Raw genomic sequence first — 69,475 nt, 5'->3', positions numbered from 1 at the left:
CCTGTAATCCTATCTACTCAGAAGGCTGAGATCTGAGGATCACTGTTCAAAGCCAGCCTGGGCAGAAAAGTCCGTGAGACTCTTATCTCCAATAAACCACCACAAAACCAGAAGTGGCGTTGTAGCTCAAGTGGTAGAGCACTTGCCTTGAGCTGAAGAGCTGAGGGACAGCGCTCAGGCCCAGAGGTCAAGCCCCACGACTGACCCCCTCCCCCAATAAAAGGTGAGGGTCCCTCTGGTGTGGTACCACATTGAGAGAAAGAAAGAAGGAGAAATAGAGAGAGGGAGAGAGAGAGAGAGGGAGAGGGAGGGAGGGAAAGAGAGAGAGAGAGAGAGAGAGAGAGAGTCCATAGGAAGTCACTCACCAGACATAGAAGGATGGGGGGGATGGGGCAGTGTGGCATGGATATAGGGCCAGCAATGGTAAAGGCCAGAAATCCAGTGTGGGGCTTCTTTGGCAATTTGAGTCCATGGAGGGGAGTCAGGAGGTGAACTGATCCTCAGAAAGAGAGAGGAGGGTGTCCAGAGACTCCTGACATCACCTCCTCCCAGGTTTCAGCACCATTATGTAAGGTTAGCTTAAACTGCCACTAGGTTGTTCAGGCAGAGGAGAGTTTACTGTAAGAAAAGAACCCACCTGCCTCACACAAGATGTAGTGTGCGGGCTGTACCAGATGGAGGTGTGTAGAGAGAAGGAAGGGGGAAAGGAGGGAGAGAGAGAGAAAAGAAAGGGGAGAGAGAGAAGAGAGAGAGAGAAAGATTGAACTGTGCAGAGAGAAGGGAAGGGAAGGAGAAGGGGGAACTAATCCTGGAGATTGCGCGCATGTAGGGTAGGGAGAGGGCATGACCTCAGAGGAAGAAGAAGGGACTTCAAAGCCTGGGGGACCAATGCCCCCAGGTGGGCCAGTTACCTGGACTACCGCTGCCGGGTGGGGACTTCTAGGGAAGGGGTCACATGTGCCTGGGGGGAAAACAAAGGGCCATATTTCCTGGGAAGATCTGATACAATTAACTATCAGCAAGTAAAAAAAATGGAACTGTGGTTCAAGTGATAGAGCACTGGCCCTAAGTAAAAAGCTCAGGGACAGAACCCAAGCTCAGGGACAGAGCCCAAGGCCTCAGTTCAAGCCCCAGGACTGGCACAAACACTCACAGTACAAACGATCAAAGTGCAGGGTGACACTTGTGTTCTGGGTGCAAATGCAGTATCATATGAACAGTGGCAAAGTCTGCTGCCAGCTCACGCGGGGTTCCCTAAAACCAGATCTGAAGCTATTTCTGAGACCTCAGATGGCCAAACTGCGGAAACACTCCCTGAGTGAGCCTCTGTGCAACAGGGCAGCCCAGAGCTCTCTTCTGGAAACCAAACCTTTCAGTTTTGTTAAAGTCTTTGCACATGTGAACCTTTAGACGAGTGAGTTTGGGCCAGTTATTGAGATGCCCATACTCCAGCATTCTTCCTGTCTTGGTACAAAAATCCCTGGCTTCTTTTGAATGACCCTGATCTCTCAGTACTGCCCTACTGTTCTTCATAGAATTTTCTCAGTCTTCTTTCACCTGGAGAATGCAAGTGTCAAACCTTTCTTCTTGGCTTTGGCTCATAAGTCTCACTGCAAACTTGGTTTAGTACAGTGAACAACCATGTCCCAGGAAATTTGAATGAGTTGAAGGATAATCTGCAGAATTAAGTAGTCTGTGACTTAGGACAGTTTCACCTTGTCTCAAGAAAAGGACCAAACGTGGGCAAGTAAGTGCTTGCCACAGGATACCACTTGCAATGTCTTCCACATCTTCCCTTCCTTCCTCTCTTGTTCCTTTTCAACAGAGCATCCAAAGTCATCTTTTTAGAACATTATTTAGGTTATGTTTATTCACTTCCTTTTTCTAAACAGTTGAGGACTCCTTATATGATTCAGGGCAAAAGCCAAGTTCGATGCATTGACCTTTGGTGACCAAGTAATTGATGACTACTCTACCAAGTATTGATGACTACAATAAGTATATTTTACTCTTCCAGTCTTAAAAATCTCACCTACTTATTAGAAAAGCACACTCAATCTTTCTTCCACGCCTTATGGAGATATGTTGTCTGCAATATAAACTTGTCACAGTTTGGGATGGAGGTATCATTTAGGGAAAAAGCACTTGTCTTGCATGTGCATGGCACTAGGTTCAATCCCCAGCACTGAAGAAAAAGTTGCAGTTTATTTCTCCAGATAAAAACAATCATTGAAGATATATGTATTTTTAACTATGGTCAGTTTGGGGGTAGGGGCAATTGCTTGAGTATGGACTGATTTCAAGGTCTCACAGTTGAGCTAATTTCCCATTCTTCTTTGTAGATGGTGTCTAACACTAATTTTGCTCAGACTAATCTTGGACCCTCATTCAACAACCTTTGCTTCTGGGAGGCTAGAGCTACCATAGCCAGCTAATCTTCACTTGGGTCCATAAATTCCCACTCATGATTCTTTGCTTGTATTCTGTGAACACCAAAATTTCTGTCCAAAATCTTAACAGCCAACTGTGTTGATATTTGTTGGAGATTTGAGGCAGAGTTTTTTTTTTTTTTTTTGGGGGGGGGGGTCTGGTCGTGGGGCCTGAACTCTGGGCCTGGGCGCTGTCCCTCAGCTCATCAACTCAAGGCTAGCGCTCTACCACTTGAGCCGCCACTTCTGGCTTTTTTCTTTTTGCTTATATGGAGCTGAGGAATCGAACCCAGGACCTCATGCATGCAAGGCAAGCGCTTTACCACTGAGCCACTTTCCGAGCCTCCTTGAGGCAGAGTTTTGCCACGTATCCTGCCCTTACTATGAATCTCACTATGTGGCCTTAGGCTGGCCTTGAACTTTCAATCCTCCTTCCTTAGCACATAGGTGGACACTAAGTAAGTGTAAGACATTTATTTAAACTGAAATATTACTGTATTGATGGTGCCAATGCATATTATAAAGTTTCTCTGTTGTCACAGGCTTCCTCTTAGCCCAGTTTTTTTTTTTACCAGAAATGACATTCTTTTAACTGTTTTTCTTTCTTTCCCCTTAAACTTTTTAGCTGATACTAAATTAATACAGGTCACATGATTCACTAGAATATGAATTTGCCATTCAGCTTGATACATGCCAAATCAACGTGTCAGCTGAATTCACTTTCAAAATCCCTCAAGCTCTGCAGAAACTCAGCATTGAAAGTCACAGGAAAAATACAAAGCCATTGTAGTTTGGATTTTAACTTTCTATGTAACACAAGCAACGGGATGGATTCTTCAGTGTTAAGTTCATTCACCATAATGCTCATCACCATACACTAGCACAAAGACTATTGCTTTTTCATCCTGGATCTCTTCTAGGTTCTGTTTCTACAGTAATGAAAAAAAAATCTTAATTATCAAGTGAACTGGTATACCTAGCTATTCCACACCTAGCCCTCAAGGCTGACCCAGAATGCAACATAGATGGAAACTTGTTCTCTTCTACTTCAGGAAACAGTATTTTGTTTGCCTGCTCAAAATGAGGAGCATATAATGGACTGGCATAGTTCTATTATGACAGAAATACATAAGAAATTCTGGTATTATAGCTGAAATGGTCACCTATTAGGTCTAGGTTTAGATACAAATGGCCAGTGTCTCCTTGAATTAACAAAAATATCTTTCAAAGACTGCTTTAATGATAGCTAGTTTTATGTAACAACTTGGCCATGCTGTGTGAGGCATTAGTCTCCATGTTACATTGCTAGTACTTTTAAAATGAGATGTAAATATTTGGGAGAAAGCAAGTTATACTCCATAAATAATGGAGTGCAAAAATTGGCCTAACCAATCAGTGAAGGGCCTTTACTGAAACAAAAGGTAGACATTCATTTTCAAGGAAGACAGTATTATAACTCACATTCTGCCTGGTGTCAGTCTGCAACATCAACACTTCACAGATCTCCAGTTCATCCTGAAGAATGGATCTGCAAGTCCTGTCAGTCTACACATCTGTAGGAACCCAATGCTAAGCTAACCAGCCCTTCCTTTGATGTAAACTCTATCATCAGTTCTGTTTCTCTGAAGAACAATGATTAATATACATTGTTTCAGTGAGAAAGAAGTTTCAAATTAATGTAACAGCTGAGAAGGTAGCTTAGTGTTAGAGCGCTTGCCTTGCATGCGTGAGGCCCTGGGTTCAATTCCTGAGCACCCCTTAAGCAGAAAAACCTGGAAGTGGTGCTGTGGCTCAAGTGGTAGAGGGCTAGCCTTGAGCTGAAGAGCTGAGGGACAGCACATAGACCCAGAGTTCGGGACCCATGACCAAAAAAAAAAAAATTCAGGTAACAGAAACTTAAAATTTGCTTTTTTTGTTTAGACAAGTAAATTTTGTGTCCGTGAGCCTAGTTTTTAGATTACATCTCCTTTTTTTCAAAATTATTTTATTATCTGAATGTCCTTGTATAAAAGAATGGACATTAATTGCTTTGCTTTCATATTACTTTGGATTCTTTCTGATTTTTAACTTCATTGTGTTCTTTACTTGTTTTTTTTTTGTCTCATGAGAAGGGAAAATTGAAAATCTACCTTCAGATACTGCAGTGATAATACATTAAGCAATTCCCTCATACATAAAATTTCCCAGTCTTTTAGTCCATATTTTTATATTGTCTTTCCACTGTAAAATTAAGCTATATTCATATCCACCCCCAACTATAAGAGAAAGTAGATCTTTACCATTTCATTTCTGTGTAAGACATTTGCTGAGTAGGCATGTTAAAACTCACATCTAAAATTAGATGCATGAAGATGTTGTACAAACTCTGGTTTTAGAGAAATACACTTTTTGGAAAATCTGGAACATGAGACAGGTTCCATATTTATTTAATGAAATACTCTAAACCTTGCAAAAATTATAACTTCTTTCATGCTTGACTACATTGTTGATCAAACCCAAACTTTTCTGGCATTAACATCTTTTAATCAGTCAAATCGCTGTGGTCTCACTGACTTTTGACAACTCTTTCCTTTCTGGTTATGGACTACTGGGAAGTTGAGTTGTAGTATTGTTGTGTAGCTGTTGCTTTTCTGCAAGGGACTCTTCCCTGTACTGATGAAGGAATAATATAAACTCTAAAAAGGAAAAGAATCTGATGGATCTCTTGTATTTGTTCTGTAGCATGACAGAGTTTATTAATTAGAAAGTCTAATTAGAAAGCATTCTTTAGTTTTCACTGATCTATGTTCTGGTGTAGTCCAGTATTATGTTCCTCTTAGCATTGTTTTTTTTTTTTCTATACTGTAAGAAAAACTTTGCTCCACACATTTTGAATTTAGGGAAAAAAGGAGTAGTGGCCAGTTGGAAGTGGTCCATGGGGCAATGAGAACATAAATTTGGCTGTTTCTACCTTTTTCTTACACACACACACACACACACACACACACACACACTATAAGTAGCTTCAATTGCTATATCTACTAAAAATCCATCTTCTCCAATGCATCAACCTGCTTTAGGACATGAGGGAGGAAGGTTTTATATTTTGGTATGTCAATAGGTGACATAACATACTCATAATGGCCTCTGAAATCCCTATGGCAGAAAGTATGTACTCTTAACAATGGAAGGTTCAAAGCTTATTACCTTTCCACATTCGCCAGACAGTTGCCAAAAGAAAAATGCCACTGAATGGGCTTCCAAAGGACAGAAACGTTTGTGAATATGTTACTAATAAGACTGTTGAAATTCACAGCATTTTCCTTCCTTTACACTGCAAATCCTCTCAAGGTCCCTTGTGTAGATGAGTTAATTCCCAGAACCAACATTAAACTAACACACTGCCACAACATCTGTACAATCTGTACAATTACAATTCCTATAATACAGCTGTCTGATAAATGTTTTCTTTATTGTTAGCTTCTGCCCAGACCTTTAAGATTTTAACATTGCAGGGCCAGATGTTCCATTTTGTTCCAACTACTCCTGGGAATGCCTGCTCCTTACCTTCCCCTCAAAACAAAGCAGATTTGAATTTTAAGGAAAAATATTCCAGGAGTATTGCATTTTGAGCTTGCGAAGAAACTGGTTAGCATAGATCTGAAGTGGCGCTGGGATATCAGGAAAACAGCTGAAAATCACATTATTAGCTGAAAATGCAACAAAACCCTTCGCTACACTCTTCCCCTGGAGAGAATTCCCAGTCAGCTCAGTCTATGTAAAGTCACTCTTGGCCCCGGTCAGGACCAGGACTCACCAGTGTCTGCACCAATCAAAATACAGTCTGTCCCTCATACAAATGAAGCATTGTGTGTTTACACTAATCCCAGATATCCCTTTATGCAGTTAGGGTAGAAAAGGCTAGGGTCATGGTTTTGGGTGGTGACATGGAGACCATAGGGCTGCCTTGTTGGCAACCCTATGGCTGCCAACTCGTTGAAGGCTGTTCCCCTGAGAAAGGTCTACTAGGTATCATTTAACTAGTTAATTAAGTGGCCCTGACCCCATCATCTCAGCACCTGGAAAGAAAAAATAAACTTCCACAGCATGCTTTCATGAAAGGCTTAATCAGTAGCAGTGCTTTAACAGTTTGGAAAGGTGTCTAACAATGCTTATCCTCTGTCTTGGTGTTCAAGGAAGAGGTGGATCCCTACCATCTGTTTCCTCAAGAAAAGTCCCAGGAGGGACTGGAGAGGTGAGCTGATGTGTAAATTATTTTGGGATGTACCTATAAAAGTGGTCCTGCAAAAATAGCCAACTGGTTTGTTGTTGTTTTTATTTTGCCAATCCTGGGACTTGAACTCATGGCCTGGATGCTGTCCCTGAGCTATGTGGCTCAAAGCTGATGCCCTACCACTTGAGCCACACCCTAACTTGATGCTTCCTGTTGGTTAATGAGAGATAAGCGTGTCATGGTCTTTTCTGCCTGGGCTGGCTTTGAACTATAATCCTACGCATCCTGAGTAGCTAGGATTGCAGGTAGGAGCTACTGGTGATGGGGAAAAATGTAATCTTGGAAAATATCAGACTATGTGATTTTTGTTTTAAGTAGTAAATATGGGAGATAACATGGATACATATTTGCTTATATTTGCATGAAATAAAATCAGGAAAAGAACATGACAGATTGATGTACATAAACCACAAATTAGGGGAAATGAGGCTGGTCCCACTTTATCCTCTTAATCTTCCAAGTATATTAGCTGTACAACTTTAGCTTTATTTTCGAAGCTAAAAAATTTAAACACTTTAAAATAAAAGAAATCACAAGAGAAACGTGCAAATGTCCTCAGAACCGGCATTTTTTTCATGTTACCATCCTGCTTCTCGTCTAGCTATGCTTTGACTCCTGAAAGAGCAACAAATATTATATTAATAAAGCAGCAACAAACAACACCAGCTTTCACCACATCCCTGCCACCCTCTGCTTCTCGCACAAATCTCTGCACTTGATCTGCTAAAGTCACCTGTAATGTCCTGTGGGCAAAGCTATGAAGATGAATATCATTAATTCACCTACTGTAACTTAACAGCTGTGTACAGTGCTGCAGGTAAATCAAATGTTGGTCCATCAAATTCATTTTTCTTTTTCTAAGACAGCATTTCACTATGAACCCAGGCTGGCCTCAAACTCTCAACCTTCTCCTCAGGGAGAGTTCAGGGAGTTCAGGGGTGCATTATAACGCTGGCTCTAATCAACTTTATTTTTGACAAGCTTGATAAGAAAGCTAGAAGTAAATTTACTGCTTTTCTAAATTTGACTTATTGTCTATTTTTGTTTCTTATGTTTAGATTTTTTTAGTTTGTTAAAGTAATGTTACATTGAATGACTGACTTTTGTTTATTGGTGTTATTGGGGGTTGAACGCAGGGCCTTGCGTTTACTATGCAGGCTATGTACCATATGAGCCACTGCCTCAGCCTTTTATACTTTGTGAGTTTTTTTAAAAAATAAGATCCTATGTTTTTAGGCTGACCTCCAACAGTGATTCTCCTACCTATGCAGCTCCTGGAGCAGGGATTGCAGGAATCAATTAAGGCACGCAAGCTGTTTGTTGAGATGGAGGTCATACTTACTTTTTGCCCAGGCTGTCCTTGAACTTCAACCCTTCCAATCTCTGCCTTCCAAGTAGCTAGGATCACAGGCTAGAGCCCTCTTGTATTTAGTCTGAATAATTTTGATTTCTGAAATGAGACTTTATTAATATTTAGTCTGAATAATTTTGATTTCTGAAATGAGACTTTATTAATATTACTTCTGATTCTATCATTTATAGAAAGGTCTGTAATTGAGGTATATGTCTTACACAAAGCTACATAACATTCCTATGCCTCAATTGTTCAATTGTTAATCCAAGTGTGTCAATTTATACTTATAATTCTGTCAGCCTGATTCCATGTCATAAGATGTCTACTCATTGCAAACTCCTTGATCCCTCACGCTAGGTTCGCCTCTCATATGCCTCCTTCACTCCCCCAGCCTCCAGCTTTGAAAATACTCTTTGTTGAATCAAAAGCAAAGGTCATTCCCATGTACTAGCTAAAACCAAATCCATTCTCCAGACTTAATGTGATCTTAAAGAACATGAAGTGATTTTGAGTCTGAAGGAATAAGGGAGCACCAAATTTCATGACAGAATGGAAACACAATGCATTTTCAAAATGAAGAATATCTAACCTGGAAAGGGGCCTTTATTTTCAAGACCAGCATTTACTCATCTCACAGCACAGATTAAAAAAGCAAACAAACTGATTAACAAGGATCAGTAACCCATTGTGAAACTGGTTAATGCAGTCCACTTTTTAATGGCTCCATTACAAAAAAGAGGTAGAATTTTACATGGAAATCACCAACACAGCAAACTGTGATCCAACATGGCTAATCTATTGTAAGCCACTGTCATCTTACACAAAGTATGCATTCAGTGTAGGGGATGTGTGTAACTGGAAACTTGACAGCTGGTTCTTAAAATTACCTACAGGAAATGTTAACACAATTCAAAAGTATAACCTTTACCTCAGGCAAATGCAGTGACTAACGGAGAAGAGCAACTGAACAGAAATTAAGAAACCACAAAAAAATTTACTAGAATGTGTAAAGAACTTCAGCTTTGTACTTAGCCAGATTTACCACGTCCATATATCCTAGCACTTGCCCACCAGCAGCTTCTGGGACTAAAGTTTACAAAATACTAAGACTCTGATAAGAAAAGATGATATGTGTTAACTCATAAAAGATGAGGCTTCTGATGGCTAAGAAAAATGCAATCATTGATTGACAAGACCTTTTGACATAAAAAAAAAAATCTGACGATTTCCACCAGTTAATGGTCTCTAGCATAACTCTGGAATAGCCTGATACTTTCCATATTGATATTTTCCCACAATATGATTCTTACTAACAATGGATGTGGACAAATCTTTATGGCAGTACTGGGGTTTTCCCTCAGGGAAAGTTCACTCAGCTTGCTCTCATGGCTGACCCTCTCCCATTTGAGACATACCTTAGTGCAGCTTTTATTTGTCTAATAGGAGATGGAGTCTCCTGGGTTGGCTTTGAACCTCAGTCTTTCAGGTCTCAGCACCTGAGTAGTTAGGATTATAAGCTTGAGCCACCAGTGCCAGTGACTTTTTCACATGTGTACTTATGGTTGTGTCTCTATCTGTTCCTTCTCAAATTTATGAGAGAATTTAACTCATTTGCACACTAATTCTTTTATCCCTTTCTCAATCTACTTTTCTAGGCAAAGTGCCTGCTGGTTAGTAGAGGACCAGGGAGGAGGTATTCCAAAAGAATTAAAGAGAATTTGCAGAGTTAAAAGCTATTCCAGCTAGGTACCAGTGAAATCTTAGGATCTGAGGATGGATGTTGAAAGCCAGCCCAGGCAGGAAAGTCTTTGAGACTCTATGTCAAATTAACCAGCAAGAAGCTAGATGGTAGAAGGAAGTGGAACTATGGCTCAAGTGGTAGAATATTAGCCTTGAGCTAAAAAAAAAAAAAAACTCAGGGACAGTTCAAGAATTTGAAAAAAGGACTAGGAATTAAGTCCTACCTATTATCCCTATTTCCAATCAAGAAACTGAAGCTCAGAGAGACTAAATTTGCATGAAGTTCCACAGCTTGTGAATTGCCTAATTTTGGACTGGGTTAACTTTAAAATTATTACCGCCTCCCCCATCAAGACAATATAAACATCACACATGCTCACAAATAGGGCTGGAGGCCCAGAAAAAAAAGTGCTCATAAAATGTGTGTTGTGTTGGAAAATGCATCTAATGAAATGATTATTGCTTCTTTAAAAAATATATGTGTATCACCAGGTGCTGATGGCTAACTCCTATAGTCCTACCTACTCAGATGGCTGAGATCTGAAGATCATGGTTGGAACTCAGCCCAGGCAGGAAAGTACCTAAGACTCTTTTTTTTTTTTTTTGTCGGTCGTGGGGCTTGAACTCTGGGCCTGGGCGCTGTCCCTCAGCTCTTCAGCTCAAGGCGAGCGCTCTACCACTTGAGCTGCAGCGCCACTTCCGGTTTTCTGGTGGTTTATTGGAGATAGGAGTCTCAGGGTCTCTCCTGCCTGGGCTGGCTTTGAACCGCGATCCTCAGATCTCAGCCTCCTGAGTAGCTAGGATTACAGGCGTGAGCCACCAGCACCCGGCAGTACCTAAGACTCTTATCTCCAATAAACCATTCAGAAAAGTGGTGCTGTGGCTCAAGCAGTAGATCACTAGCTTTGAGCTCAGGGATGATGTCTAGGCCTTGAACTCAAGCCCAAGGACCAGTAAAAGAAAAAAGAAAATGCATGTCTCAGTGGGTGTCTATCTTAATACTGGGAATGGGCATCAATTTGATTCCTATTTTTCTTTGATAGAGTATCTACTCCAAGAACTTTGTTAACAACCAAATACCGTTCTTAGAAATAAAAGACTTTTGTTATGGCAAGGTCATTCAATTCTCAACCTCAAAAATTTAGGTATGCTCATTTATAAGCTGACCAATCAAATAGCCCTTCCAATGTTGCCAATAGCAAAAGGCTGAAAACCATCTAATTTAGATAATTTTGTGAATGACATACTAAATCTCTCCTAACATATATTAAAGTGAGCATTGGTTGTAATTTAAATGATTCACAACTGATTTTCAAAAAAATCGGATTTACTGAAGAGTGCGCAGTAAATCTATAAGAAACAGCATAATATGTGGATCGACGAGTTCAAGTTACCCTGGCTAGCATCATAACGGAAGCCATATAACTAGGACAATTTCATAGTCGTGAAAAACATTCCAGATTCATTGAAAAGAATCCAGGTCAATGTTTCCCCCGTTCAAAGGTGCTCCCCAGTCCCACCACCATTTGAAGACAGATCCTGGGTATGAGTGTTGCAAATACCTGGCGGGGCGGGGAAGAGTAAACATTTTCATATCTTTTAAAACTATATATGTATATACATAAGTTGTACAACGTAGTTGCCATTAACAGAGTAGTTTATGAATACAGTGATCTTGATCAACGTGCCATCCCTTCTAACATTCTCACTCACCCCTTCCACCTTACCCTCTCCCTTCCTTTTCTTAATTTTTAGGCTATATATTTTTTTTTGTCATTTACAAAAGCAATTTATATATATATATGTATAAAATGCATCTTGATCTGTATCATCCCTTTTGTTGCCACCAATTGGACAAAAATGTTAAAATATTTAAAAAAAAATCAAACAGCCATAACAACATAGAATCAACAATATAATTGGGAAAAATGAATAGTTAATTCTAAGAAATAGCTACATAAAATTTTCCAGTGGTATAGAATAGTCTACAAACAATAATGATCACAACTAAAATTTATATCTTGTCACCTTTATAATTTTACTAAATATCCATGGAGGTCACGCAGTATTCTACTGGCTGTGATGAAAATAAGTATGCATTTTAGGCAAGACATTTAATATACTTAATGTAGTAACAAATATTGGGAGATTAGAAAATGTATTTTAAGGAAAAAGATTGAAAATTTAAGGAAAAGTATAAGTAAATTTCTTAAAGAATTACATTTTAACCATAAACAGGATTTACAATATTAATTCAATTGTAAATAAACGGTTTCTATTCAATGATAAAGATGGATGGCAATGATGAAAGAGATAGATAAAAGTTAAAATCATTTAGCCATAACTGTGGCAACAATTTCTTTACACTTCCTCAATTGCCCATTTTTTTTTCTTTTTACAACTTTTTGGGGTCAATTTTGGAGCCTGGATTTGGGGCCTGGGCACTGTCCCTGAGCTCATTTGCTCAAGGCTAGCACTTTACCACTTGAACTGCATTACCACTTTTCAGTTTTCTGGTGGAGAAAAGAGTCTCACAGACTTTCATGTCCTGGCTAGCTTTGCACCATGATCCTCAGATTTCAGCCTCCTGAGTAGCTAGGATGAGCATGAGCCACCAGGACCAACTCTTTTGACAATTTTTTCAATTTTTTTTCTTTATTGTGAACATACTGTACAGAGGGGTTACAATTACATGGGCAAGATAATGAGTACATTTCTTATCAAGCATTGCAGCCTCCTCCTTTGTTTACCCTTCACATCCCTTCCCAGCCTCCCCCCCGCCCCCCCTCTTTTTACAATTTTTAACTCAAATATTTTAATCAAGTAAATTTTGTGAGATGTTTCTTATTTTCTTTTCCCTGCTCTGTGTGTGTGTGTGTGTGTGTGTGTGTGTGTGTGTGTGTGTGTGTAACAAGCAATGCAAAAATATGTGAAAACAAAACAAATTGTTTCCTACTAACTTCTTCTCATATCTAATTCCTTCCCGGGCTTGCTTTCTGTTGACACATACATATACAAGCAAAGGTTCACATGTGGAAGTCTGCTTGTGTGAGGTAAACCCAATTGAATGGGTTTTGCAATTTTCTTTTCTTTTTTTTGGTCATTTTAAAATCAACATCTTACACCTTATAATACACTCGCATTTATACACAGATTTTGTGTTGATAAGTACAAAAGGCAGAGAGAGGAGAGAATAAATAGCTGCTGTCACTACTTTCCATAGTCAGCATCGTCGTCATCGTCTGGGTTCGCAGTCTGCCTGAAGTGGTCAGCGCCGCCCAGGATGGACTTGTGCTCAGAAGTTGGAGACGGTGCTCAGCTCAGCACCTGTCTGGGTTTCCACAGAGCTGAACCGAGACTCCATCGTGTTCCGGGCCAAATCAGGCAAGAGAAAAGTCGTTCATGGCTGTCTGAGTTTCATTGCTGGTGAAGGACAACATCCCTGGGGCTTCAAAGCCAGAACTTGTGGTCTATGTCTGTGCAGTGTTCGACTGAACCTTGCTCTCCAGAGCAGGCCTGGGTCTGCCTACCGAGGGTTCTTGGGTCTGGGTCTCTGTGTCAGAGTAGTTGGTGCTCACCGAGAAGCTGCAGTGTTTCAGAAAGCTTCCTAGGGACAGCTGAGGACCAGTGTCTAAGAAGAAGTTCAAGTAGGTCTGTGTCTGCATGTCAAACATCTCCAGGCCTAAGAAGTTCAGCTCCCTCTGCAGCCTTAGGGCTGAGCAGAAGGGTCTGTGAGCAGGAAGTCAGTCTGGGTCTCTATGTCCAGTGACTCCAAAACTGGCTTGGGGTTCATGGTGCTCAGCCCACTCTCTTCAATCTGAGTCTGGATATTTGAGGCTGAAAAGAACTCTTCAATATCAAAATCGATCCCAGGGTTCTGAGTTGGGCCAGAGGGAAGCTGGGTGTCAGGTCCAGGATTTGAGTCAGACAAAAAACTGTGGTTATAGCATCTGACCAGACAGGTTACTTGACTAGATGTGTTTTAAGTCACTTAGTAAATCTATGGTTTGGGTCTGGTTATCAGGGAGCATACCGCTCTGCACACTGAAGTTGAGCATGGCTTCAGACCTCTCAATGTCTTGATTTAAAGTCTTGGGATCATTCTGAGGTAGCAGACTCTGAGTCACCGTCTCAGCCACTAAATTGCTGTTTATTATATTGTCTGTGGGAACATCATAGGACGAGTGCAACACTCCCAAAAATGCCTCAGCACGCGCAGTGTGGTCTATGAGTACCCTGGCAGGTGCCAGATTTCACATGCCACTGGTTTGGGTTTCTCTGGAGATCCTGCCTGGCTGGAAACAGGCATCTACGAAAGCTTCAGTCTGAGCAGCTATGGACAAAGTTAACTTCGGGCTGGACAGGAGCATCTGCATGTGATACTGATGGGAAAGGACACTTGAGAGTCAAAGGACAGATGGATCTGATAACAAGACGACCCTAAGGAGTCAGGGCCAAGCCATCGAGCAGAAGATAGCAAGTTTGGTGAGGCATAGGACAGATCCATCTGCATGTTGGTTGAAGAAATGCTGTTCTTCTGACATAGTTCTCTAGTTCTTGTAAAGGATTCAATGGACTTTGACCCAAGTTCACTTGAACACCTGTACTAATTGGCTCAACGATAGGATTGATAATTTTTGAAAGAGGTAGGGTCTCCTTCAGAGAACAAGCATCTGAATCCAGGCCAAGGATGAATGTTCCCACAAACAACGGCACCAAGTACACAGCCCCCATCGGGGAGCCCTGATCCACGCCTAATACCACAGCCTGGCCCCAGGACTCAGTAGGCACGAAAACTGGCATGGGAGAAAACTGCACGACCGGAAGTTTAACCACAGCCTCTCTGGGCTTCGGTAGAAGCAACTTCTGAGGATTTCTTGGAAGTGCTGAGATACTCTGCTTCCTGGCATTAGAACCACAAGAGTCCTCAAAAGAGGCGACTGGTTTTGTTTCTGAAGTGCTGAGTTCTTGGGAATCTGGTTGAAGAGTTGGTTGTTTAATGATTCAGTGGTCTTATTGGACAACTTCTGGCTTTGCAGGTAGTTTTCCATTTTCCTTTTTTTTACTAGGTGGATCCTTGGGTTCCACAGGGATCTTATGGCCAGTTCGGTAGATGTGACTGTGCTTTGGAAGGGTTTGCTGCAGTCCTCTGTGTGTCTCTTCAAGTCCCACTCGGTGCTGTATGAGTTGTTGCACTTGCTACACTTATGCTTCTTCTCGGCATGCATCTTCATAAAGGGCTATTTAACCAGAGAAAAATCAAGAAAATGGCCGGTCAGGACCTCTAGTACATCCTTCAATTGGACAACAGTAGAATTTTGGTACGGTTTTCAAATCTTGTCTTGTTGCTGGATTTACAATGCCAGCCTGCAGGCAGTGGCTCTTGACCAGGTGCATGTTGAGCGCAGGGCTGTTGGGCAGGATCTTGCCGTGCAGCCATGCACAGTGCACAGCATGTTGGTCCACACGGCCTGGGACAGCTCTCTCAACTATGGCTGGAGCAGCTCCCATGGCCTCGGGGGAGGGGGAATCCCCCCCCCCCCCGGCCCCATCCTAGCTCTCAGGGTTTTGCAATTTTCTCATTTTTTTCCCCCATGGTTTCATGGAAAAGCTGTATTTTACAGACTATAATAATTTTTTTACTAATTTGTATATGCATTAATAAAGGAATCCTGTATTTCTCTTGATTGAAGTTTTATCTCCTCACTTTCACATTTGCTAACCTTTCTCCTACTCTCTTTTTATCCAACATTACTCATATACCTCCTAGATGACGTCTCTTGAAACCTGTATTTTCCTCTTACTCACGTAATAATAGGATTCACTACAATTTCTGCAAATATATTTGTAGTACATCATGGAATATCACCCAACTCCATTGTTATCATTGTCCTCTGTCGTAGTAGTGCTGTGGATATTGATATCTTTAAAGTGACTGCCTAGAATGTCTCTTGTTTCCTTTTCTTGGAGTTCACTTCATTGTTGCTGTTTTTGTTTTTGTTTTTTTTTTTTTCTTTTGTCTTGCTTGTTATTTTGTTTGGATTGGGAGGATAAAGAAGGGCACAAAGAAAAGTGGAATAAGAATGAACAAATACAATAGTGGTACTCACTAGATACTATGTGGGAAAATGAATTGGATATCTTATGGGTGGGAATAGGAGGGAAAAACCAGGATAGAGCGTTGGAAGGGACAACATGGTTCAAAAGTAATTTACTTATTACTCAATACCTAATTCATGTAATTGTAACATGTCTGTATATCAACTCTACAATTAAAAAAAAATAAGCCAGGTGCTGGCTCATGACTGTAATTCTAGCTACTCAGGAGACTGAGGATTTGAGGATTGCAGTTCCAAGCCATCCTGGGCAGGAAAGTCCGTGAGACTCTTACCTCTAATTAACCACTAGAAAACCGGAAATGGAACTGTGGCTCAAGTGGTAGAGCGCTAGCCTTGAGCTGAAGAGCTCAGGGACAGCACCCAGGCCCAGAGTTCAGGCCCCACGACCAGCAGATTCTTCATTCTGTACTCTGAATATATTTACCACATATGAAATCTCCTAAAATGCTGGTAAACAAAATTTAAATGTTTTTCTTTAATACAAAGTTGTTTTTATACAGAACTCTAAATAGCAGGTATGTGCTTTAATCTCTTTGATACTTTACTGACATTAACTGTTTAAAAATCTTTGCAATATAATCACAATCATGAATAACTAAGAATAGTTGTTTAAATAGTAAATGTTTTGGAGAAACACTATGGAAAAGGCCAGTCTACTTTTAAGTAACAAGACACCATCCCATTTATCTTTTAAATCTAGCTTTATCCATGCCGTGCTCAAGTAGGAGATCCTTATGGAGGGCACATTTTGTTGAAATGGAAAAATCAACATGTGGCCCCAGAGCTACTCATGAACTGTAATCACTGACCCTTCCATCTTCCCTACATAACGTATGCCATACTCTCCAAAAGAAGTTCAGGAAACTCCCAGCTATACTTCCATCTTTGAAGGAGAAGCAGGAAATTGTGAACATTGCACCACACACTGAGGTCATATGATTGGGAAGATCAGGTATTGTCTCTGGTGACTGGGGGCATACAAAAGTGCTAGATTTACATCTCTGCTATCTTTGAAGAGAATATTTTATTTCATTCTTCACAAAGGGAGAAGTGGTAAGCCTGTCAACAGCAGAAGTGTCTTGCTTCCTTCCCTTTTCCATAATCTTTCTCCCTAGTTCAGAAGTTGAAACAGGAGGGGAGAACAATGTATTCAAAAGGGCACAAAATTACTTCTTTTAGGGGAAAGATCTTATAAAGGAACCATTATACATAAACAAGTATATACTACATCTGTGATATTTGAATTACATATTAGGAGAAAATATCTATAAAGCAGTTTTTCTTCAAATAATGAATCATAGGGCAAGAAACACTGCTTCACTATAATTGAAGAAATAAATAAACAAACATTTGTTCCCTTTGCTTCAATTTTGAAATTAAATAAAGTACAATTTAAAATGTAGATGTCTAAAGGCAGTAATTGGGGAAAAGTATGTGGTGGAAGGAAAATTGCTGCCGTTTATTAAAATGATGAAAAACTAACCATCACAGCTTAAACACTGCTAAAAGTGTAGTAAATTCAGGATGAAATATGCATAGGACTATAGAACCCTTCCCAGAGTCTTAATGGTAGTATTGCTTTGAACACATGGTCAATGAATGAATGTCTTTATTTTTTTAGGAGTTAAATCAGAGCAAAATAAACCAGAGCTGCTAGCCAAGCATTGGTGTGCGCTCAGGATATTGAGATCTGAAGATCATGTTCAAAGCCTGCACAGACAGAAAAGTCCATGATACCCTTATCTACAATTCATCAGCAAAAACCCTGAAGTGGAGGTGTGTCTCAAGTAATGCAGTGCCAGCACTGAGATTAAAAAGCCAAGTGAGGGCAAAGTGGCCTGAGTTCAAGCCCCAATAATAACAGAAATAAGAAGGAAGGAAGGAGAAAGAAAGAAGGAAGGGGGAAAGGCAGATAAGAGGGAAAGAAGACAAGAAGAAAGAGAAAAAAGATACATAAAAAGATGGAAAGAGAGAAAAGATAGAACTGTCTTCAACTCATAAATTCTGTTTACTCAATACCTCACAGAGATAGTTCTGGTTTCTGTCTACAAACTAGGATCAAATCTTGTTTTTAAGATTGCCTTTTCCTTTTTATCATACAGTTTATTGTTAAATACACAGGTTGTACCTTCAAAACACATCTGGAACTTACCCCTTAATAGCCAATAACTATTCTCTGGTTTAGGACACCCTCCACTCCTATGGGTTGGTACAGTAGTTTTCTATCTGTTCTTATTTCCACATTTGCCCCCCGATATATGCTTTCCAGAGGAGACACCTTTTCCTCAACTATGTAGTTCAACCTCTTGCTGATGCTTAGAAATAAAACATGACTTTTCTCCATGGTTAGAGAAATCCTACCTGCAGCTGCCACTGAGAGATGCTGCCATAGCAGCTCAATCTGAGCCAGCCAAGCTGATGAAGCAAGGTAACCCTGACCTTCTTTAGATGCTGTGCACCTGCCAGCAGCTTCCCTCTAGCCACTTTCCTCCTTAAGACATTGTTAATGTTTATTTATTGCTAGTAATGGTTTCACTTATGGATTAGAATTGAAATGTCTACCAGGTCTATAGCTATGGTGGTCTCTCAGAGGGTTCTGGAAACTTTAGGAGGTAGAACCTAGAATGAAGAATTAGGTCACCATAGGCATATGTTTAGGGACTGGATTTTGTCCTGAGACCCCATTTTCCCCTCCCCTCTGCATCTCTCTTACTTTTTACTTCTTGCATGCCCTGAGTTAAGTAGCCTCAGCCAGAGGCTCTGCTGCTATTATGTTCTGACTCCTTCTTGGCTTGGACCAAAGAGTCTGATCTGAAACCAGGAGAAAAAGTCTTTTTCCCCCCAGGTATTTGCTACAGTCAGAGTAAAAGTTGCTAAAATACAAAATTGGTACTAATAGTGGACTTTTTGCTGTTTCTATTCCCGATGATATGATTCGGAAGCCTCTACAAACATGTGGTGGGAGGAATTTGCAAATGTTTTGGGTACTGTCTAGAAAAGGTTTCAGATATGGTAAGTAGAGCTTCGTGGACAATTCTGTTGGGCTCCTAGAACCAACATGCTGATGGGCAGGCGCACAATAAGCAGTTCAAATACATTCTCATATGAAAATGAGGCCTCTATTGAGAATTGGAGTAGAGACCATAAATATTACACTCTACTAAAAAGCATGTCTCTGTTTCTCCCATGTCCTGTGACTCTTCATGAGAGTAAAGATAAGGTGACAGACTAGTTAACATGATAGAGGAAATCTTCAGGCAAACCAGCTCGAGAGCTGTGGCCTGGTTATAGCTAGGAGCTTTTAGCCAAATGTATAATGAACATTATAAGACATGTATAAAATTGGGACCAAGGAATGGTGGCTGTTGAGAGATTAATGTAATTTAAAAGAAATCAAGTACTTTTCATCAGGAAAATAGGAAAGATAGGTTAAGGAAATGTCATGAATGTGTGGATTGCACCCATAGGCAAACTCAAGGCTGAAAAGGTTTAACTCATCGAAAAGAACATGCTTTCTGGAACGAGAGCTCATGGGTGCCCTGCTACAGAAGGCTGGTTAGGGAAGTATTTCCCTTGGTTGACCATCTAGGCACTCAGGGACAGAAAAAGCCATGATCTTCTAGGGCCCAGCTCCTGCTTGAACTTCAGCAGATCTTGGCATTGGCCTCATAGTGCTAAGCATGCAGGAATTTGCAGTGGAAGAGTTAGGACACAAAGGCCTCCACATAGATTTCAAAGGTAGATGTGAGTTTGAAGCAAAAGATGCAATGGAGAATGCAGGAAGTTAATGTCGGTCAGGGAGAACCACAAACAATGAATGGTATGAGCTGAAGGAAGAGAGCAAGCACCCAGGCTGCAGCTGGCAAGGACTTGGGAACAGAGCTGCCAAGAGCCTTTGCAACTTATGTGATTCTACCACAGGCTGTGGATTAAAGACAGGTAGCTGTGGTATTTAATGCCTTGCCCTGCTACATTTTCAGTCTTGCTTTGGTCCCATTCTTCCCATATCATAACTCTCCACTTTGGGGATGATAATTTGTTTGTGCATTTGTATAGTAGAGTATATAACTTACTTTTTGATTCCACAGGGCCTTATAACTAAGAGTTTGCCCCGAGTCTCAGAAGAAATTTTGGACTTGAACTTTTGAGCAAGACTGGAACTGTGAACTGTATGGACTTTTGATTATGGAGTGAATACATTCTACATTGAGATAAACACAAGCTTTTGGGCGTCCACATGTCAAATATCTCCTCAGGTTAAATGAGATCTGTTGACATGGGTGGATTGTGATGATTCACTGGGTTAAGTAGCTTAGATTGAGAAGTGGCTAGATTAGGAAATCGCACACTGGGATATGTCAAGGAGGTTGTTTCCAGCGAGGAGTAGCCAAGTGGAGAAAACCTGTCCCAAATGAGGGCGACACCATCCCATAGGCTAAGATTCAGATAAAATAAAAGGGGGGAATGAGTGGTCCATCTCTCCCCCGCCCTTCCCAACCTCTCTCCTCTTTTCCCCTCCTTCCAGACCTCTCTCTCCTCCTGTCTTTCCCTCCTTTCCTTGTAACTTCCCTTTCCCTGTACCTTTCTCTCCCCCTCTCCTTCCCTCCTCACTCTGTTTCACTTTACCTTTTCTCGCTATACTTTCATCCCCTCTCTGTCTTAATTTTCTGACGTAGTGAGCCCATTCAACTTTATCTCCCTGAAATGGTTTCTTCAGATGTTTATCCCAGCATGAAAAAGTGATTTGCAGTTTATCACTTTCTCCTGTCACATACTCTTGAATCTTGTCTTTCTCTAGCTTGTTACAGCCCTACCCTCCTTTTCCTTCCCATCAAAGTTACTATGAAGTCTGATTCCTCAATATTCCTTAGTGTTCTTTGGTTTGGTCCAGTTGCTCCATTCCTTTTGGACCTCAAACTTGGTCTTCCCCTGGACCTTCTCTCCTTAAGCCCATACCTCCTACACGTTCTCACATAGGCCATTCTCTCTCAGTCAGGCAAGCTTTTCTTTTTTAAAATTATAGTCACAAGTAGGATTTAACTAATTTTATTACTATATTTTAAATAGCACACATTACCAAAGAATATAAATGCGAGCAGTAATATTTGCACCAAAGGACAATTTGTTGCCCTTTTTTTCCCTGAAGGCACAAGGAAATATTTTCTTGTTCCTACACATTGTTGAAAGTATTACAAAGCATATATAAAAAATGCTAATGCTGAAATTAAACCAATCTTGAGTGGAATGGTATCTTTCATCCAATTTTAGATGAACTCACTTCACATGAAAAGTAGAGTTCTGGAAAATTATTTTTGAAGTTTTTCCTTGATTATGATATCTCAGAATTCTAAATATATATAAATATGTATACTGATGTATATTTTTTGCTTTTACTAAAACTTTAATGCTAGACCTCAAGCCATCTTGAAGAATCCTACTTTCTAGGCTGATTTTAGATAAATATAATGTTTATATTTGAAGATTTTCATCATTTTCCATTTCTAGAATATGTAGGGTTGATTATGTTTTTCTGTGCAGAAGCAGGGGTAAAATATGGAGTCACATTCCCAGACTAGGGTTCCCCAGTCTCACAAATGACTGGCAGATGCTCAGTCTGTCATTTGTGGGTCTGGGAATCCCTACTCTGGGAATATGAGCCACTGTTTCATGAATTCTTCTCCTATGGAAAATATAATCAATCTCTGGTCTCTCAGAAATTTTAACTGAGAAAATATTTCACATAAAATCTTGTACAAGTTTCCATTTGGAAAAGATGTTAATCACAGTCTAGTAAGATTCTAGACACTTCAATAGTGTTCTTCTTGGTGAAAGTAGAAATGATGTTATATAGCTAAAACTATTGACATGAAAAACTTCAAAATGAATGATCCATGGCAGATATTTTCCATTATCTGCAAATCAAAAGACTTCTGTGAAGATTTTCTGGGTCTTTTCCAGGTCTTAGCTCATGAGAAGCTGAAAGAAATAGTTTGGATTCATCATTGGTCTTTTATATGGTTCTGTGTGGTGCTTGGAGCATCCTCTTTTGGGCGTTGATTATTATGCCCATATCAATTTTTCAGTCTAGTTTCCCTTTCATTCACATTCCTTTATTATGCTACTGATGTTGCTGTAATCTTGTGTTCTACTTAGGTTTAAAAAAATTGGCTTAAGTGATTTCTGTTGTTTGTCTCTGATAATATTGATGTGAAAGTCTTGGTAAGGATCAGCCTTGACAAAACCAAATGGTTTCTGTTTCTTGGGTCTTCTTATTTGCTCATCTATCATCTGGATCATGGCTAGTTGGCTGATTTTTCTTTGTAAAATTATTTTTCTGCTTCAGAGACTTAGTTGGTAAATTGCTTTTCTTAGCAGCTCTATCACTTAGGGCTTTCTTTTCCTGTGACTCCTGCAGGTCTGTAGTTGGCATCTCCAGTGGCTGAAAAATACGGGGAGATTTTGGCACTTGGTTTACAATCTCCAGGCATATCTCCTTGGAGTCTTTCAAGTCTTCTTGAGGGGCTTCAGTGAGCTTCATATGGCTAGGTGTAGAGTCCTTTCTTTTTTGTTCTCCTGGTGACTTAGTTGCCTTTTTTATGTAGGGATGTCCCATAAAAGTATTATACCTTGAACAAACAAAGTTTGTGCTCATGTAGCTGCTTCCTGCTTTGCTGAAGCTGTTGTTGGCAAATATGGAGTTCTTCCCTTTGAAGAGAAGTGTTTCTTGGTGCCTCCACGGTCTTGCCTTTGACTTGTTTCTGTTCCTTGCAGCATTTGTTTGGTCTTGATGATTTGCTGATTTTTTTTTTATGACTTGTGGGGCACTCGTGCAGCATACCCATAGACTTCCTGTTTTCATATGGTTTCTGTTCAGTTGGTATGCCGGCTAAGGCATGTGGACTGGTGAGAGGCGTTGGGTATTTACCCTCCTTGTGTGCAAGTTTAGTGAGTTCTTGAGGATGAGGATGGTTGGGGTTGAGGCCTGTAATTCTGAGATCACACATGGTCTCATTCCTGCTGGCACCAGTGCTCTGCCATTGAAATTCTTCTGGGTTCACACTGCCAGGCAGAAGTTTGACTCATCCAAGGTGCAGGGTTTGCTGCATGATTTTGCTTGAGTCATCTTTGAGAGGTTTATCTTCTTTGTTTGGCAAAATACCCCTGGCAGACAAAATACCAATGGCTTTGTCCTGGGGATGTGTGGTAAGACATTTGTCCTTGGCTGATGAATGTGATCCACCAGCTTGGATGGCAACAGCTGGGGCCTCAGCTGATGGAGCGCTTTTAGTTTCTTGTGTGCTCTTGATGAGCAAGGTGGTCCCAACTTGATCGAAGGCCCGACTTTCAAAGTAGCTTTGGCAGCCTGGGGTCTAGTGCTTCTTTTCCCCACTTTGTGGAGGTCTGAGAGTGTGTGTAAAATATTGGTGGGAGCAGCAGCCTTGGTCCCTTGAAGCTGCTTGATTGCATCCCTAGCAGCCAGGTATTTCATGGCTGAGTCTCTGTTCTTTGGGGGCTCTTTGACCTCTTGGTGATCTTGGAAGAGCACCTGCCTAATTTCACATTATCTGATGCAGTAGCTTGTGTGGTGATGTTTCCCACCTCTTTGCCCTCAATCCTCTCATAGCTCCCCAGGTTTTTTGATGGGGGTAAAGGTTTGAAATCTTGTCCTCTTATTCTTTGCTCAAGGTGATAGGCATTGAGGACACCTTGCTCTTGTCCCTGGTTGGGGATAGAATTGGCTACTCTTTGCTTTGTGTCCCTTCCTGGTATGTGTGGTGGCCCAGACTAAGATTGTTTCCTCTGTGTCGACTGACTCCTGGCAGCAGGAGGTTCCATAGCTTTGGGGGGATTCTTGTCCAACCTCAGATGTGATTTTACCTTGGCCTTGCCTGGTTTAAGAGGCATAGCTGCCCACCATTCCTGATTGCTAATGGCTCTGCCCTCCATCAATTGGCTACTGAAGGTGTTTGGGAGAGTCTTGGGAACTGAGGTAGGCCTGTGCAATGTTATTTTGTCCACAGCAGATTTGACTGTTGCAGACTGGAGTCCAACAGTCGGGCCCTCCCCTGAGGGCCTAACTGCTGATGGAGAGAGCCCAGGGCTTTGGGCATCTCTGTTGGGGCTTGCAGACCCATCCTTTTAGGTGAGGATTTTCTGCTGGGTTTCACCTGTTCTGTGGTGTTTGTCTGGGCTCCCCTGAGTGCAATTTCTTGGTCCTGCATCCTTTGCCCTTTGATGTTGCTAAGGCAGAGGTTGGTTGGTCATTGCCAGGGGTCTGTGCACATCTATCTCTTTCAGTGAAGAGATAAAGGTTCCAGAAGCTACTTAGGGGATACATCCTGTCATTAATCTCAGGGTACATAATGGTTTTTCAATCCCTGTTGGCTATTTTAAATTTCATTCTGCCTACATTGTCCTTTTTTTTTCTGAGATCCCAACCCAGTGTGATGACTGGGGGTCGAGGGTGGATGGACCATTGGTCCCTGAAGGAGGGTCTGCGCAGATGCGGCTGCTCCTCACAGTGGGGATTTGTGTTGGGCTTCCCCTCCACTGCATGGGGTACACTAAGTTCTGACATTAAAGCTCAGACACTGAGGAGGAGGGTCAGTGCAGATTTCCATCTTTTAGGGTCAAAACAAGCGTCCTAGTAGAGATCTTACTTTTGTCCCCATTTTTCTCTGTATAGCTTATAAAGCTGTTCCCCTATTTATGCGTGTTGGTAAGCCAGAAGTGGCTGTGGAGCTGTCCAGTTTCCATGATAAAAAGCAGGAATGTCCTGTTGTGGCCTTCCCTGTCTGGGGACTTGAGGTGGCTTGTGTATTTCCCAGTGTTTGGGAGCAAGGAGGCTCTGCACAGACTGTTCCTCCAGCACCAAGAAAGGAGGCCCTGGAGATGATTCCCCCGGGGTCCGTAGAGTGCGTCGTCTGGCCGTTTCCCAGTGTCAATGAGCCAGGAGGGCCCACGCAGAGTATGACCTCTTTTTCAAAAACCGGAGCCCCGCTGGATGTTTTGATGGGGACTCGGTCCTCTCCCTCATGGGGACACAAGGATATTGGGCAGTGTCCATTCACATTGTCCTCCTTCCGGAATGACGTGGGATGCCCAGGAGTGTTGGGTGGATTGGGGTTTCTTTCCTCAACGTGCGGACCCACAGTGTCCCAGGACTTGCCGTGACTGGACACCGGTTCACTTCCTGGACGTGAATGGAAGTCGCCTTGCAGATGGCTGGCTGGTGGAGGCTTGGCTTTGGGCTCCATTGCCCTGCCACCCTCTTGGGGGCCCAGGGCCCTTTTCAGTATTATCCAATTCGTGTTTATAGAAGTCACAAGTGAAAAGTTGTAGAAATAAGCTGTGGTGTACAATGCGGCTCTGGCTCTAGGATGTGAAGATTAACTTATTTTTTATGATTGTCAAGGTGATGCACAGTTTCATAAGTAAGGTAATAAGTACATTTCTTGTCAAACTTGTTACCCCTTCCCTCACTTTTCTACTTCCTCTCCTCTTTCCCCAATCTCCCCCCCCCCCATAGATCGTCTCCAACATATTGTCTCGTGTATATTGCTGTTGCATTGGTCCCTCCGTTGTCCTTTGTCTCACCCATGAAGATTAGTTTTGTGAGCAATCTAGCAGCTGTGACTCTAGCCATGCAATACCTCTGTGATGCCATGGGCAGGGCTGGAGGAAAGATGGAGTTACAGGTGGCTGGGGCTGAGCCAGGAGCTCCATGGTAGTTTTCTGTTGGTCCCCTGTCTGTCAGTTAGCAAAACAGAGACGTCCTAGGAAAGGAATGGCTTCTAAGGCTTATAGGTTATAAGATTGTCTATAGTTGGCACAAGGGCCTAGAGAAACTGAAAGTGTTCTGTGTTTGGGCAGCTTGAGGGTCCAGACTTTGGGAGGCTTGTTCTCAATTCTACTTCCATTTTTCCAAATGCTTCTAATCTAGCCTGGGTCAGTTAGGGCTGTCTTCTCCATCACAGTGCTGGGACAGCTGAGCACCTCAGACTCAAATGGATGAGGCAAATGAGGAGATGGTTGTGCAAGCACCCAGGCTTTCCAAGAAGTATTGTCAAAAGAAATACTTTCCATGTGCTTACCATGTTTGAAGTAGTGGAAGTTGAAAACTTCCTACTGTCTTCGAGTTAATGTTTTAATACATATACATCCAAAATGCAGAAAGAGGACATGAGGAAGAAGGAATTTGTAATCTTAGTGCTTATCTTTATTTTCTTAGCACTTCATCTTTGTTTCTTTTAGTGAAGGAAACACCGACATTGGTTTCAGTCTCGCTTCAACTAACTCTATATCTTTGTGTGTGTGTGTGTGTGTGTGTGTGTGTGTGTGTGTGTGTGATGGGGCTTGAACTCGGTGCCTGGGCACTGTCCCTGAGCTCTTTTTGCTCAAGATTGGCACTTTACCACTTTGAATTACAGTGCCACTTCTGGCATTTTCTGTGATTAACTGGAGATAAGAGTTTTCCTGCCTTGCCTGGCTTTTAACCATGATCCTCAGATCTCAGCCTCCTAAGTAGCTAGGATTACAGGTGTGAGTCACCGGTGCCTGGCTGACTGCATCATTTAAGACAGATTTAACTATTGTTTAATTTGCTTGTATTTAAAATGGTGATAATGTTGTCATCACTGAATTTTTATGAATGTAAAATGATATTGTTTCCTTCTACTCAAAAGAAAAAATGATTCCCCAACCAGTGCAGCCTGTCATTGCTTGGGGTTCATGGAGCTCAGAATAACGAATCAACTCCCATCTTCACTGCAGTGGAATCTGCAAACTTCTCAGGGACCCATATACATTTTAAAGTTATGGTAGTAAATTAGTAACTATGAAACATTTGAATGTATCTAATGTAATCATCTTCTTCCTTGGTTTTAGTCCCAAACCATACCTATTCAACACCCTATTGTATACTTTTGTCAGGCTTGCATTTCTTATTTATTATATATATCACATTTTTAAAGTAATGGTTTGTTTAAAATTTATGTCTGCCATCATTTAATATGCTCTAATTTAGGGCTCATGTCTATAATCCTAACTTCTCGGGAGGCTGAGATTTGAGGATTGCAGTTCAAAGCCAGCTCGGGAAGCAAAAAGAGTCTTCACTATGGCCCTGTCTGTGTTCAGGCTATGAGTTCAAGGCCCACAACCATCACCAAGAACAAAAAGTATGGATTAAAAGTGTTTTGCAGTGTCATTTAGTTCCATCTATTGATTATAGTCATAACAACTGAACTACGAAAGTATATTCATCATATCTTTTAAGTACTATTTAGTTATAAAATACATGTACTCACTTGTAAGCTGAGCTATTTTGATGGATAAGATCAAGAAGATTTTGGATTAAGGCCACCCGGGGCAAAAGGTTAGGGAGATCCCACATCAACAAATCATACAGTATGGTAGTGCATGCCTGTCATCTTATATACACAAAAGTTAGATTTAGGGCTAGGGTTAGGGTTAGGAGTGTCACTTCTGAAGCTAGGCCTGACAAAAGCATTAAAATTAACATGAAAATAAAAAAGACGAGGCATGGGTCAAGTGGTAGACTGCTTGCTTGGAAGGTGTAAGGCTCTGAGATCAACTCTATTACTGCCAAAAATACATATACTATATATTACATTTTATAAGTATACTTATTTGTTATATATATTTATCTCATAAAATACCATGCCTATAATATATTGTACTTGTATTTATTTTAGTACACTTCCATTGAATTTATAATGTATACATTGATTTTAGTATGCATGTAATATATTGAACTAGATGTGAATTTATTGTACATGTTTAACAAAATATTGCTTATTTTATAAGGTATATATTTCTTTCATGTAATATGATTTTAGATTCATAATTATGATTGTATTCAGTATAATAGATATATATATATACACATAGATATATATAATAGATATATATATATAGATACACATATAAAGTGTATTTTATTTGCATTTTGTTATATAATATAGTTATATATAAATATACCTATATAGCTATACAGTATTATATAGAACATGTTCACCTTGAATATTATGTTATTCTAGGCAATGCAAATCATATATTTATGCCTATATATATGTATGTAATATGTGAAAACTCTAAATTTAGAGTTTAGAATTTTAATCCTTGTTAGCTTCACACAGTTAGTTGTGGAATTTGTATTTAAAGTTCGACATAAAATTCTAAGCTTGGTACTTGGCATCTAGCAAGATGGTTGTCAGAGCTTTCTGCTATTCAACTGTTAAAATTACATTGCTCATTTTCTGTTAGAGAAGTGAGGCTAATAGTATCGATCTTCATTTGTCTACACTTCTCTCCTTGGTGCTTATTTTGTTGGCCTTTGACTTAGTCTTTCTAACTGTGCTCCTCATAGAGACCATTGTACTTCAGTTAATTCATTTGTAACCACTTGCATACCACCCAGCATGTTTGCTTATAGATATATAGGCACATTCTAGCTACCACAGATGAGGGAAACCATGCAAACTTTGTTCTCTTGGGTTTGGTTTGTTCACTTAATATAATTTTTCCAAGTCTTTCCATTTCACTATGAGTGATACATCGTCTTATTTTCTAATGGATGAGTAAAATTCCATTGTGTGTATATATCACATTTTCTTGATCCATTCATCCATGAGGGGTATCTGGGTTAATTCCATATCGTGGCAAAGGTGACTAGTACTGCAATAGACATGGTTATGCTCATGGCTTTACTTGTTGGTGTTCTATTGGATAAATTCTCAGGAGCGGAATTTCTGGGTCACGGAGTAGTTCTATGCTTAGGTTTTTGAGGATCCTCCATACTGTTTTCTAGATTGGTTGAGCAATCTTACATTCTGACCAGCAATGTATTAGGTTCCCTTTTGGCTCCATCCTTGCCAGCATCTGTTACTGTCTGTTTTCTTCGTAATGGCCATTCTAAACTAGGGTAAGGTGGAATCTGTTTTATTTTGATTTGTATTTCTTTTATGGCCAGGGATGTTAAACATTTCTTCATGTGTCTATTGGCCATTTTTACATTTTCTTAGAAGTCTTTCTTAAAGTCATTAGCCCGTTTATTAATTGGGTTGTTTCTTTGAGGATTTACTTTTTGATGGTTTAATTTTTTGATCTCTCATTATTATCGTATTTTTCACTCCTATTGTAACTCAGGAACAAATTTCTGTTTTCTGGGTTCTGTGTTTTAAGATTGCTATGCACTGGGCCACCTGAGAAGCTGATTATGGATTATCAGTACCAGTAATTTTTATGTAATTTCTATGGGGGGACCTGAGAAGTTAGGTATTAATACTTTAGTAATGCTGATTAGACTCTTCCTTTCAGAGAAGCTACAAATGTTAGAACAATGCAAAGGTATTATTTGTTTTAGTGATTCTAGAATTTTTACCTTTAAATGATCAAATATAATAACATTTCTTTACTTCAGGGATGGAATAAATCTGCATATGTTACTATCATATTTATTGTTTCTTGGTGCCTTCAAAAGTTGTTTTTTCCTCCTATTGGCATCTCTAACATTTTTACTTTCACCTCAATTTCATTTCTCCTTATCTTTGGTTAAACAGAGTTATTCTGAGATTTAGATTATTTTCATTTTACATGAAGAAAGCTTTGTTTTATTTAGTTTTTATTTACAGAGAGGATGGTTGTGGCTGCGATAACACGGATGGGTAAAGGTCATACACACACACACACACACACATATAAAACTATCAGATTAGTCTTACCAGTTTTCTCACTGCCAATTTTGAAATTTTTCTAGATCAGATCCCTGTGCACTCCTCACTTTCCTACACACCTAAATCTAGAATGTGGGGATGAGCCTTCATAAACACCTTACACAATTCCTACTCCTTTGTGAGATAGGAAGTAGAGTTCTAAAGCTATTTTTCTGCCTGTTTGAGGTAGAAAGGCTAGGACTTGGGACCCGAGAACAAACCTGGAATTCTGTATCTTTGAAAAGTTTTCAGGGGGAAGTTCTAAGTGGATCCCTAGCACAAATATACATTTATACAAAGGTGCAAGATGTAGTGGCTTCCAGCAAGAGTTTTGCTAGAAGCTGGGCATGGTGGAGCAATCCCAGCTACTCAGGAGGCAAAGGCAGTTGGCTTTCCTAGGGAATAAGTGGTAGAGCGTGTGGCCCAAATGGCAGAGCCATTTGTCTACCACATGCAAAATCATGGGCTCAATCCCCAGTGCCACAGGGGATGAGGGAGGAAGAAGTGATTTTTAATAAGGACCAGATACAAGACTTTGTATACAGGTTCTTGGGAGACCTTTTACCTTACTGATGGTGGCTACCCCTAAACAGATTAAAAAGCACTTTATAAGAACTTTAGCTATGACATTAGCTATTTGGGACCAAGGATATCAGTGATAATAGCACATGTGTACTGTGTATATCATATAAAAGATTCTGGAGTCCAAGTGGGGCTTGAACTCTGGGCCTGGGCGCTGTCCTTCAGCTCTTCAGCTCAAGGCGAGCGCTCTACTACTTGAGCCACAGCACTACCTCCGGTTTTCTGGTGGTTAATTGGAGATAAGAGACTCACATCGGCTCTGCGCAGAGGCAGCAGCGGCAGTATTCTCTGCCTCTCCACCACCTCCACTGGGGCCCGGCTGCCCGGCGGCATTGGTGGGTGCCTCAGCGAAGACACCATATTGAGGAAACAAAGACTGAGCTTTGTATAGAAGCCATCTGTGGAATAGTTTGAATAGTAAAATATTTCACCTTATGAAGTGAATAGAGTATTGGATAAAAATAGATGTTGTAATCTCTACATCATGGTGTTTTAGCTCCCTGGTTGTTGCACAAGCTTTCTGTTTATACAATGTCCATGTAGAAAAACTGAAGCAATTAATGGGTGAATATGATCAGATTTCTCCACCATGCTGTTGGCCTAATAAGGAGAATCCCTTTTTGTCAACTTAATGAAGCATTCAATGAAGTCTTCTGCCTCTTTTCAAGATGACCTTGAAGATTAAAGTACAGAAAGCCAGAGGCTTAGAGCCAAAGACTTGTTTCAGAAAGATGAAAGAGGACTATTTGGAAACCTGTGAGTACAGAGTGAATTCCAGGCAGAGGTACCGAATGTTTGATCAGAGATTCCCATCTGGAACTATGCAGTACTATCCAAGATCATGCAATACTTCACAGAAAGTGGAAAAACAGTTACCTCAGTGGTTGCCAACTCAGGACGGCAGACCTTGAGACTAGATTCTCTGAGTTATTGTCAATTCAACAGCGACAGTTTCTCAGAAAACCCAGTACCCCTGAACCTTCATCATCAAGAATATAATTGTGGTCTATACAATGTAGAATCTGGAGTTCCCAAACACCTCTCCTTAGGTCATAATACTAGTACCCCTCAATCCACTCATAAACAAATACATCACAACAGAAAAAGGCACCCAAAGGAAGGCAGAGAAAAACCAGAGGAAGAGCGGCCTAAGCATAAGAGGAAAAGAAGTTCTGAGGAAATGGATTTAGACAAACACAAAAGCATCCAAAGAAAGAAAACAAAAGTGGAAACAGAAACTGGACAGGTCAGTACAGAAAAGCTTAAGTATAGAAAGGAGAAAAAGAGCCTAGATGTAGCCTCTAAGAAAGAGGACCGTAAGCGTAGAAAAGAGAAAAAGGAACAAGGCAAAAGAAGACAGAGGAGGAAATGTTGTGGAACCAGTCTATCCTTGGATTTTGAAAGCTCTCTGGTTCTCCTGAGGTTTAATTGAAGAGTTGAGATACTATGATACTTGTATCACATATCTTATTTGAACACATTCTTGTAACTAAGGCCAAGTGAACAAGAAACATGTAGTATGCTTGGTGTCCAACATGGAAATTACTTTTCCTCATTTTGCAAAAGCATTTTAATGGTTTTCTTACATGCAATGTCCCTTTTTGAGCGTGGCTCTGCTTGTATTCATCAAATTGCTGTGATGGTGGAATTATTTTCCCTGATAGAGGATTTATTTAAAATTGGAGGTTTAATAGACTACAAAATGTTTCTTGGTTGGGTTTGTTTTCATTTTGAATTGGACATTTTTATGTACCTTCGTTTTCTCTATGAAGCAAATTAGATTTTTTTTCTTTGTTAGATCTAATTTGCAGTGGATTTTGTAGACTGGAAAGTGAGAAATGAAATATATAATAAAAATAAGCTTATCTTGCATAGAGGTATTTTTTTATTGTGACAATACCATACAGAGGAGTTACAATTACATGGGCAAGATAACGAGTACATTTCTTATCAAGCATTGTTGCCTCCTCTTTGTTTCCCCTTTCCATCCCTTCCCATACTCCCCCCAGCTCCCCCACACGATCCTCCCTCCCCCTGAAAGACCCCCTCCCCAACCAACCAGGCCCTGAGTCCCTTTGTTAGGGAGCAGAGTTTTGTGTCTAACCAAGCAATTTCTGGCTTCTGTACAAACATGCTTTGCTAAGGAAATTATATTACCCCACACTCTCCCTTTGGTAACTAAGCAGTAACCTCACAAGTTAATCAATAAGCTCACATCCTGCTAACCGACCCCGCAGCTGGCCCCCCTGGCATGAACAAACGACGTGTGCTGACTCGGATAAAGGTCATTTCCTCATACCAAGGGCCGGAGGTATGCAACTCGGCCCGTACACCTCGTTGGACCCCATCTAAACCATGATTGGCCAAGGTGTAAGATTTGTTTTAAAAGGATTGGCTGCCTGCGCGCAGACCTAGTTGTGATTTTTTTTTTTTTTTTTTTTTTTTTGGTCTGGACGTGGGGCCTGAACTCTGGGCCTGGGCGCTGTCCCTCAGCTCTTCAGCTCAAGGCTAGCGCTCTACCACTTGAGCCACAGCGCCATTTCCGGCTTTTTTCTTTTTGCTTATGTGGTGCTGAGGAATCGAACCCAGGGCCTCAGGCATGCAAGGCAAGCGCTCTACCACTGAGCCATCTTCCCAGCCCCTAGTTGTGATATTTTAAATTCACTGGCTGAAAAAACGCGGGCTCTGCTATAACAGACCAAAGGGTCCTATAAAATGACCATCCCCAAGACTGCTCGGGGCTCCCAGCCACTGACCCGAACCTTGCGGATCTCGAGGTCACGTGCACCTGGGAGCCTGGGCATGCCCAAATAAAATCCTCTTGCCTTTGCATCTGGTGTCCTCTGACTGGTGCTTGGGGCAGGGAGGTCCTGATTTGGGAGATACCCGAAGTCGGGGGTCTTTCACCCCCACCAAAGTTGTAAAGTTCGTTTTTGACATAACGACTTGTACATCTCATTGTTGCAATGGGTCCACCTGTATCCCTAGTTAAACAATTTGTTTTTGCCCTTCCCCTCCACAAATGATACCAACATCAAATACAGTGAAAGCAGGGGTTTACTGTGGGGGAGGGACATACAAAGCAACAAAGAAATAATCTTATAAATGTTAGAAAAAATTGCATGAAAGAAAAAAAAACATTTGAATACTTATCTTGGGATTCATTCCCCTAACATCAACTTATCTGACCTTTTCTGCTTAACTCAGACATATACTAGTTATTGCAAATAAGGGAAACCATGGGACCTATGTTTCTTTGGGCCTGGCTTACATCACTTAATATAATTTTTTCCAAGTCTTTCCATTTCCTAACAAATGGGGCAATGTCATTTTTTCTGATGGAGGCATAGAATTCCATTGTGTATATAAACCACATTTTCTTGATCCATTCATCTACTGAGGGACATCTGGGTTGGTTCCATATCTTAGCTATGGTAAATAATGCTGCAATAAACATAGTTGTGCTGGTAGCTTTAGTATGGCCTTGTTTGTGGTCATTTGGGTAAATGCCCAAAAGTGGGATTGCTGGGTCATAGGGGAGCTCTATGTGGAGTCTTCTGAGAAACCTCCATACTGCTTTCCAAAGTGGTTGAACAAGTTTACACTCCCACCAACAATGCAGTAGGGTTTTCTTCTGTCCACATTCCCTCCAGCATCTGTTGTTATTAGAGTTCTTGATTATAGCCATTCTAACTGAGGTGGTATCTCTTTTGATTTGCATTTCTTTTATAGCTAGAGAGGTTGAGTATTTCTTCATATGTCTATCGGCCATCCTTCTTTCCTCTTCAGAGAAGTTTCTCTTTAAGTCTTTAGTCCACTTATTTATTGGGCAGTTGTTTCTTTGAGGATTTTCTTTTGTCGGTCGTGGGGCTTGAACTCTGGACCTGGGCGCTGTCCCTCAGCTCTTCAGCTCAAGGCGAGCACTCTACCACTTGAGCTACAGCGCCACTTCCGGTTTTCTGGTGGTTTATTGGAGATAGGAGTCTCACGGTCTCTTGCTCGGCTGGCTTTGAACCATGATCCTCAGATCTCAGCCTCCTGAGTAGCTAGGATTACAGGCGTGAGCTACCAGCGCCCGGCTAAGGATTTGTTTTTGGGGGATTTAATTTTTTGAGTTCCAGGTATATTTTAGATATGAGTCCCTTGTCCATTGTATGGCTAGTGAAGATCTTCTCCCAATCCGTGGGCTTTCTATTGATCTTGCTAGCTATGTCCTTTGCCATGCAGAAGCTCTGCAATTTCATGCAATCCCATTTGTCCAACCTTTCTTTGATTTGTTGTGTTTCTGGGTCTCTATTAAGAAAATTTTGGCCTGTGCCAAGGAGATCTAGGGTTTCTCCTATTCCATCCTGTAATGTTTTCAAAGTGTCTGCTTTGACTGCGAGGTCTTTGATCCATTTGGAGTTGATTCTGGTGCAGGGTATGTATAAGGATCTAGCTTTAGTTTTCTACAAGTAGTTAACCAATTTTGCCAGCACCATTTACTGAAGAGGCTGGCTTTCTTCTATTCTATTTTTTTTAGCTCCTTTATCGAAGATTAGATGTCTATAGCTCTTTAGGTTCATTTCTGGGTTTTCAATTCTATTCCATTGGTCCTGAGGTCTGTTCTTGTGCCAGTACCAAGTTGTTTGAAATTTGATATTGATATTCCTCCAGCACTGTTCTTTCTGTTAAGGATCGTTTTTGCACACGGTCAGTCTTTGATGAGGAGCTCCCTGGGACTAAAGTTTCTTGCTTCTGCTCTCTCTCCAAGTACTCCTTCTGCTTCAGAAAAGTGCTTTCTAGGAACCCCTAAATTGTGATACTGAAAAATCAGCATTTGAAATACATTCCAGAGATGCTCCTCTTCATCTCATGAAGGGGCAGGTCAATAGGATACTTATGGACTATGTTTGCAGGTGTTGGAATCTGCATGACAAGCTCCCTCTTGCTGTTTCATGGCTTTGCCCCATCTACTCTAGTTCCTTGCCTTTGTAGAAAGGCTTTGCCTGTGAAATCCACAGTTTTGCATCGGGTTTATTGTCCTTTAGTGGTAAAAGTTGTCTAGGTGCTTCCGACTGCTCTTTCAATTCCAACCTCCATAACTGTTGTTGATGGTCTTCTTTTTCTTTAGTGTTGGTGGAAGCTTGTTCTTCTTTCTGTGCTCTTTCTCCCCTTTGCCATTGAAAATCTTCTCAGGGTTATTTGTTCCTACTCAGTTATTTGGTTCCTGAAAGGCTATGTTCAAAGTTTCCGTTTCTAGATGATGGTCTTGTTACTCTGCCTTCCAATATGTGGACTCTCAGGGACTGCTACTCACTCTGAGTCAGTGAGGAAACCCAGCACGGATTACCTTCCCATGGCATTGGAAGTTCTGTGCATTTTCACCCTTCAGGAGCCAAAATAGCTTCAGGGGAAGGTAGTTTGGTGCCTAAGCCTTTGGCTCTCTGTGCACTCAGTTTACACACACTCTTGTTGATGGTTCAGGCGCAATTGCCTTTCCCTTTGGGCCCACCTCCCTGTCCCTCTCCCTAGGGCCCTCTTGTTAAATTCTACTCTGTGTGATGGTTCCATTGCCCTGCCTTCCACTGGAGGAGCAGCTCATTCTTGAGTCCTACACTCATAGTCTGCACTATGTTCCTATTTTTAAAAAAACTCAAAATCAGTCCTAACTCAAACCTACTAAATCCTAGATGATTGGGCTCATGCTTCTGCTGTTACTCTAGGAATAAGACCCAAAGCCAAGTAAATCCTTGGAATAGTCACAGACTAGGAGGTAAAGTTAGAGGGGTGTCTGTGGTGCTATGCGTGGGGCTGGAGGAAATGTGGTGGTGGCCCTGACTCTACTGAGAGACATGCCCCTTGCTTCTCCTCCCTGTTCCCCTGTACTTCTGTATTGCCGTAGGGAATGGCTGCATCTGAGAAAATCACCAGTCTAATGGTGACTTTCAAGAAGTAGTCATAGTAGCTATATAGAAGTTGTCTGTGGCTGGCAGGAAGAGAGAAAGAAAAAAAAGAACATACGATTGTCTTTGGGGAATTGTGATTCCAGCACTTCAGCCTCTACAGGTTTTTTCCATATCTCCTGTCTTCTGGAATGCTTCTAACCATAGCCTGGGTCAGTTAGGTCTGTCTTCTATACGCTCAGTCTCTCTCAGTCCATGCTTGGTACAACTGAACACGTTGTCTGGCTGATATAATTCTAGTTTTGTGAAGGTCCAGGCATACAAGGAGCTGTAGAGGAGAATGCATTGCAAACACATGTTTGCCATGATGAGTTAGTTGCTGAAGCATTATTTCTTGTGTGTTTAAGCACTCAAGTACTTAGAAATTTACAAAGTTCCTACAATCCTCACAGTAATGTTTTGGTGAAGGATATGGAACCTGTTCATATACATCCCAAGGAACAAAGCTGTTCTACTAGAGGTGTTGGGTTTCTTTTTCCTGCTTGATTGCCTTACTCAATTCCATCCTTCTGACATAATTTCCAGTAACTACTGTGTCTGGGTACACGTATTTTAAACAGAAAAATGTGATGATTTTGGTGAGGAACTACTGGGGCAGACCCTAGACTCTTAAGTGTTCATATGGACTCTTAGGTATTTTGCTAACAGTGATTGCCACAGAGTGATTCCTAGAATTACAGGTCTGACATTCAATTGAACAAAGTCTTGGAAGCTTTTGATGTTTCTCCATTGGTTGGTTGATGTGATTGACCCTGCACATATTCTCAGGTTTGGCCATAACAGCCCTTTTCAGTTTCCAATTTGACCAATGAAGTGTTCTGCTATGTTTGGGGACTCTTGGTGACTGACACTGTTGGCCATCTTCAAGCTCATCCTGGGCAGTTTGCAGTCATAGTTGTGGAACTGCCTACAGAAGCCTGGACTGCTGGCCAACCACTCACCCTTTAGGTGCTCTGGGGGAACTGAGCAGACACAGTTGAACATCTTCTAGGTAGGTGTGGGAATTTGAACCTCTTTGGCTGTGGAATGGTCCCCCAGGGTATGGTATACAACTCAGCCACCCAGCTTTAGGAAGCTAACAGTGACCAGGACACCACTGAAGGTCACTGATTTGGACATGAATACTTTCATTTCCTCTGCTTCCAAATCAGCCCTGCTTGCTAGGAGTCTAAGGATAGACCTTTCCTCTTGGGTAACTCACAAGGAGATATTTAGTGACATGGATGTCCTGGTCCAGTTTTACTTCCTCAACTTTAAAAGTAGCTCAACAAAACCACTCTGATGGTTTCTCTCTCCATTATTTGGGGACTCCCAGTGACAGGCATTTCTATTGGTCATTGAGCTGGCCCTGTGGAGTTCTAGTCTTCAGCTGAGGAAACAAGACCCTAGGATGGTTGTCTAGAGACTCTGCCCTCCACTACCTGGGGGCTAGCGATATAAAGCTCATGCTCAGTGGTCATAGAGGAGATCCTATCAAGTTCTCCCCTTTAATTGGCGTTGGATGTAGCCTGAGATGATGGTCATCTCATGGCTCCCCACTTCAATACCTTATGGCTCAAAGTGAATAACTCACTGTTGGTGGGACTCAAGGAAAGGCAGGGGGTGGCATCCCTGACTAGGGCTGAGCCCTATGTCCTTTGCTTGTCTTCCTTTGTTCCTCTGGATGTCTCTGATGCTGTTGGGAATGGCAGAAGCTAGGAAAATCATCTGTCTACAGGTGACTTGCAAAGTGTGGTCATAGTACAGAAGATGTTGTTGGTCATTGGCAGGATGCCAGGGAAAAAAACTGGAGGATTGTTTTTGCAGAATTGTAGGTTGCAGGCTCTTGGCCTTTATGGATCTTGTCACAAGCTTTTTTTTTTTAAATGTTTCTGATGCTGGCCTGTGTTAGAGCTATCTCCTTTACCCTCAGTCCATGTTTGGTACAGCTGAATATATTGTCTAGCTGATATAATTTTAGCTTTGTGAAGGTCAAGGCATTTGAAGAAATGTAGTGGAGAATACATTGCAAGCACACAGGTTTTTATTTCCAAGACCAGGACTTGAATTTGGTACCTAATACTTTTGCTCATTGGCTGACACTCTATTAACTGAGCCATGCCCCCAAACACAAGTTTTCCATGAATCGTTGCTAAAGAAGTGTTTCTTGTGTGCCTAGCTATGCTCTGAGTACTAGAATTTGGCAAAATTCTTGATCTCTTTTTTTATATTGTTATTATAAAGGTGATGTACAGAGGGGTTACAGTTACATAAGTCAGATAAAGAGTACATTTCTTTTTGGACAATGTCATCCCTTCCCTCACGCTCTCCTAATTTTTCCCTCCCACCCCCACCCATAAGTTATTTAGTGCATTTTCCACATAGAGTTCCCGTATTTAAAAAAATATTGTCAATGCCGGGCGCTGGTGGCTCACGCCTGTAATCCTAGCTACTCAGGAGGCTGAGATCTGAGGATCACGGTTCAAAGCCAGCCCGGGCAGGAGAGACTGTGAGACTCCTATCTCCAATAAACCACCAGAAAACCGGAAGTGGCGCTGTAGCTCAAGTGGTAGAGCGCTTGCCTTGAGCTGAAGAGCTGAGGGACAGCGCCCAGGCCCAGAGTTCAAGCCCCATGACCAACAAAAAAAATATATATATATATTGTCAAGGTAATATACAGAAGAGTTATAGTTATATAAGGTAGTGAGTACATTTCTCATCAAACTTGTTACACTTCCCTCATTTTTCTCCCACTTCCCCTCCCCCAACCCTCTCCCAAGTTGTACCCCTGATCATTTCCAACATACTGTCTTGTGAGCACCGCTGTTGCATTGGTCCCCCTTTGAGTTCCTGTATTCCTAAAGTTATTTTTTAGTGAAGGCTCTAAACCTTGTACGTCAATGTTCAAATTAAAGGAGGTATCTTTAACCTCTTCAAAGGAAGCTGTTGGTTTTAGCTCACTCATGGCTGTGTCAACACATGACATCAACAACTTAATGGGAAGAAAGTTTCATTGGGCTCGCAGTATCTGGGGTTGCTGTCCATCACATAGAGTGTTTGGCAGGAGGCGACTAACTTTATGGTAGCCAGAAAGCAGAGAGAGAAAATGCCTGTGTGCATACAAATCTTTTTCATTTGTAGAAGCCACATTTAAATTGGCATTCACTTGAGGAAACACAGATGCTAATTCTGGAGCTAAACTAACTGGCTTGATGGTCTTCACCCTCATTAACTCTACATCTTGTAGCACAGCGTTGACTACTCTTTAATTTCTTTCTTTATTAAATGGAGATAATATCAGCATCAATGAATTGTTGTGAATGTAAAATAATGTCACTTTATACTTAATAAATGTTCTACAAGACAGTTAACCGGAGTATCATCAACTGGAGGCCATTAGAGTTGGCATGGTGAATCTGCTTCCATCCTTATTTTTTGCATTAGAATCTTCAAACTCCTCAGGTGATCCATCTACATTTTAAAGCTAAAGTAGTAGATGAGTGGATGTAAGGTATTTAGGAATATTTCATGTAAGTTAGCATCATTACTGTCTTCATTTGGTTTTATTGCCAAATCTCAATAGATCTAATATTTTCTATTTAGTAAGTTGTCGGTCTTGTCCTTCCAGTTTTGTTATACTCATGACACCTTGTATTAAATGTTTACTTAAAATCTGAGTTTGCCATTTGGTTATATTGGTACACATTTTCAGTGTCATCTTTCTAGATCTTGTATTTTTATCTTGTAAGTAGTAAGCACTTATTTAATCTCAGTCATATGAACAATTCTCACACTTGACACATCTGCCTTCTCTGGTCAAAATGAACACCTTTTCCTGGCTTTGGAAATTTGTGTGCCTTCTTAAAGTTTCCACTTGCACTGCATTTCAATGTGTTCTGTTTCCATAGCTTTACCATTCAGGTACTGACGTGGGATTAGGCATTTCCACTCTAGTAAGAAAAGTAAAAGCCATCATCTCATCGCTGTTAGCAACACTGCAACACAGAGGAGCTATCTTATATGAAAGGGGCATAGTTGCTTTCTGAAGAAGCAAAAAAAAAAAAGATGAAAATCCAGCTCGTGCCTTTGCCTCATCACCTACATAACTGAGAAACCCATGACTGAGTTTACCTAGGCTGTGAATTAGACTTCTAAAAGGCAAATGAAAATAGGAGCATATATTGCAATCAGGCACTGCTCCTTTCTAAGATGAAAAATAGTCCATCCACACCAAGTGTGCATAATGAGGCCAACTCAGAGTCAAGCAGATGTACTCAGAAGTTTCCCCAGGATTCTGGGGACCTACAGAGATGCACAGATGCACCTGCTGTGGATGGTCCTTTAGACTCTGACTGCTTATAAAGAGCTTGCGAAGCTTTATTAGGAGTAATGACTGAGAGATGGGAGGCTATAAACTACTAGCTCTAAGTGGTGTCAATCTTGTAAGATGGCAAATCCACTTTCCCACAGGATACAAAGCGAAGAAGGAACAGGAAGCGCCAGACATATATTCTAATTAGGGGCTCACTGATGGTATGCTGATGGTCACTCTGAACTCCAAAACTAGTAATGATAAACGTGACACAAGAAAAATGGGATGGAATAATTCTACCCTTAAGTTATGTGACATTTAAAATAAATTGCTCCACAAATCACTAGAATAAACTAGAATAAACATCTAGAGGTAGCAAATACTGATGATGGGAGCTCTAATTTTCTTTAAATTGTTTCCTCCCTCTATCTCATATCCTCAATCCTACAATCCGGAATTGTAAGGAAGTTACAGAACCATATTGATTGAAAAAATTTTGAGACAGAGGATTATGATGTCTTACTCTGTTTTCTAGACTGAGCACAAGCAATCTCCCTGGCCTCATCCTTCCAAGTACCTGAAACAACAGGTATGCACCACCCAGCCTAGCTTACTGTTTCTTTTTATTTTAAACTAGAAATACTTCATGGTTTTCAGATTGCTAGGATGCATTTGTTCAATCAAATTGTAATATCTGAGTTGCTATTCACTGGCAGAAGGTTCCTCCTATTGTCTGGCCTTGGTCCTTCCTGCTGTTAGAAAGATATTCTCTGCCCTGAGCCCTCTCCCTTTCCCTTGGAAAAGAAAGATAGCCATGAGAACTAAACTGTGCAGTCAGAAAACAGAACAAAATGATTGATAAAGGGCAAAACATCTTGGCAAAGAAAAACCCCAGATAAAGGCTGACTAGTAGTCAGCCTTTGCCTCTTTTCCATCCTTGCTAAAAAGCAAGAGAACATCTCTCCCTCACTCAAGTTTACCAAGCTGTCAGCTTTGCAGAAGGCTACTGACAACCTTGAGGCTTATCACCAGCTGCACTGAGTTGCTGTGTTAGTCAGAAGCTAATAATAAAAATCACTTCTGTAGTAGTGTCAATAGCATTGATAGTATTGGTCATGCTGACCAAGTGAAGCTTCTGTTTTGCCTATGCTCCTGTGATTCAAGGCTATGGTTTTGCTAAGTGTTGCTTCTGTAACCTTACTGGCTTGCCTCAGTAGCAAGGCCTTAAGCCCACAGGTGACATCACCCCTGTCCTCCAATTGAAGACTAACACCGAGTGGTCCTGCTATGGGCAGCCTATTGCACATTATTACATATGATATTTACCATAAAGAACAAATGAATTTAAAGGTCATATAACCATAACCAATGACATTGCCTTGCATGGCTCGTCTATGTAACCCTGTGTAACCTAGTCTTATAAAAACCCATCCTACCCTGACATCAAAGCTGTCCTCCTACTTTCCCTGTAGTGGGAAATGGACCTCATGCAGCTGTAATAAAGTTCCTAACTCCTTTAACTGAGTTTCTTGGGAGTCTCTTTTGGATCAGGGATATAATAAAATCTCTCATTAAGTCATGAGAGGAAAGGCATGGAAATGAAGTTAATTTCCCCAAAGCTGATAACTTCCTGTTGCCTTGAGTATGGACTAGACTTTCATAATATATGGCACTGGAGACTCCCATCAGGATGGACTCGAGGCCATATTCAGGGCCATAGATATATGACATGAAAAAATATAGGCACTGTAATTAAAACATTAGAGTTGCTTGGAACAGAACATTTGTATAAAGTAGAAGAGATAAACTAAAAGTCATTACGAAGAAATTGTCCAGAATTCATTGCAAAGAAATAAGCAGATATGAAATAGTGAAAAGGTGTTGAGACATGGAAAATAGACTAAAATAGGTTTACTGCATCTCTAACGGAAGTTCCAGCAAGAAAAATAGAAAGAATGAGGGAGAGCCAATGTGTAAAGGAATAATGGCCCATGGTAGTTTTCCAGAGTTGATGAGAGACATTCGTTGTGATTTAGCAGTCACTTGGGCCCCAGGCAGAATAAATAAAACTCTATCCACATCTGGACACATTGTGGTGAAGGGCAGAATCAGAGATGAGAAGGGAGTCTCAGAAGTAATCAAAATAATTGTCAGCAATTGCACTATTATCAGATTCCTAAGTAATAATAGAAGTCTGAACATCATGTAGAAAAATACTCAGAATGTTAATTTTTAAAAACAAAACTTTTATATCGGTCCTGGGACTTTAACTCAGAGCCTGGTACACTGTCTCTTAGCTTTTTGCCTCAAGACTGGTGATCTACCACTTGAGCCACAGCTCAAGTGCTGGTTAATTGGAGATGAGAGTCTCGTGGACTTTCCTGTCTAGGCCAGCTTTGAACAGTGATTCTCACATCTTAGACTCTCAACAGGTAGGATTACAGGTGTATGGTCCAGAGCCTGGCTGGTATTCAAATTCTTTATATCTGACTAAACTATTATTCAAGTATGAGCAAAATCAAAACATTTTCTAGTATAAAGATTGAGAAATACTACATTCTCACTGAACTAACAAGAATTGAAAAGAGAAGGAAAGATTAAGATAGAAGACAAATGGACAGGTCTGGGCAGGTAGTTGTTGGCCTAGCATGCATGAGGCCTTGGGTTCAGTCTCCAATATCACACACATATACATTAAAAGTTAATAAACAAAAATTTGATTAAGCATTAACTCTATAAAATAATTATGATGACTAATTGGGAGGTATATATAATAAGAAGTGGGATACCTATATGAGATGAAAGCAGAAGTTGCTGGGAATAAGACTATTAAAATTTCAGAAGTTGACATAGAAATGGATGAGGCCAAAAACCCATGCTATGGCAGGCACAGAGACATTTTGACTTTCTAACTCTCCCTTCTAGAAGGGACTCCAGGCCTGGCCCCTACCAGTTTGTGTGTGTGTCTGTGTGTGTGTGTGTGTTGTCAGTCATGGGGCCTGAAATCTGGGCCTAGGCACTGTTGCTCAGCTCCTCAGATCAAGATAGTGCTCTACCACTTGAGCCATAGCTCTACATCCAGCCTTTTCTACTTACATGGGGCTAAGGAATAAAACTCAGGGCCTCATGCATGTAAAGTAAGCACTCTATCACCGAACTACCTTCCCAGACCCCCCTGCCAGCTTTGGCTTCTAGTTTCGTAAGGATCTGGCCTAGCTTTGGAGCCTATGCCCTGCTCTTCTCCCAGCAGCTAAGGTAGTAGATCTTGGGCCAGATGCGCAATGCCATGGCTCCCTATTGGTCCGGCAGACACTATGAGATCTGCAATCCTGCCTGAGTTTCCCCCAGACTCATTCTGCTACTTCCATTTCTTTTTTCTCTCCAGTGTTACTCCCTCCGAGTCCTTTTGTATACTAATTCCAGCTAGTGTCACACTTTTGGGAGAACCCAAACTTGTAATACATGCTAACAATGTTAGGAAACCACTAGAAAGAAAAGCAAGAAAACTTTCTGTCATTCTAAATCATGTAGTTTATGTGAGATGCCTGCTCACTCCTTTATTTTCTAAATAAGCACCATTGACCCTGACATGTGTCATCATTTACTACTCTGTTTTATGCCTGTTCCTTAAAAGAAGGTATTTTTGGTTTAATTTGGATATGAAATTATTGTCATTATAGTCAGTAAATACCATTCATTATTCTAAATGTTTTACTTATATTAACTTATTTAATCTTTACAATTACACCATAAGGGATGAGGTAAATGGAATTCTGTTTTTCATTTGGACAGTTAAAGAGAGGCATCCAGAGGTTAAATACTTAAGCAAGGCCACAGACTTAGTATATGGAGCTTGGCCTTGAAATTAAAGTCAAGTTTGCAAGTCACTAAGAAAAGAACAGCAAAGGGGTTCCCTATTCAATAAGACAGTCAGGTATAGATTGGGAAAAATTTGGTTATAGTCTAAGAGATCAAAAAGAATCCTCCAGCATCATGGGTTTCCTCATTCTATAGAGCCCCACAGATATGTCATCAGAGTGAGGACATAGGAAAGGAGTGACAAGTGCTGCCATTACAGGCCCAATTCAAAACTATTGAGCCCCTCTTACCAACTGAGAGGTTAAGAGTTTGCTTTAGCAGAACATTGAATGAAAAGTAGACTCTGTGGGGCTGCTGAAGCCAAGAGCTCAGATCAAGAATCAGAATACACCTCTTCTTAGTCCTATGGGGGAACAACATTTTTTTAAAGTTTTTTATTGTAAAAATACTGTACAGAGGGGTTACAGTTACATGAGCAAGGTAATGAGTACATTTCCTATTGAGCACTGTAGCCTCCTTTGTTTTGGAGCAACGCTTTTTGAGAAACAGGAACAGGATAAAGAAGAAGGAAGGTTCCTAATAACATTCATTAAGGAGAGAATAAATACAAGAGTAAAACAGTGAGAATTGGAGGTAAGTAGATTTAAGTATGTGCTTATCATGTGACCCTACTTTGCCTACAAAATACACATTTCTCATGCCCTCCTTGTGTTTTTCCAGTTATTGTGAGTACTATTTCATCATCCAATTTCATTGCTACTATTCATTGTTACTATTTCATTGTAAGAAAGGGATACTCTGAGTGGGTTTCTTCCTCCCTGCTTTTTATTGACTAAGATCTCTTATGTCCACTACCTAGTGTGGAAATCACCAACCAGATCAACAGCCAGACTCAATTTTTCCCCAAGAAGGAAAACAAAGCAGTACGAGCACAAGACGTAGATTCAATTAGTACATGATGTCACAAACAACCTTACTTTCAGTTGAAAAGTGTTCAGACACAATCGTCCTGGCACCAAAGAGCCAGGAATAAAATTCCGAAGAGGCAAGCATTGCTGAGAAAGGTAGAAGTCACAAGGGCCCTCTTAGGCCTCTCCTACCTGACCAAAAGTCAATCATCTGAAATTGCCCTCTGGGTTTAAAAGGTTTCTATAGTGAGAGAAAGAAGAATTTGGGGGCGGGGGGGGGGGGGGACCTAGTACCATCATCATGGACACAGCTGCAAAGCAAATACTGTAAGGAAATGCCATCGAGTCGTTCAGTATTCTCATGTCTCCAAGCACAGTTCTGTTTCCTGCGGGCTAGGAAAGGTCGGAACCCTGCGAGTCAAGGAGGGTCAAGGGTTGGGGGCCCGGGTCACGGCAACCTGCAGGACCGTGGCAGGTCGCAGCTGGAAGGCAGTGGTCCCCGTGTTGGTCCCGACTCGGCTCCCACCCCGTCCGGCTCTGCGCGGAGTGGGGCCAGGCGCGCGTGGGGAAGGCCCAGGGCCACTGGCGCGGGGCCGCCCCGCCTTCCGCCGGCCCCACCCCTCCCCCGGATCTCCCAGCAGGCCACCGGTGCTCCCCGGCCCGGCTCCCGGGTCCCGCCGGTCTCCGCGTGCCCCCGCGAGCCCGGAAGAGACACGGCGACGCCCAGGCGAGGGGGCCCCGGGGTGGTCTGGCGAGTGACTGCTCCGCAGCCGCTCCACACCCGCGGCAGGGCAGGACGCGCGGAGCGGCCTCCGGAGGCTTCGGGATCTCGGCCGCCTCCTTTCCCGCGGCACCACTCCCAGACCCGGCTCCTTCAGCCGCCCCGACCCGAGAGCGACCGAGCGAGCGCCGGGACGCCAGCCCGCGCGCCCACAGTGAAAACCCCCGCAGCCGCGCTGGCCACGCCCTGCGCAGCGGCAGCCAATCATCCGGGGGAGGCGTGGCCAAGGGGGAGGCTCTGGTGTGCGGTGGCACTTGTCACTTGAGGCAGTTTCCTATACTCCCCCAAATAGTCCCGGCTTGTTCTGAAAATTACTTGATGGCCTCCCTATATAAGAGATCATCACAGCTCTCAGAGATGGACTGTACTACACACTGGTGTGTACTTCACAGTTGTGTATTTCATAGGGCATCCATATATTATATATATATATGGATCATGTATGGCTTGCTGAAATGAAATATGGTTCTAGAGGTTCTTCAAGTACATACATTGATTGACTTGCTCATCAACTTAATTTTAATTCCAGAATTTGTTGCTGTAACAGATCCAAGAAAGATCCTTAATGAAATTTTGTCCTACAGGAACGGATACTTATGTATCAAAGGTCAGCACATTTTTTTTTAAAAGACTAGACAGTATTTTAGAATTTACAGACAGACGTCTCTGTTGTAATTCAATTCTGCTGTTGTGTGAGTATGAAAGTAGGCATAAGCTCTATGTAAATGAATGTGTCTGTGTTTCAATAAAACTTTATTTATTAAGTAGGTTGGATTTGGCCTTAAGTGTAATTAGGTGATCCCTGATGCATTCCACAAACAAGAAAACCCACAAAAATTGTATTCTAAAATCATGTCAATGAGATAAATGACTATTTTCTTCCTACTTTTCATTTATTTATAGTATTGGCAAGATACTCAGCGGATGGTTATATAAATACTCTCGAATTCTTGTAATCTATGAAAAATAGTACAAGTAATCCATATATTACATCATACATTACTTAAAGTTCAGTGCATATGATTCCTAATGTTCCTCCTGTATATATATATATATATATATTATATAATCTTCAACAATGCTTGATAAGAAATATACTCATTACCTGCCCATGTAATTGTCACCCCTCTGTACAATATTTTCACAATAAAAAAGTAAAAAAAAATCTTTATGATTATATTGCATTGTTTAATTGGATGTTTTAAAGGCACGGTTCTGAGATAATCCTTGCCTCTTGATCTATGTGTATTGGCAGATGGCTTACACAAAGATAAAGCTAAGAGCAAAAACATTTCTTGCTCTTATTTTTAATATGTAGCAGATTTATTTTCCCAACAGGAATGAAAAGATTTTTATCATTCATGTTAGCTTTCAATCTCATTCAATTTAGATCACTAAAGGGCCAGATTTGGTTTTCTTTTTATTATGTTTCAGACTTTCTGCATTGTCATTTTTCCTTATCATGGCATTTTTTATTTTTTAAAGAAATGCTAAGGATAGATGATCCTTTCTTTGACATAAATATATACACTTACCAGTTTTAAAGATTGTTTTTACATTAACTGAAATCCACATTGCTCATTACAAAACACTCATATTAAATACCAAAGGTTTAACAGTCTAATGTTGTTTTAAAGTATTTAAACTTTCACTTGAAAAGGAAATAAAAAGCACCAGATTTAGATTGCCAAGATCTTTTCTGCTAGTTCTTTTTTAAATTATTTTAACTATGTTTATTATCTTTAAATAGTTGTGGTAGTTCCTACCACCCATTTCTTAGCATTGGAAGCAGTTCAGCAGGAAGGGCTCATTATAACAGGCCTGCACTGGGACCCCACATCTCCACATAATTCTGCATGAGCTCCATCATGCTCTGCACTTTTGACTTTCATGAATGGAGACTTGAGATCACTGTTTGTCAAGTATATCTTAGAGGAAAAGAAACAGTGCAGTAGAGAGCCCAAATGCAGCACATTGTACATCCTTCCCTTTCCAGGTAATTCCTTCTTAATACTGGAATTTATTTATTTATTTTTTTGGTAGGTTGTGGGGCTTGAACTCTGGGTCTGGGCGCTGTCCCTCAGCTCTTCAGCTCAAGGCTAGCACAATACCATTTGAGCCACAGCAACACTACCAGTTTTCTGAGTGATTTATTGGAGATAAGAGTCTCATGGGTTTTCCTGCAGGGGCTGGCTTTGAACTGTGATCCTCAGATCTCAGCCTCCTGAGTAGCTAGGATTACACGCATAATAAAGGTGCATGAATTTGTATTAAACAATGTTTAGGACTGGACTCAGTGGCTCACCCTTGTAATCCTAATTCCTGAAGAGGCAGATTGAGAGGACCACCATTTGAGACTAGTCCCACACAAAAACTTGAGACCCCCACCTGAAAAAGAACCAAAAGAAAAGCAGTTGGGAGTGCGACTCAAATGGAAGCAGTTTCTGTCTTTTCTTTGGCATAGCTTTGAATAGCTATCATAACCATTTCTGCACGTTGGGGCCATTATCAAGTAAAAGGTTACTTACACACAAATGAACACTAGGATACAGGAGCAGTGACATCACCTGATCAGAAGGAGGCTACTGAGAGACTAACAGGTGGGTTTCATCTGTGTGGATCCACTGGACAAAGGAATCATCTGTACTCCAGGCAAGAGGAACAGGAGAGTGTGAGATTCCCTAAGCTACTTGGAAGAGCACACAATTTGAAACATCAAACTGTTTGTTTACCTCTGGAACCAGCTGTCCAAGTGGGATATTTTCAGATCACAGTTGACTTCAGGTAACTTAAACCTTAATAAATAAAACCACACATATGTGGGGGAGGGGAGGGTTACTGCTATTAAATGAAAATGGGCAATCATCTTGGAGGAAGAGGGGTCAAAAGAGGAGGAGGAAGGGTAGGAGAAGGAGGAAGCCAACAGGGATGGGAGAAGAGGGAAAAAAAGTATGGGAGAGGAAGAGGGGGAGGGATGGGTGAAGAGAAAATCAGGAAAAGAAGGCAGAGGGAAAAGCAGGGGCAGGGAAGGAGGAGGAAGAAAGGGAGAAGGAGGGGGGGGGCCATAAAAGGAGGGAAGGGAATAGGAGGAGGGAAGAGAAGGAAGGTGAAGGAGTAGGAAGAGAAGATGGCTGTGAGTTAGCTGTGGAAAAGCTTGTGTGTGCCAGCCTTTGAAATATAGGCTGGTTCTTCCTCAAACTCCTGGGTGAGCACTACCCTGGTATGCACCAGAGGGTGGTGGGAGAGAACCAAGAACACAGGGGTATATGCACACACACACACACACACACACACACACACACACACACACACACACACACACACACACCTAAAAAAGGAAGTTAACACAGGAGATACAAAATGGATGTTAAAGATAGATCACCTAGGACAGAAGGGCAGAGGGATACTTTTAGAGATACTGAAAATGGCTGTTAACTTGATTGTGGGTGGTTTTTGTTTATTTTTATTTTGGGGTTTTTGTTGGGGGCCCAGTCTTGGTTCTTGAACTCAGGGCCTGGGCCCTGGGCCTGAGCCTCTTTGTGCTCAGGGCTGGTACTCTACAACTTGAGCCACAGGGCCACTTTCAGCTTTTTCTGAGTGGTTTATTGGAAATAAGAGTCTCATGGGGCTGGGAATGTGGCTTCTTGGTAGAGTGCTGGCCTAGCATGCATGAACCCCTGGGTTCAATTCCTTAGTACCACATAAACAGAAAAAGTCACAAGAGGTGCTGTGGTTCAAGGGGTAGAGTACTAGCTCTGGGCAAAAGAAGCTCAGAGACAGTGTCCAGGTCTTGAGTTCAAGCCCCAGGACTGGCACAAAAAAGAAAAAAAGAAAAAAAAAGAGTCTCACGGATTTTTCTGTGTGACTTTATAATAGACAAATTCAAGGCTGAAAACTCATCAATTATAAACATAAGGGTGTACAGCTTTTGGGGTTTCAACTGACCTCCAAAAAAATGAATGAAAGAAAACAAAAATGAAACGAAGTCTCAAAGTCCATAATCACCAAAGGACAAAGACTAAAGAGGGGAGGAGGGGAGGAAAGTAAAGCACTAAAGTCAGTGCTGCCCTCTTTTCTATTTATAGCACAGAATAGAAATTCCATGGAAGTACACTAAAATAAGTATATTACAGGTATCCCATAGTATAGGTGTTGTATTTTTGAATTATGTTACATATAATAAGTATATATGCATATATTATATAATAAATTATGCATGTACTTTTAACAGTGATAAGGTTTGATCTCAGTAGAGCTAAGAGGAACAAATCTTTGCCATGGGCACTGGCATTTGAGCTACCATGCTGGCGACCATGCTGTGAGGGGCTCTCCTGTCACATACTCTCTGTGGCCTTGACACAAACACCAGAAATGGTGAGCCTCAATGACACTTTCCTTGCCTTAAGTTATGTATGGCAGCTTGGCAGAGCCTCCACAGAGCCCACACAAACACACATCTAAGTATTCTCTCCTGCTCCTCAGGAATGCCTTACATACTTTGGAGAGAAATGTACTAAAATATTGACAAAGAAAATAGGAACTTTTCAATTTCCAGCACTTAGAACACAGTAAACACATAAGAAAGAGTTCTTTGGCAATTCTACCTCATAACCCATAAGCCTTATAAATGAGTGTTTCCTCAGATGTAGCTATTCTCGCTGACACACAGGGCAGCAACAGAAAATGACCAGTGAGCACATGGCTCAGCCCCAATCACCTGTGACACCATCTGTCCTACAGAGCAGCATAGAGGCGCTGTGTAGCTACAGAGTCACAATGCACACAGATGGTAAGACTGTTTGCAACATTGAATTGCCTCAGATACAAGAGCGAGAGCCAAGGCACGTGCCACAGCTTGGTGTATTTAATTTACAGCTTGGGTATTTAATTTACTTTTGGAGAGTTGAGCGAAAGATGAAATTATGGAGCCTGTGACCTGAAGGGAGATCCCAGATCCCGTTGCCTTTGGCAATGGAGCACAATGGGCAAGAACCACAAGGCCAAACCACTATCAGCCAGCCATCTGGTTCTCCACCTGACATCCAGGAGGAGACCCCACGCAGACTATCATATGCCACATACCACCGGCACTCCAGTACTGTGGGATCCCACGTAGAAAACATCCCCGGGGATCCAGTGGCCTTCAGAAATGAGAAATATCTAACTAGGACCTCGTGGCAGAAAATCATCCTTGGTCTTCGCCACAGAAGACGGCCGCCTTCACACACCCTCCTGGCTTGAAAACCCAGAGAAGTACCCCACCATCGCGGGGCCCCACACGCCAGGGGGGGAGCCCCCAGGGAACCTTCCAATGGGGCTCGTGTTTCGGGCACGCTGGAGAATCAGCCTCGCAGACCCTCCCAGGTTTCACAGAAACACCCCAACCCCCCCAAGGCCCCATAGAGACCATGCACCCAGTAAAAAGTCTAACCGGGCTCCTGCTCCAGCGGCCCAGGAGGATGATCGTCCACCAATGCCCTCTTTCAACAACTTGGTGAGCCCCACCTCTCAAGTGGAGGTCACACAGCCCCCACAGAAGCAGCAGTCCAGGCTGCACACCTCCACCCCAGTGAGCAGTACTTATGACCGGGGAACCACTGGGAAGCTCCATCCATCACCTGGGGCTCCTGCTCCAGCGGCCCAGGAGGATGATCGTCCACCAACGCCCTCTTTCAACAAGTTGGTGAGCCCCGCCTCTCAAGTGGAGGTCACACAGCCCCCACAGAAGCAGCAGTCCAGGCTGCACACCTCCACTCCAGTGAGCAGTACTTATGACCCAGGAACCACTGGGAAGCTCCATCCATCACCTGGGGTTCACAGGCTGCTGAAAATTGTGCCCTCTCACAACTCTGAGGATGGAGCTCACCAAAAGAAAGCCAAATTACCCATGACTGCTTCCCCTTTAACTGTAACTAGAGACATTGTGAACCTGGCTGCCAGGAACTACTCGGCAGCCAGAGAGACTGAAGGTAGCAAGGGCAAGGTGACTTTTAAGGTCACCAAAACACTACAATTTGACCTGATCCCCCACAGAGACCCCAGGCCTCCTGCTACCAAGCATAAGGCCACAGCCAAGGAAAAGGCACTGCTCCCGGCCCACTCACATACTGAGAAAGGGCACCAGGAAAAGCAGCAGATGTCCTGAAGGACTACTACTGCCACTACAAAAACCCAGAAGGGACAAGGTTTTAGACCATTAAACACTCTATGGACAGTATCACCCATCAGCTCTCTTAGAGTTGAAGGCAGAGGTGTTGGAAACACTACCCTAAAATCTACTCCATCAGCGGGAGATGGTAACTTAAGACAGGTCGTCGTCCCAAAAAGTCTCTAAGATAACCACTGACCTGACCCCCAACAGACCTGAGCACCAAGCCACTGAACACCTGGCTGATAGGGATGCAGCCAAGAAGCTGAAACCAGACAAAGCTGCTTCCTCCATCAAAATTCAACACAAAACTCCAACCCTTCAAACAACAAAGGGAGGAACCCTTAGAAGCAAGGCTGCCCAAGCTAGTTGGAGAGTGGAAGATTTAAAGAAATATAAGGCCACCTTGATCAGCAAGAGCACGCGAAAAACTGAGAGTCCTCAGTCCACTGTGGCCACAGCTGCGGACATCCAGGCTGCTGGCATCCATTCAACAGTGGGCGCGTGAGGCCACTGACAGCACCAAGATCATGTCTCAGACTATTAGCCCCATAAAAGTAACAGATAAATCCACTTGCCTCTTTTCTCATTGGCCTAAGGAATTCACCCCAACCACTGTCAACGGTGAAAATAAATATAGTACCAACACCATAGGACTTTTGGTTACCAGGGATAATAAGAAAACCGAATATCCTAAAGCGATAAACAAACCCTGCATGTTGTCGGTGTTCAACTTTTGCCTCTTATGCACCATCTGGAAGAAGCTAAACAGTGGAAGCATGCAAAGTGTGCTCTTCAAATTACAGGCACTGGACTTAAGCACCATCATGGCCAGGTGAAGAAACTATGGAAACAACTGAACCTATTGAAAAATAACAACAACTAAACCTGATCTCAACGCCCAAAGCCTCCTTCTGTGTATTGTGAATGTGTATTGTAAGAAAATACTTCTTGTACGTATGGAAGTCACAGCAAGCAAAAAACTGACAAGATGATACACCTGCTGGGGAATGGAATGCACCTCGACAACAAATTCAACAGAGAATCAGTTTGCACACTATTTACCTGAGAGATGACCAAATAAAAAGACAGAAGACAAAACCACCATTGTCAACAGAGGGCCTCATAAAGGTTTTTCTGTCCACAAAAGAGACAAGGAAAAACAGCAGGATTCTAATCAGAAGCAAGATAAGACATAGGTAGAAAGTGGAGAAAAGAAACTGAAAAACTGATATGGGTATAATCAATACCCAATAGAAGATGCTCCAAGCACCACAAAGAACTATCTGGAAGACGCCAAGAGTGAATCCACCCTGTTTCCATGGACTACACATAAATCAAGAACTGGAAGAGACACATATCAATTCCTCTAGAAGATAAAGGAGAATTACTACTGGCGCATCCTTTTGAAGTTTTTCAAAACAATGATTTAGCTATACAACATTGTGTTTTCACAGACAAGGACACTATTCAAGTGTTGAGAGTCTTACTTGACTCTGATGGACATGTTAGGAAATGGAAAAGTTTTCAACATTTTATTAGAAAATTTTCCTTACAAGTTGACAGATAAAGTTTACTCTTATTTCCAGTGTCAGGAAAATTTGTCAAATGGCTACAGGCCCACTAGTGACTGATCAGGACTATTTCTGTCAATCTTGACAGATTGTTGAGGACTGCACTGTGAATCCAAGCCTGGGAATAGGAGCCAATACTGCAGTAAAGCTCCTGCATAGGAAAGTATAGTCAATATTATATTTCCAGAATTGTTAATGATAAAAAAGTCCAAAGATAAATTTCCATTTTATTTTTTGCTGAGATCATTTAAATTAATTTATTTTTAAAAGTATTTACATTCTGTACTTTTTTACCTTTATTTGCATTCCTATGTTATTGGAAAATTATTTGTTAAAATGTAAATTTAATTTTTATATTTATATTATTTTAATTATTTTTGTTTTTATATTTAATATTAAAATATTTATATTTAAAATTGTTTTTTATTTTTATTTGTTTATGCTTACATTAATATTTGTTTAAAACTATGTATTTGCTTATATTTTATTTTTATTAGTATTTTTGTTTATATATTTTATGTATTACAATGTTCATATTTAAAATTACTTATATTTTGTTTTATGTATATTTTTGTCTTTACATTTGTACATGATTTTATTAATATTTATATTAATACTTTTTGTTTACTTATATATCTCATTGAATTTTTTCTTTATATTTCATTGTAATTTTCATATCAATATATTTATATTTTAAATTATTTTTATTTTTATTTATTTTATTAAAATATTTATAGTTTTAGCTAGCACTCTACCACTTGAGCCACTGTGCCACTTCCGGCCTGTTCTGTGTATGTGGTACTAAGGAATCCAACCCAGGGCTTCATGCATGCTAGGCTAGCACTCTACCACTAAGCCACCTTTCCAGCCCTTGAGTTTATACACAATTGGACGCAAGATACAATTGTCTGTCAAAATGTTTTACTTTTTACATTAGCATTTTGTGTATGTTCTTTGTGATACTTATAAGAACATGGAAGAACTGCAAAATTTCCAAGTGTATTTTCCCTGAAGGCTTCAGAAAAAAAGTTTAGACTAACATTGAAATCACCTTCAAGGCAATTTTAACTTCTAGTCTTTACTTCTCCAGCAGTGTGTGCTGTTGTTGAAATGTTTATTTTATTTTTTATTTTTTTTTTTGGTGGGAGTCCCTTCATGGGGCCTGAACTCAGGGCCTGGGTGCTGTCCCTCAGCTCTTCAGCTCAAGGCTAGCGCTCTACCACTTGAGCCACAGCACCACTTCCGGCTTTTTTCTTTTTGCTTATGTGGTGCTGAGGAATCGAACCCAGGGCCTTAGGCATGCAAGGCAAGTGCTCTACCACTGAGCCACCTTCCCAGCCCTAAAATTTTATTAATACAATTAAAATCTGACTTGTGATAATTTTGAAAAGAAAAAATTTTCCTGAGAGCGAGAGACTGGGCTATGTAAGAGGATGGAGTAGGAGGGAGCGGTGAAGGTGAAAGTAGAGACGCGGCCTAGGGGAGACCAAGTTTGAGCTTCTAGAGGGAGTGGGGCAACTGTAACACTAGGAAGACTGAGGCATCAGACTTCCCAGGGAATCTGATGTGGGATAGGACTGTAACAAGGCAAAGTCACAGAAGAGGATTCTAGAGGATAAAGTCATGAACTTGTGCTAGTTTTTCATTGTGAAAACAGCTTCAGGGAGTTAAGTTTGATCTGGCTCACTAGTTCAGAGAGTTATGGCATGGGGGGGATGGCAGAAGAAAGGAAAAGGGAGGGAAGAGAAGAGACAGAAAGAAAGTAAATGAGGGAAAGGAAGGGAGAGAAAGAGGCTAAGGGAAGGAGAGAGGGAGGGAGGGAAAAAGATGGAAGGAGAGAGAGAAGGGGAGGGAGAGGGAGAGGAGAAAAAGGCAGCACCATTCCTTTATCGTGTGTGTGTGTGTGTGTGTGTGTGTGTGTGTGTCAGGGCAAGTGGGATAGGGAAGTGGTCAAGGGGCGGGAGCTCAGGGGCTAGGGCTCTACCACTCTGAGCCATGGTGCCACTTCCGGTTTTCTGGTGGTCAATCGGAGATTGATAGGGTTTGCTTCCAACCACAATCCTCAGATCTCAGCCACCTAAGTAGCTAGGATTATAGGTGTGAGTCATATGGCAGTTAATGGCAGAGGTTTGTTTTTTTTTTTTTTAATTAAGTAAAAAATTTCTTTTAAAAAGAAGAGACCAAAGACATTGTTTTTTAAAAATTTGTTTTTATTATAAAAATGATGTTCAGAGGAATTACAGTTACATCAGTCAAGTAAAGAGTACATTTCTATTTGGACAATGTCACCCCTTCCCTCACACTCTTCCAGCTTTTGCCTCCTGTCCCCACAGACATTGCTTTTAATGGCACATATGAATTCTATCAAACTTTATGTGCCCAGGTTTCAATTTTGTTTATTCTATTCTCCAGGCACCAGTATTTTGTCAATTAAACTAACTTTACAAAGCATACTAAGATTTGCATGAAATAAACTTGTTGAAAGCTTATCTTGCAGGTAAATGAGTTCTATCTTGAAGGCCATTGTTCCACAGATAGGCAGTGCCACACAGTCCTTCTGAACCAGACTTTTAGAATCAGATAAACTTGAGCCTGTATTTCCAAGGGGTCACCTCACAGATATATGATCTTAACTGTGTATCGGTGTCTATGCATACAATGGGTTCTTACACTGTTGTAAAGAGTAAATGAAAAATACATCTAAAAAAAGCACGAATCTCAATTTAAAAATTGTTGGGGCTCATTCTGATAATCCCATTTACTCAGGAGGCAGATTGGGAGGATCTCAGTCTGAGGCTGGCTCTAAGCAAAAACTGGAGCTCCCCATCTGAAAAATAACTAAAGCAGCTGAGAGTGTGACTCAAGTGGAAGCACTTTGGCTTTTTTTTGGCATATTTGAATAGCTAGCCTAACTACTTTGGCACTTTGGGGTCATTATCAAGTAAAAGGTTACTGACACACAAACCAACACTTGGATACTGGAGCAGTAATTTCATCCTGGTAAGAAGTGTCCTCTGAGATTTCCCTATGCTACTTGGAATAGCATACAATGTATAAGATTGGGGCTGTTTTACCTCTGGAATTTTCCAGGATATTTTCAGGTCACAGTTGAGTTCAGGTAACGGAAACTATGAACAATGCAACCACACATGTGTGGAGGGGGCTACTGCTACTAACTGAAAGCCAGCAATAATCTGGGAGGAAGGGGAGAAGGTGGGCGGAGGTAGTTATGGGGAGAGGGAGGAGGGAGGAGAAGGAGAAGAACAGGAGAGAGTAGGAGGAAGTGATGCAGCAGTCAGGGGGAAGAGGAGGGAGAGGGAGATGAGGAGGAGAGGATGGCTGTGCAAATCCTTGGGTGTGGGAGCCTTTGGAGTACAAATTCCCAGGAGAGCCTTGCCCTGGTACACATGCATGCATGCATGCGGCAGGAGAGAACCAGGCCTCCCAAGAAGGAAGTAAAGGAAGATACAATATGGCGGTGAAGAGAAGGCTACATCTCCTAGGACAGAAGAGCAGAGAGGAACTTTTAGAGGTGACAGAAATGAATGGAAATGGATTGTGGTGACAGTTTTATAATAGACATATTCAAAGCTCAAAGCTCATCCAAATATAAACATAACAGGGTATTAGCTTTTTGTACTTCAACTGATGTCCAAAAAGCACATGAAGGAAAACAAAAAAATTAGAGTCTCCAGAGTCCAGCAAAAAAGCAAAAATCAAAAGAAATCAGTGAGGAAGGGAAAGCACTAAAGTCAGTGATACCCTCTTTTCCACTGACCACACGGGATGAAAATTCCATGGAAGCACACTAAAATGAATACATTACAGGCATCACATAGTAGTTTATGAGGTAAATATATATGTAAAAATACATTTTGTATTATAAAATAGATAGTATATGTACCTTTTGATAGTGATAGGATTTGATCTCAGAGCCTTAAACTTGCTAATGTATGATTAAGAAATCTTTGCCATGAGCACTGGCATTTTAGCCTTCTGCTTCTTGGCTGCCATTCTGTGAGCGCTCTCTTGTCACATACTCTCTGTGGCCTTGGAAAGAAGCCCTAGAAACTGTGAGCCTAAATGATACTTTCCTAGCTGGGCGCCAGTGGCTCATGACTGTAGTCCTAGTGACTTGGGAGGCTGAGATCTGAGGACCACGGTTCAAAGTCAGCCTGAGCAGGAAAGTCCATGAGACTCTTATCTCCAATAAACCACTCAGAAACTGGAAGTGGTGCTGTGCAAGTGGTACAGCACTTGCCTTGAGCTGAAGAGCTGAGGGACAGCACCCAGGCCCAGAACTCAAGCCCCACAACTGACAAAAAAAGAAAAAAAGACACTCTCCTTCCCTTAAGCTATGTATGTCACCTTGGCAGAGCCATGACAGAGTTAATAAACATGCCTCTAAATATTCTCTCCCGCTCCTCAAGGCCTCTTTACTTAGAGAGAAATGCACTAAACATTTACTTAAAGAAAATAGGAAGTACATAAGAATAGCAACTACCCAGAGACAGAGCATACTGCAGATAATCTGGACCCTTCTGACAGCCATTGACAACCTCCTAACTGTTAGGTGTGCCCAGGAGGAGTACCTCCTTCCTTTGCTCTCTCTCTCTCTCTGAGAATGACTGCACAAGGTGCTTAGAAGTTCCTACCCAGCAGCTATAACCCAGGCAACAGGCACACCTGGGGGCAGTGGGAGGCCCCCCCAGGCTCTGAGGTCACCTCAACATCTGCTGCAGCCACACCTCTTCCTCGTCCTCCCCTATATAATCTCTCTCCCTGCCATACTTCTCTCTCTGAATACTTCTGTCTTGTAGGGACTGGTGGTTTGGTTTCTGCTAATGAATTCTCTTCTACCTGAACAGTGTGGGGGGGTCTCCTTTTAGGAACCCTTACAATAATTGATAAGACTAATCAAAAGTCTCTTCAGATGTCCCTATTCTGACACACAGGGGACCAACAGAAAATTACCAGGGAGCACATGGCTAAGGCCCAATCACCTGTGACATCTTTTCTCAGCTCCACCCACAGCAGCACAGAGTTGCTGCATGGCTAGAGATTCACAATGTAGACTGGTAGTCTGACTGTTTGCAAATTTCAGTTGCCTCAGATCCAAGAGTGAGAGCCAAGACACAAACCATAGCTCATTACTGGATATTTGGCTGCCAATTTTGGATTGCTTTGGTCATAACAGTTGAGCCTAACACCAACAAGGCAGACCTGGGACCTGAAGGTTGAGCCCAAAAGACAGACAGCATTGCCTTTGGCACTAGAGCACAATGTGCGAGGAGCAGAAGGCCAAGCCATCCGGATCTGCAGGGGTGACTGCCACTGACATCCAGGTGGTGACCCCACACAAACTTTCTTTTGCCATCTATCTCTGGCAGTCCTGTGGACCTTTAGGCAGAAAATATCCATGGGTTTCTGAAAGTAGAAGTACTTAAGCAGGCTCTCCTGGCTGATTGACATCTGTGATGTCCAGTCACCCTGTATCCCCACGTAGGGAACAATGGAGTCCCCCCCCCCCCAAATCTACATCTCCAGTTTACACAATGGAGGAGCACAATGCATGCATACCTTTGTGGCTTATTGACACCAGCCAGTATGCCCACATCCGGTATTATGGACTGAAGAAAATCTTCCACCAGGGCTCCGTATTTTGTCACTGTAGATTAAGTTGGGCAAAGACCCTCTGAGTTTAGGGACTCTGGCAAATTCCCACTCCTGCTCAGTGTCTCCTCAGTGGAGGACAGAGGCCATAGAACATCATCCCTTGCCTTTACTACAGAAGATGGCCACCTTTACACAACCTCCTGGCTTGACAACACCAACAGGTACACCACCATTGCAAGGCCCCAAACGCCAGGCGGATGGAGCTCCCAAGAGAACAGCTATTCTGGTTCGTGTTTCAGGCACCCCAGAGAATCATCCCCGCAGACCCTCCGAGGTTGCTGATGAAGGTCAAGTCACTCTGGAGGACCATCTGCATAGACCCTCCATGGATTTTGGTGAAGCTCAAATCCCAAGTGCCTATGGAGTAGATGGAGCACCCCATAGAAGATCCCTTGGGTCTGTTCTATCGTCCACCTAGGAGGAACGTACACACAGACTTTCCACGTTTCTGATACAGATCAAGTCACCCTGGAGGAACATCCGAGCAAGACCCTTGGTTGTTTCTGATGGAGATGGAATCCCAAGTGCCCATGGAGTAGACCGAGTGCCCCGAAGAAGACCCCTTGTGGCTGCTCTATCGGTCACCCCAGAGGAACATCCACGCCCTCCTTCATGGCTTCTTATGAAGGTCAAGTCACCCCAGAGGACATTCATGCAGACATTTCATAGTTGCAAATTTGGACAGCTTTTTTCCTAACAGTTGAGCCTAAGACCAAAAAGGTACCCCTAGGCCCTGAAGGGAGAGACCAAAGGGCAGACAGCATTGCCTTTCGCAGTAGAGCACAATGGGCAAGGAGCAGAAGGCCAAACTGCCACCAGCCAGCCATATACAGGGGCGACTCCAACTGACTCTATGAAGCTACCCAGTGTAGAGTATCTTCTACGGCCTACCACAGGTACTCAAGTACTGTGGGCCCCAAGAAAGAGGAAAGATCCCATGGACACACAAACCCTCCAAGCTTAGCAACACTGGCAGATTTCCAACCATGCCAAGTGTTTCTACAGTGGAGAACAAAGGCCATAGAAAATCTCTTGCTTTTGCTGAGGAAGATGGCCACCTTTACACACTCTCCTGGCTTGACAACACTGACCAATACACAGCCACCCTGTGATCCCTAACTCTAGAAGGTGAAGGCCCCATGAGACCATCTATTGGGCTCCTGTTTCGGCTGCCTAGGAAGATCATCTGTGTACATCCTTTATGATTTCTAATAAATATGCAATCCCTTCCCCTTGTGCCCCATATACACCTCACAAAACTTCTACCGAGGTTCCTGTTTCAGCTAAACAGGATGATCGTCTGCATAGACCTTCTGAACTACTTGATTAATAGACAATCTCCTGCCTCATCCCTGTCCTGAGTCCCCATGTGGACAAAGTATCCTGCAAAAAATCTATTGGGGCTTTTGTCTTTGCCATACAGGATCATCACCTATGCAGACTCTCCAGGCTTTCTGATCAATATTCAGCCCTCACAGGTCCTCTTAGAAAGAGTGAAGCACACCAAAGATGATGCCTATTGGGCTCCTGTTTCTATCACCAGGGACGATCACACCCTCCAGGATTACTGATCAATAGTAAACTACCAAGTCCCCATATAGTGGATGGAGCATGTCCCAAACCATCTTTTAGGGCTCCTATTTCAGTTGAAAGGATGATCATCTATCCAGTCTCCTGGCTTAGTTATATAGAAGCCCCCCCCATCTCAAGTCCCCATTGTGTTTGCCACTGAAGATGGCCACTTGAACACACACTCCTGAGTTGACAACACTGACAACTATACAACCACCTGGTGTTCCCTAACCCTGGGGATGGAGCGAGTCCCCAGGAGACCATCTATCTACTGGGCCTCTGTTTCGGCCACCCAGAAGGATCATCTGTGAAAACCCATATGGGCATTCTCAGAAGCATCCCGCCCTCCAAAGTTTCCACATAGTGGACAGAACACTGTGCAAAGCAGCTACTGGAACTCTTGTTTCAGCCAAAAGTGATGATCATTGGAAAAGATCCTACTGAACTGCTGGCCAGAAATAGAACTTAGGATACTCTCCCCCTCTGAGGTGGAGGTCAGACCCCAAACACTTCTTCTCTCTGAGGAGCAGCATCAGCTGCTCACCTCCTCCTTAGTGAGCTGTGGTTATCACCATGTGTCCATTTGGGACCTCCAGTCATCACCTGAGAGTCATGTGCAGTTTACAACGACTGAACCTCCTCACATCTTTAACGCAGACCCAAAAATGACAGGCAAGTTACCCAGACCTGTTATCTCCTATCCAACCAAGCCCAGAAGTGAAACCATGTACTTACAGGTATTTGAAATTTGATACTGGAGCCAAAGATACACAGTGTATGAAACATAGTCTATTCAACAATTGGTTTTGGGAACTCTGGGCATCCCTATGTAGGAAACTAAAAGTGGATCTCTGCTGATCACAAACCACTAGTATCAACTCAAACTGGATCAAAGACCTCAATGGCAGACTCAGTACTTTGCAATTACTGCAAGAGGGAGTAGGAGAAACACTAGAACTCATAGGCATATGCAGAAGCTTCTTGGAAAGAGTCCCAGGGGCATGACAGAGAGGAGAGTCTTGACCAGTGGAACTACATCAAAGTAAAAAGTTTCTGCATAGCAAAGGACATAGTTACCCAACTAGAAAGACAGCCAACAAAGCTAATAAACATACTACCAAAGCCAATAAACCAATCACTAAGTGGGCAAAGGAGCTAAAGACATACAAAGGTAAGAATGGCAAAGAAACACATAAGGAAATGCTCATCATCCTTGGCCATAAAGGAAATTCAAAAGAAAACAACTCTGAGAAGCCATCTTGGCTGAGTTAGATTAGCCAACCTTGTGAATTCCAAAACACAAGTGTTGGCAGAAATGTGGGGGAAAGGAACCCTGTTGCACTGTTGGTGGGATAAACTAGTGCAACCACTCTGGACAGAAGTCTGGAGCTTCCTCAAAAAACTAAACATAGATCGTTGCTACAACCCAGCCATACTACCTACCCAGAACATCACAAGCCAGGATATGATCAAGACACCTGCACATCCATGTTCATTGCTGCACTATGTGCAATAGCAAGATAGGGAAACAGCCCAGATGCCCCACAATAGATGAGTAGATCCGAAATGGAAAAGAGGGAGGTAAGAGAAGGGAGAGAGAGAGGGAGAGAAAAAGGAGAGGGAAAAGGAGGGGAAGAGGAAAAGGGAGCACTTTTCTTTCCCCCCTCCTTTGATTTTCTCTGGGCCCCAGCCCATGGGATGGTGCCACCCTCATCTGAGACAGGTTTTCCCCCACTTCATTACTTCTCATTGGAAATGACCTCACAGACATACCCAGGAATATGCTTTCCTAGTCTCCTATCCCCTTCTCAATCTAATCAACTTAGCCCGATTAAACATCACAGCCCACGTTCTGGCAACTGTGTAGCCAAACACCTCTCATCTAACTGGAGGAGACATCTATACCCGACCCACAAAAGCTCATGTGTATCTCAATGCAGAGCGTATTCAGTTCTAATCAAGAGTCCATATAGTTTCACAGTTCCAGTACTGCTCGAAAGTTCAAGTCCAAATTTCTTCTGAGACTCAGGGAAAACTCTTAGTTGTGAGGCCCTGAAAAATCAAAAAGTAAGTTATATATTTCCAATATACAAATATACATCATGAAAATTACCATCACCAAAGTGCTGAGTTGTGATATAGGAAGAATGGAACCAAAGCCAGACTGAGATCATGGCAGAGCGATCATTAAATACAATGGCTACATAACCATCATCCAGAGCCTGTGGTAGCCTCATGCAAGTCCCAAGGGTTTGGGGCAGGTCTGTTCCCAAGGCCTCACCAGCTGCAGCCTGTGTGTTCTTTTCCTTCAGCCCATACCACTCATTGTCTGTGGCTCTCCTTGACAGATACTAACTTCCTGCATTCTCCATTATATCTTCGGATCAACTTCACTTCTTCCTTTGAAATCTGCGTAGAAGCCTTTGTATCCTAACTGTTCCATTGCAAATGTCTGCATGGATAGCAATGGGTACCAATACCAAGATCTATTGCAATTCAAGCAGTAGCTGGGCCCTAAAAGATCATTGCTTTAGCTGTCCCCGAATGCCTGCCTGGATCGCCAACCAAGGGAGATGCTTCCCTGAACAGCTTCTATGAACAGGGCACCCCTGAGAGTTGTGTGTGTGTGGGGGGGTGTCTTTCTCTCTCCCTTTCTCTCTGTCTCTGTCTCTCTCTGGAAAGCACGTTCTTGTCAATGAATTCATTTCAGCCTTGAGCTTGCCTACAGGCCTTCTACACATTTATAACGTTCTCTTTCCTATTGTCCTGATGAAGAGTACTTGGTTTCTTTTTCATTACATTAATCTCTCAACAGCTGGTATTCCTTGGTCCCAGTTTTGATCATCTTATAATGTTCAGTATCAATGTGTCTAAAAGCACCTAGCACAAACCAGGCCATAGCCCACATGTTAATGTGTCTTGAAATTTCCTGTCATATCAACTAGTCTATCAACTCTGTATTTACTCTCACACTGAGTTTCAGGACGTGGACAAAATATCAAGAAGCTCTTTACTAGAGTAACACATATGGCCTCTAATCCAATTCCCACTAGAGGCCTCATCCTCCTAGGAGACTTTATACAAACTCTTTACAGTCTGCGTGTCCAAGCAGCACTGTGCTCCTGCACAACAGAATTCTCCATTAAGTTGTACTTAGCAGTTCAAGCCTTTTCTAGACAGCATCCAAAATATTTCCAAATTCCTCCCACCATATGTTTTCAGAGACTTCAGAATCACATCATCAGGAATAGTAACAGTAAAGTGTCTACTCTCAGTACAGAGCTCTTTGTTCTGGGCCCCTAAGGAGTCAAAACATCACAGCAGCAGAGGACTCTGGCATCACCATCTACTACCCTGTTGCAGGTGGAATCTTCCAGTTCAATCTTCCCTTTGTTGTGAACTTGTGGCTCAGGACCTGTCCAGTTGCCCTTCCTTTCCCTACAGGTCTCACTCCTGGACTCTACATAGCCTTCTCTCTCTGCCTTCTAGTTTTGGTTCAAAGAATATCTTCTCAGTAACATCTTCCTTGCCTTCTTATAATTCATCACCCTTTCATTACTGTTCTTTATTTAACCCAATTTATTGTGTGTCATCACATCTTTCTAACTTTAACATGTCATACCTCTTTTGTCCTCTGGCGTATCTCTTATTATCCCTTATCTCTTATTAGCACTTCCTGAAGGAGAGGATGTTCTGTGTAAGCCAGAACTTTGCTTTGATCACATAGCCAACTGCCCTGCACCTAGTATGAGGCCCAGCACATAGCAGGCACTCATAAATACCTGTTGTCTTACTACTGCTGTTTGTGGTATACATTGTGTCTGGAATAATTCTCTCTCTACTCCTCCCTTCTCCTGATTTGCCTGCCTTTACCGGCAACTTCTTTTATCATTTAGTAGGAAGAAACACACACATGGCCCACAACTCTCAAGGAGATGCTTGCTCTTGTAGAAATGATTCATCTTAAACTTTGGCCTCTCACACTTTCTGGTAACAGTCCTGGGACTTGAAAACAGGGCCTGGACACTATCTCTGAGCTCTTTGGTTCCACCAGGGCTACAACTTCACTTCTAGCTTTTTTGGTCGATAAGCAGGACAGAAGAGTCTCATGGAATTTCTTGTGTGGCTTGGCTTCAAATCAATCCTAAAATTTCTGGATCCTAAGCCTCCTGAGAGGCTGAGATCTTAGGTTGACCATGTGCCACCAGTGCTGAGCTACTTAGCTACTTAGTAGACTGAGATCTAAGGATCAGGGTTCAAAGTTAACTATGATCTGGCTTTCCCTGTGATAATTTTATTGTTATTACCATGATTACCTTTAAGTACTTATACAAAGGACTTTTAATTTAACATGACAGCTTACGAGTACAATTCATCTTCATCAATGTCACCCCTTCCATCCCTCTACATTTGTCCCACCCTCACCCATCTCTATGATTTTCTATTTTCATATGTGCACATTGAGTATTTATGACTATTTTTGTTCACTCCTCACTTCTCTCTATTTGTACCCACTCCCCTTAACCTCATCCCCACTCTAGAAAACATATTTTGCTTCCTGGTTCTCACTTTGATAAACTGTCTGTTAATTGTTCAAAGGAGATACACCCCTGGAATCCTGCCCTGAAAATACCACACTTTAATCAATTGGTTTGTGTACATATGCATATGGCCCTGTATATGTCTTCCTGTGTTTATAATTTAGACCTCATTTTACTCATCCATTGGGAAGAGTAATCTTGTCACTTTCAGGGAAATGGATGGACCTGAAGAAAACATATGCTAAGTGAAATAAGACAGAGAGACTAAGGGCACATGGTCTCTGTCACACATGGAAGATAAATCTCAGTGTCATGACTGATCTATAGGAGTGCTTTCTAAGGAAATGACCAGCAAATGAATAGTTTTAGGGATCAGGCAAGTGGAGATGTAATCTCTGCAGTATAAAATATAGTCAGACATTCTGAGTGCTTGGGAACTGTCCCTGAGCTTTTGTGCTAGCACTCTACCACTTTGAGCCTCAGAGGCACTTCGGTTTTTGGTTGGTTAGTTGGAGAAAACAGTCTCACAGACTTTCTTGCCCTGGCTTTGAAACACAATCCTCAGATCTCAGCCTTCTGAGTAGCTAGGATTACAGGCCACCAGCACCTGGAAAATTTATGCCTTTAAAAACTTTTTTTGCTAACAATCTGTTCACTTTTATTCAATCTTTGAAATAGCCAGCAGAATGACACCAACATGTGTTTGTTGCTAGCAACTGTGAGCTTTTAATGTGAACAGAGTTGCAGTACTTGTAGAAAATGTCTTCAGCAGGCAGATCAGAAGAAGCAAAAACCAAAATTTGCAAGTGGTCCAAACTCCATGTGATTCTTCCAAAGCAGAACTTACCACTACATACAGTAACACAATTCAACACAGGTTTTAAAATGCTCAGTGCATTTATGGTGAATGGAGTCAACATAAATCAAGGCCTGAACAGAAGGAATTCAAAAGAATGACTGAATTGAGGGGACACTCTTAAGTTCTGTTATTAGCAAACTGTGCTGATAAACTGGATTCAAAAGAGCATAACAGTAACAATGAGCCTTCAAGCTGGACCACCAGGGGCCAACATCTAGCCTAGGTTCAGTCCACTGTTATTGTTATCATATTTTTATTAACATCATTTAGTTGTGCAAGGTTTTTTTAATTTGGACATATCCATATCTGTATTTGTTGAATCTGCAAGTAAATCATGTAAAGCTGTTGTGTTCAATTTTCCTCCTCTATAAAATAGTTACATATCTTACTAAATAATGTTTATCATATAAATCAAGATTAGATTTATTGCTAAATATATTAGAAAAACCCTAGCACAAAATACCAATGTAGGTAAGGTTCAACCACTGTTATTAATGTGTATATATATATATATATATATATACATATCTGTCTATATACAGATATATGTATATTAATCCTAGGTAGGAAACAGAAGAGAATGGACCAATTGCTTGATGAGGTAAATTTATGAACAAATTAAAGGAGCTGGAGGAATATTAAGTGGGACTAGTAGAGACACTGGAAAATGGGAAGTGGTCCAACATAACTTGGATGCAGGTTACAGATTACAGGTTACAGGTTACAGATGTTAGGATGTGGATGTGGAAAGTATGAAGGTCATAGGAACTTCATCTCCAGCTAGCACCTAGCAACACTGGGAAGTGGAAAAAATGGAATGTTTGACAGCTTCGTTATAAACAATATGTTAACTTTAGCTGATTGATTAAAATGATACTAGAATAATACGTGTTTGAGACTGAATGCTGGGGCCTAATCATTAATGGCTTACTCTTAGGAAGTGGAGTCTAAGCTTGTGTGGTGGGACTCTCAGGAATGAAATTGGGGCCTAAAAGGAAGACGTATAGGAGAACTTACTGTTTTTCTCTGGTCTCTTTCTGTGAGGATTCAAGGAGAAGACAGCCACATGCAAAGGAAGAAATGGTCCTTCTTCAGTCACAGGATCTGAATGGCATCTTCATCTTGGATTGGACTAGGACAAATAAACATTTGTTGTTTAAGGCACACAGATGATGGTATATTTGTTCTGTTTTTTTTAAGTATTTTATTGTGATTGATTATATAAATTTCACAAATTTCACAGTAATGTGTGATAGTGATACTTAGTTAAACATAGTCTAATCTTCATGGGGCAAATTGTCTTTATCATCTTCTATAAAGTTTATGAGTTCTATGAGCTTTTTTTTCCTCCTTTTTTATTGTGAAAATACTGTACGGAGGGGTTACAATTATATGGGCAAGACAATGAGCACACTTCTTATCAAGCATTGTAGCCTCCTCTTTTGTTTCCCCTTCCCATCCCTTCCCATCCTCTCCCCGCCCCTCCTGCCCAATCCTCCCTGCTCCCCCCGCCCCCCAAGTTCTATGAGCTTTGACAACACAGTTATTTCTTCCACATCAAGTGATATGTACATTTCTTTCCTTTTGCTTAGTGTCAGCTGTTCCCTCTTTCCTGCTCATTCCCTCCCTTCCATCACTGCCATTGAGTTGCTTAGTTCATTTTGATCAATGTCCAGTGCAGCTGATGGGTCCCGGTGTTGTAGTTTTCCCCTGTTTCCCTCTGTTTCTGTTTGCTCCTCCTAGTTTCCCTCTGATGTGCACATATATACCATGTATGTGGTCAGCAGCTTGGGTTCATTTCGTCCAGAAGAGTGGAAATCCTTTGTTTCTCGAGTCTTGTTTAACATCCACTTAGATGATGTTTTATTTGTTACAGCATCCCCAGCCTTGGGATAAGCCCTATTGGGACAAATGTGCAGGCAGATCTAAGGTAAATCATGAAGTGGGGTAACAAATCGATGAAGGAAAAGGAGGAATAGGAAGACCTGTTAAATCACGGATAATCATCCATTCCTTGCTTTATTATAACTTCCATTACCCTTCTCATGACAAATCAATTAATCTAGCACTCCAGAGATATGATCTGGATACTGTGACTATCTTCCTAATCTTGAATCAGGGATTTTACAAACCTACTGAACAGAAAATGAGAATTCACTTTGAAATTGAGCTAATTAATTGTGTGGTAAAAACCATTTTGAGTTCCATAAGCATAGTATGAAAAGCACATGTAGAATACTTATTTTAGTTCTATGGGGTACATGTCTATCCTTTGTTAAAGATCCTTCACAACACAGCATCTTCCTGGAAAGCTCATACAGAAGACATCTGACAATAGCAAGTACCTTTGCCACCTGGCTGATGAGTACAAAGGGTTTGTGGTAAGAGAGCCTCACCACTAAGCTGGCTAAATCCTCCCATGATACTACCATGACACTCAAGGAAGGGACTTTTCAAATAAATGTCAATAGCAACAAACGCTTTCTTGTGTCTTTAGGAAGTAGCTCCCTTTTGGTCCTCTCATGTAGAGCCTGGTGGATAAAATGACTCCTGTACTCTCGATATTTTACTTATGCTGAAAAGTGAAGATTGTGATTTGAAGGAAGCCTGGGCAAAAAAAATCCATAAGATCCTTACTTCCAATTAACCTGCAAAACGTTGGAAGTGAGGTGTGGCCCCAGGGGTAGAGCACCAGACTTGATTAAAAACGCCAAGTGAGAAGTGAGAGCATGAAGACCTGAGTTCAAGCCCCAGTACTGACACCCCTCACCCAAAAAAAACCGCCACAACCTCAAAAGTACATATGGGTTAGGATCCTCATCTTCACACAAACTGTTACTGCAAGAAGTGAGTTATGACTATCTCAACATTCTTATTTGGAGTAGAATTGAAACAAGGACACATGGCAGTGAATAATTCCAAAACAAAGAGTAAACAAAGGACAGAAACTAAAATCCCAAGTCCATGAAGAATATAGGTATTTAGATCTTGGGGGGGAAATGTTGGCAGATTACATTCAGCAACATCCAAAAATCATTTTGCCTTCTCCAGGAAGGCAAGGACAATTTACCATTTGGTAATTCTGTAATCCACACATTGAATCTGAGTGATGGATTTCAAAACAAAATGAT

The 69,475-nt window shown here is 41.7% G+C and overlaps 2 pseudogenes; one reads left to right on the top strand and one right to left on the bottom strand.

Moving 5' to 3' along the window:
- Nucleotides 1-13,091: 13,091 nt before the first annotated feature.
- On the bottom strand, nt 13,092-15,030 carry LOC122097853 (annotated as a pseudogene).
- A 15,831-nt stretch (nt 15,031-30,861) lies between these two features.
- On the top strand, nt 30,862-31,930 carry LOC122097843 (annotated as a pseudogene).
- Nucleotides 31,931-69,475: the final 37,545 nt, after the last annotated feature.

The sequence above is a fragment of the Dipodomys spectabilis genome, unplaced genomic scaffold (genome assembly GCF_019054845.1).
Source record: "Dipodomys spectabilis isolate Male_0828 unplaced genomic scaffold, ASM1905484v1 ptg000436l, whole genome shotgun sequence".
Taxonomy (NCBI): domain Eukaryota; kingdom Metazoa; phylum Chordata; class Mammalia; order Rodentia; family Heteromyidae; genus Dipodomys; species Dipodomys spectabilis.
This window is presented reverse-complemented; position numbering and strand designations above follow the sequence as displayed.